This window comes from Manihot esculenta, chromosome 5 (genome assembly GCF_001659605.2).
Source record: "Manihot esculenta cultivar AM560-2 chromosome 5, M.esculenta_v8, whole genome shotgun sequence".
NCBI classification, from domain to species: Eukaryota; Viridiplantae; Streptophyta; class Magnoliopsida; order Malpighiales; family Euphorbiaceae; genus Manihot; species Manihot esculenta.
The window spans coordinates 7,816,993-7,889,081 of NC_035165.2; the positions used below are offsets into that span (position 1 = coordinate 7,816,993).

Here is a 72,089-nt window from a genome sequence, read left to right on the forward strand (position 1 = left end):
GATGAGGGCACGAGCGCCCGTCCTCCTACATTGCCTAGGGCAATGTCTTGTAGAGCAAACAGAGAAAGAGTGTCAAGGGACCCTAGAAGGTCTTTTGACGCTAGCAAAAGGGGGACTGATAGAGGAGGAAGTTCTTCAGATGTGAGGGAGGTTACGGAAGAGGATCAGAGGAGGGATGGGAACCTGGATGTGAGCATGGAGGAAGAGGGGACAGGGGAGTCTCAGGGAGGCGTTCAGGCCTCGGGGTATGGTTTTCCACCCCATTATCCACCCTTCCCACAGGGTTCAGGGTATCCGATGGGAGGTACGTCGGATTATTCCAGCTTTAACCCCTACCCTACCTACATGCCTTATCCACCTTTCTATCCACCTTACACACAGTACCCAGCTTATCCACCCTCACCCTTCTATCCTAACCCGGCAAACCCCACCTCGGGGAATGCTGCACTCCCACCTCCACCACCCACAGAACCAGCAGCCCCAGTTACTCAACCTCTTAGACCTAGCTCAACCGATGGGAGCAAAGTAAAGATGACAGATTACCTCAAGCTGGATGCTCCCAAATACAAGTCAGGGGATGACCCCTTTGAGTATCTGAGAGTAGTGAAGACGATAACTGATGAGCTAGGGGCGGATGATAGCAGGGCCATTCAGATGGCAGGGTTCACCTTAAAGTGCAAGAAGGCACGGGAATAGTTCAAGTGTTATGTGGACCCGAGACTGAACGGCATGACATGGGAAGAATTTGCGAATGAGTTCGTTGGATGGGCTTTTCCAGACAGTTCCAGAGAACTGAAGATGATTGAGTTTGAGCAACTGAGGCAGACAGAGCACATGAGTGTGGAGGAGTTCACGAATAAATTCTTGGAGCTATTGCCTTTTTCAGGGCAAGCTCTAGATTCAGATACGAAGAAAGCCAAGAGGTATGTTATGAAGCTGCATTCTAGGTACTCCTCGTTGATTCAGTCAGTTGAGAGGGAAAGTTTCCACACTGTGGTGGATATGGCTCGAAGGATGGAGGCGAGTGCTATAGTTGAAGGGTCAGTGAAGCAGTCAGTGACCCAGTCTTCAGGGGTTAAGACCCCAGGCAGAGGAGGGCCAGGTCTCTCTTCTCAGAGCTCAAGTAAGAAGAGGTGGGATAACACCACCAAGAAGCCGAAGAAGAATAAGTTTTGGAATAAGTTGAAATCCGGTCTGGGATTTGGCGGTGGCTCGAGCTCAGGTTCAGACGGTACAGAATGCCAGAGATGTGGAAGGCCGCACAGGAGAGTGTGTCGAACTGGGACTAATGCATGTTTCAGATGTGGACAGGAGGGACACATAGCTCGGGAGTGTCCTAGAGCACCTTTTATGGGCCAGCCCCAGCAGACAGCTTCTGGTAGTGTGGCACAGCCAGCAGCTCCAGCCACAACTCAGGGCAGTGGCAGAGGTAGAGGGAGAGGAGCAGCCTCTTCTTCTGGTTCCCGAGGTGAAGGTCCATCAGCTCCAGCCAGGATCTTCACCATGACTCAGCAGGAGGCTAACACATCCAACACCGTGGTGTCAGGTAATCTCGTCATTGGGTGTTCTGATGTGTATGCATTAATGGACCCGGGTGCATCTCATTCATTTATTGCTCCGAGAGCCATCGAGAGGTTGGGTCTGATAGTCTCTGGGTTAGAGTGTCCCCTATGGGTCAGTGGACCCAAGTGTGACCCGTCGGTGACAGAGTCAGTCTGCCAGTACAGTCCAGTTTTTGTTGAGGGAAGATGCCTCTCTGCCGACCTTGTGGTTCTAGATTTGACAGACTTTGACGTCATTCTAGGGATGGATTGGCTATCTACCCATGGTGCTACCTTGGACTGCAGGGACAAGGTAGTCAGGTTCAGAGATAAGAACGGGTCAGAGGTCGTCTTCAGAGGAGACAAGAGGGGTACACCTAGAGGTATGATATCAGCTCTTCAGACTCGTAGGTTGCTTAGGAAGGGATGTCAGGGGTATTTGGCTCATGTGAGAGAGCTAGATAGTCAGGTCAGGGAGCCAGCCTCGGTGCCAGTTTTCAGAGAGTTTCAAGACGTTTTTCCAGACGAGCTTCTAGGTTTACCACCTGCTAGGGAGATAGAGTTTGAGATAGAGTTGATGCCTGGAACTAGACCGATCTCTATCCCTCCCTACAGGATGGCCCCAGCCAAGTTGAAAGAGTTGAAAAAGCAATTGCAAGAGCTGGTAGAGAGGGGCTTCATCCGACAGAGTACCTCACCTTGGGGTGCTCCGGTCTTGTTTGTGAGGAAGAAGGATGGATCCCTTAGACTTTGTATCGACTACAGGCAGTTGAACAAAGTCACTACCAAGAATAGGTACCCTCTGCCAAGGATCGATGATCTATTCGACCAGTTAGCAGGAGCGGGTTGTTTCTCCAAAATAGATCTAAGATCGGGGTACCATCAGCTAAGGATAAGGGAGGAAGACGTGCCAAAGACAGCTTTCAGGACCAGATATGGGCATTTTGAGTTCCTTGTAATGCCGTTCGGGTTAACCAACGCCCCTGCAGCATTCATGGATCTCATGAATAGAGTGTTTAGCCAATACCTGGATCACTTTATTATTGTCTTCATAGATGATATCTTAGTGTATTCTAGGAATGCAGAGGAACATGCCCATCATCTGAGGTTGGTTCTACAGACTTTGAGGGAACATGGCTTGTATGCCAAGTTCTCTAAGTGCGAGTTCTGGCTGAGGAGCATTTCGTTCTTGGGGCATGTAGTGTCAGAGAATGGGATAGAGGTGGACCCCAAGAAGACAGAAACTGTGGCTAACTGGCCTAGACCCACTTTAGTAACGGAGATCAGGAGTTTCTTGGGTTTGGCAGGTTACTACAGGAGGTTCGTTCAGGACTTCTCAAAAATAGCAGCTCCTCTGACCAGACTAACCAGGAAGAATCAGAAGTTTCTGTGGACCGACCAGTGCGAAGAGAGTTTTTAAGAGCTTAAGAAGAGGTTGACTTCAGCACCAGTTTTAGCTTTGCCAGCTAGCAGTGAGGACTTCACGGTCTTCTGTGATGCATCCCGAGTGGGTTTGGGTTGTGTGTTAATGCAAAATGAAAGGGTAGTTGCTTATGCTTCTAGGCAGCTGAAAAAGCATGAGTTGAATTACCCCACACATGACCTGGAAATGGCAGCAGTAATCTTTGCACTCAAGATGTTGAGGCACTACCTCTATGGGGTTAAATGTGAGATCTTTACAGATCATAAGAGCCTGCAGTACATCCTGAGTCAAAGAGATTTGAATTTGAGACAGAGAAGATGGGTGGAGCTGCTGAGTGACTATGATTGCAAGATTCAGTACCATCCGGGTAAGGCGAATGTTGTGGCAGACGCCTTAAGCCGGAAATCACTCGGCAGTTTATCCCACATATCGGCAGAAAGGAGGCCAGTGGTGAAGGAGTTTTACAAGCTCATTGAGGAAGGTCTACAGATGGAGTTGTCTGGTACAGGTGCCTTGGTGGCCCAGATGAGAGTGGCACCCGTGTTTCTGGAGCAGGTGGCTCAGAAACAGCATGAGGACCCGGAGTTAGTGAAGATTGCCAGGACTGTTCAGTCAGACAATGACAGTGAGTTCAGATTTGACAGCAAGGGGATCCTCCGCTATGGGAGCAAACTATGTGTACCAGATGACATCGGGCTGAAAGGAGACATTATGAGAGAGGCTCATAATGCAAGATACAGCATTCACCCCGGAGCCACCAAGATGTATCAAGATCTAAAGAAGGTTTATTGGTGGCCAGCTATGAAGAAAGAAGTGGCACAGTTTGTGTCAGCCTGGGAAGTGTGTCAGAGGGTGAAGTTGGAACATCAGAAGCCGGCTGGAATGCTTAACCCGCTACCTATTCCAGAATGAAAATGGAAAAATATAGCTATGGACTTCGTAGTGGGGTTACCGGCGGCGTCCAACAGATTGGACTCTATATGGGTGATTGTGGACAGACTCACCAAATCTGCTCACTTCATCCCTGTCAGGAGTGGCTATTCTGTGGACAAGTTGGCGCAGGTGTATGTTGATGAGATCGTCAGGCTGCATGGGGTTCCTGTTTCGATAGTGTCAGATAGAGGGCCCCAGTTCACCTCCAGATTTTGGCGGAGTCTGCAGAATGCCATGGGTACTAGATTAGATTTTAGCACTGCCTTCCATCCACAGACAGACGGACAGTCAGAGAGGACCATCCAGACCATAGAAGATATGCTAAGAATGTGTGTGCTGGACTTTGGCGGAGTCTGTAGAACCCCATGGGTACCAGGTTGGATTTTAGCACTGCTTTCCATCCACAGACGGACGGACAGTCAGAAAGGACCATCCAGACCATAGAGGATATGCTCAGGATGTGTGCGCTGGACTTTGGCGGTTCTTGGAGGCAGCATCTGTAACAGCCCGGACGTGATCCCCGGCACTGTTACCGTTCACGGCTCAGGGCCTGAGCTAGTAGAGATTACCAGCAGGGTAGTACCCATAATCAGAGAAAGGATCAAGACTGCTTCAAGCAGACAGAAGAGTTATGCAGACATCTGCAGAAGGCAGGTCGAATTTCAGGAGGGGGATCTGGTATTGCTCAAGGTGTCTCCTATGAAAGGAGTGGTTCGCTTCGGGAAGAAAGGTAAACTAGCCCCACGATACATCGGACCCTTTGAAATCTTGCAAAAGATTGGGAATGTGTCGTACAAGCTGGATTTACCTGCTTCAATGGAAAGAATCCATCTGGTTTTCCATGTTTCAATGTTGAGGAAGTTTGTGTCAGATCCGAGCAAGGTTCTTAGTGAGCCTGATGTGGAGGTCCAAGAGGATCTCACCTATGTTGAACAGCCAGTACGGATCATAGACACCCAGATCAGAAAGCTAAGAAACAAGGAAATCCCGATGGTGAAGGTCCTGTGGAACCACAACAATTTGGAAGAATGCACTTGGGAGACACGGGAGTCCATGCTCCAACAGTACCCTCATCTCTTTTAAGGTTAGATCTCTATGTGTTTATGTGCTATGTATGTATGTTATGTTTATTGCCATGCTATGTGCTAGTTGAGGAACATTCGGGGACGAATGTTCTTAAGGGGGGGAGAATGTAATACCCGGCTAGACTCTGGTATCGGAATTCCTACCGTCCGGTGGAATCTCGGATGTCGGAAGCCTCTAGTAGGGTAGAATCATGTTTTCATAAAATGTTTTAAGGTATTTCTTGGTTTTAAGTAAAATGGAAATGAGTTTTTTTGCATAAAAACAACCTTGAAGGAAAACTCAGGTTCGGCCGCCGAACCTCAAGTTCGGCCACCGAACATGCATGCCTTCGGGAGCGCCTTTAGGCCCCGAAAGCATAAGTGAGGAAAGTCCAGGTTCGGCCGCCGAACATGGCATGCATGCGGAGGCACGTTCGGCCCCCGAACGTGGCCTGGCCAGCCACTATAAAAGGGTCCCTTAGCTGAAAACGGGCGAGCTTTTTCCCCATTTCCTGCCAAGGTGAGCTCTCCGCCGTCCCTCACCGATCTTGAGTTCTTTCCTTCCAATCCTGCTCGATTTTCATGAGTTTTTACTTGGTTTTGAAGATTTTCAAGCTTTGAGCAAAGTTTTGGAGCTTTGAGGTCCAAGGGAACTCAACCCCTCCCATCTCCAAGTTTGGGTCGTCTCTCTCTCGATCTCCACGAGGTAAGAGCCGATCTTAAGCTCATTGCATGTTTTAAAGTAAGTTTTATACAAGATCTATGGGGTAGAATGCATGTTTAGCTCATAGTTAGGTTTTTAAATTAATGTTATGTTTTGAGCAATGTATGTTGGATTGTGTTGTTGTTGTGTGTTGTAGTTGGGGTTTAAGTTAGTTTGAGGCCCCTAGGAGCCAATGTATGTATATTTGCATGTTTTAGTTGAGCTAAGTGCATGATTGGAAGTTTTGGAGGCAAATGTTCTTAAGGGAGCCAAGTTTCTGCCCTTTGGCAGAAACCAGGTTCAGCAGCCGAAGGAACTTTCGGCCGCCGAACATGGCTGGGAAGGCAGGCCTTTCGGCTGCCGAAGTTGCCCCCGAAAAGAGACTTTCGTCTCTGTCTGGGACTTTCGGCCTTCGAAGGTGCCGCCGAACCTGCCTGGGTTTCGGCTCTGGAGGGACTTTCGGCCGCCGAACCTGCCCTGTTCTGCCTTCCTTTGCATGTTTTTCTATGCTTGTTTCATGATGTTTTAGGGGGTTTTTGGGGAGTAGTTTAGAGTTATGTTCATGTTTGTTTGGTCCCTCATTTGAGTCCACCTGTGTAGGTTCGGACCCGAGGAACCGAGGACCCCAGCAGTGAGTCTGTTGCCCCAGTGTCTGGTCAGAGCTATCCAGAGGTGAGTGGAATAACTTATTATGTTTTAAAGCAAATAATGGACTTTTTAGCATGTTTCATGTATCATGAATGCCATGTGATGAATTAGGTTGCTTGCATTAGAATTCACGAATATGTGCATTGCATATGTTAAATGTTGATGTGGATGAATGTTGGATGATCCATAGCCCTCGATCTATGATATGACGATGCGATATGTACGGTACGGAATGTAAGACCAGTGGGACCCATTCTACGTTCGCTGGCACTATGTAAGGGAAAGACCAGGACCCATTCTACGTTCTGGCACAGTTGGACACTGTTATGTTATGATATGTAAGGGAAAGACCAGGACCCATTCTACGTTCTGGCACAGTTGGACCATGTAGAGGGCTATTGGTGACAAGTTCATCCTTGATGTGATTAGCTGTGATGTGATGCATTCCATGTTTCTCATATGTTTTAAATGTTTTATTATTCTGCTCACTGGGCTCTAGTAGCTCACCCCTCTCCCCATTTCCCCAGGTTTGCAGGTACAGGGTAGACCAGGAGGTTTACTAGAGTAATGAAGTCTTGTGTATGTAATAGATAGTGTGGACATGATAAATGTATTAATGTTATGTAAAAGTACAGTTTCAATCATGTAATGATATTGAGGATTAGATATTGTGCTTGACATTGTGTATGAGGTATCCCTTTTATTACATGATCATAAATGTTTTATAATGTTCATGAAAGCCAACTCATCTTATGATGTATCGCCCATTGGGGCATTGATGAGATCCCACTGAGGGGTCATGGTTATGAGTATGTTCAGGTTGAGTTGGATGTATGAAAGAAAAGTTTTAATTTTTATGTACGTTGTTGATCATGTATGGGATTAAACAGGTTTTCAGGTTGTATATCGGGCTTGCTACGGGTCTTGGCAGCCTTAAGCCGACCCGGATCCTAGCGCCGGTAGCGGTCCGATTTTTGGGTCATTACAGAGTCAGTCTGCCAGTGTAGTCCTGTGTTTGTTGAGGGAAGATGCTTGTCCGCCGACCTAGTGGTTCTAGATTTGACAGATTTTGACGTCATTCTAGGGATGGACTGGTTATCTACCCATGGTGCTACCTTGGACTGCAGGGACAAGGTAGTCAGGTTCAGAGGTCAGGATGGGTCTGAGGTTGTCTTCAGAGGAGACAGGAGGGGTACACCTAGAGGTCTGATATCAGCTCTTCAGGCTCGTAGGTTGCTCAGGAGGGGATGTCAGGGGTATTTGGCTCATGTGAGAGAGCTTAGCAGTCAGGTTAGAGAGGCCGCCTCGGTGCCAGTGGTTAGAGAGTTCCTAGATGTGTTCCCAGACGAGCTACCTGGTTTACCACCTGCTAGGGAGATAGAGTTCGAGATAGAACTGATGCCTGGAACTCGACCGATCTCTATCCCTCCCTATAGGATGGCGCCAGCAGAATTGAAAGAGTTGAAGGAGCAGTTGCAGGAGCTGGTAGACAAGGGCTTCATCCGACCGAGTACCTCACCCTGGGGTGCTCCAGTTTTGTTTGTGAGAAAGAAGGATGGATCTCTTAGACTTTGTATCGACTACAGGCAGTTGAACAAAGTCACTACAAAAAACAAGTACCCTTTGCCAAGGATCGACGATCTATTCGACCAGCTAGCAGGAGCGGGTTGTTTCTCCAAAATAGATCTGAGATCTGGGTACCACCAGCTGAGGATCAGAGATGAGGATGTACCAAAGACGGCTTTCAGGACCAGATATGGGCATTTTGAGTTCCTTGTGATGCCGTTCGGGTTAACCAACGCCCCTGCAGCATTCATGGATCTCATGAACAGAGTGTTTAGCCAGTACCTGGATCACTTCGTTATTGTCTTCATAGATGATATCTTGGTGTATTCCAGGAATGCAGAGGAGCATGCCCATCATCTGAGGTTGGTCCTACAGACCTTGAGGGAACATGGCTTGTATGCCAAGTTCTCTAAGTGTGAGTTCTGGCTGAGGAGCTTTTCATTTTTGGGGCATGTGGTGTTAGAGAATGAAATAGAGGTAGACCCCAAGAAAGTAGAAGCTGTGGCTAACTGGCCTAGACCCACTTCAGTGACTGAGATTAGAAGTTTCTTGGGTTTGGCAGGTTACTACAGGAGGTTCGTTCAGGACTTCTCGAAAATAGCAGCTCCTCTGACCAGGTTAACCAGGAAGAATCAGAAGTTTGTGTGGACCGACCAGTGCGAAGAGAGTTTTGAAGAGCTTAAGAAGAGGTTGACTTCAGCACCAGTGTTAGCTCTACCAGCTAGTGATGAGGACTTCACGGTTTTCTGTGATGCATCCCGAGTGGGATTGGGTTGTGTGCTTATGCAGAATGAAAGGGTGATTGCTTATGCTTCTAAGCAGCTAAAGAAGCATGAGTTGAATTACCCCACACATGACCTTGAGATGGCAGCAGTAATCTTTGCACTCAAGATGTGGAGGCACTACCTCTATGGGGTAAAATGTGAGATCTTCACCGATCATAAAAGCCTGCAGTACATCCTGAGTCAAAGAGATTTGAACTTGAGACAGAGGAGATGGGTAGAGCTGCTGAGTGACTATGATTGCAAGATTCAGTATCACCCGGGTAAGGCGAATGTTGTGGCAGACGCCCTAAGCCGGAAGTCACTAGGCAGTCTATCCCACATCACGGCAGAGAGGAGACCAGTGGTGAAGGAGTTTTACAAGCTCATTGAGGAAGGTCTATAGTTGGAGTTGTCTGGTACAGGTGCTTTGGTTGCTCAGATGAGAGTGACACCCGTGTTTCTGGAGCAGGTGGCTCAGAAACAGCATGAGGACCCAGAGTTAGTGAAGATTGCCAGGACTGTTCAGTCAGGCAAAGACAGCGAGTTCAGATTCAACAACAAGGGGATCCTCCGCTATGGGAGTCGATTGTGTGTACCAGATGACATAGGGCTAAAAGGAGACATTATGAGAGAGGCTCATAATGCGAGATACATCGTTCACCCCGGAGCCACCAAGATGTATCTGGATCTGAAAAAGGTTTATTGGTGGCCAGCTATGAAGAGAGAAGTGGCACAGTTTGTGTCAGCCTGCGAAGTGTGTCAGAGGGTGAAGCTGGAACATCAGAAGCCGGCTGGAATGCTTAACCCGCTACCTATTCTAGAGTGGAAATGAGAGAATATAGCTATGGACTTCGTAGTGGGGTTACCGGCGACGTCCAACAGATTGGACTCCATATGGGTGGTTGTGGACAGACTCACCAAATCTGCTCACTTCATCCCTGTCAGGAGTGGCTATTCTGTGGACAAATTGGCGCAGGTGTATGTCGATGAGATAGTCAGACTGCATGGGGTTCCTGTTTCAATAGTGTCAGATAGAGGGCCCCAGTTCACCTCCAGATTTTGGCGGAGTCTGCAGAATGCCATGGGTACTAGATTAGATTTTAGCACTGCCTTCCATCCACAGACAGACGGACAGTCAGAGAGGACCATCCAGACCATAGAAGATATGCTAAGAATGTGTGTGCTGGACTTTGGCGATTCTTGGAGGCAGCATCTACCTTTGGTAGAGTTTGCCTACAATAACAGCCATCATGCTAGCATCGGGATGGCTCCATATGAAGCTTTATATGGAAGGAAGTGCAGGTCACCTGTTTGCTGGGAAGAAGTTGGAGAAAAGGCCTTGGCAGGGCCTGAGTTAGTAGAGATCACCAGCAGGGTGGTACCCTTAATCAGAGAAAGAATCAAGACGGCTGCAAGCAGACAGAAGAGTTATCCAGACATCCGCAGAAGGCAAGTAGAGTTTCAGGAGGGGGATCTGGTATTGCTCAAGGTGTCTCCAATGAAAGGAGTGGTTCGGTTTGGGAAGAAAGGTAAGCTGGCTCCGCGGTACATCGGACCCTTTGAAGTCTTGCAAAGGATTGGGAATGTATCGTACAAGCTGGATTTACCTGCTTCAATGGAGAGAATCCATCCGGTTTTCCATGTTTCTATGTTGAGAAATTTCGTGTCAGATCCGGGCAAGGTTCTTAGTGAGCCTGATGTGGAGATCCAAGAGGATCTCACCTATGTTGAGCAGCCGGTACGGATTCTGGACACTCAAATTAGGAAGCTAAGGAACAAGGAAATCCCGATGGTGAAAGTCCTTTGGAACCACCACAATCTGGAAGAGTGCACTTAGGAGACACGGGAGTCTATGCTCCGGCAATATCCTCATCTCTTTTAAGGTTAGTCTCTATGTGTTTTATGTGTATGATATGTTGTATGCCTTGCATGTGCTAGTTGAGGAACATTCGGGGACGAATGTTCTTAAGGAGGGGAGAATGTAATACCCGGCTAGACTCCGGTATCGGAATTCCTACCGTCCGGTGGAATCTCGGATGTCGGAAGCCTCTAGTAGGGTAAAACCATGTTTTTATAAAATGTTTTAATGTGTTTTATGTTTTTAGCATGAAAGAAAATGAGTTTTTGCATGAAAATAGCTTTGGAGGAAAACTCAGGTTCGGCTGCCGAACCTCAAGTTCGGCCGCCGAACATGGCATGCATGCGGAGGCACATTCGGCCCCCGAACGTGGTCTGGCCAGCCACTATAAAAGGGTCCCTTAGCCGAAAACGGGCGAGCTTTTCCCCATTTTCGACCAAGGTGAGCTCTCTGCCGTCCCTCACCCATCTTTGATGTTCTTCCTCTAAATCTTTCAAGATTTTCACTTGTTTTAACTTTGTTTTGAAGATTTGAGCTTTTGAGCAAAGTTTTTGGAGCTTGGAGGTTCAAGAACCCAATCTCTCCCAACTCCGAGTTTTTGGTCGTCTCTCTCGATCTTCAAGAGGTAGGAGCCGATCTTAAGCTCGTTTCATGTTTTAAGTTAAGTTTTAAGCAGATCTATGGGTTAGAATGCATGTTTAGGTTATGGTTATGTTTATGGGTATAAATGTATGTTCTTGAGCAATGTGGATGCTTGATGTGTTGTAGATGGGGTTTATGATGGTTTGAGGCCCCTAGGAACATGTATGCTTGTGTATGTGTGTTGTAGAATAGGTTTAATGCATGTGTGGAAGGGTTGGAGGCGAAATGTGCAAACGGAGCCAAGTTTTTGCCCTTTGGCAGAAACCAGGTTGGGCAGCCGAATGATGTTTCGGCCGCCGAACATGGCTAGGGAGGCAGCCTTTCGGCTGCCGAAGCTTGCTCCCGAAAGGAGACTTTCGTCTCTGTCTGGCAGTTTCGGCCGCCGAAGGTGCCGCTGAACATGCATGAGTTTCGTCTCTGTCTGGGAGTTTCGGCCGCCGAAGGTGCCGCCGAACCTGCCTGACTTTCGGCTCTGGAGGGACTTTCGGCCGCTGAACTTGCCGCCGAAAGTGCCCTGTCCAGGCCTCCTTTGCATGTTTTTCTATGGTAGTTCCTTGATGTTTTAGGGGGTTTTTGGAGAGTAGTTTATAGTTATGTTCAGGTATGTTTGGTCCCTCATTTGAGTCCACCTGTGTAGGTTCGGACCCGAGGAACCGAGGACCCCAGCAGTGAGTTCAGCTGCTTCGGTGTTGTCAGAGTCAGCCAGAGGTGAGTGGAACTAAACTTAACCTTTTAAATTGAGAAATTAAATGTTTTATCATGTTTCATGCATCATGATTATGCAATAGGATTATTGCATTAGTTTTCACGAATATGCCGCATTGCATTGATTGTTGTTGATGTGGGTGAATATTGGATGACCCAATTAGTCCATGACAGGAAGACCAGGACCCCATTCTACGGCCTGGCACAGAGTAAGGAAAGACCAGGACCCCATTCTACGGCCTGGCACGGTTATGGGACTCGAAGACCAGGAGCCCAGAGGAGGCCCTGGGAAAATGGTAAGTAATGTATGTTATGACAGGAAGACCAGGACCCCATGCTACGGCCTGGCACAGAGTTAGCTTGGACTAATTGGTGACAAGTTCACCCAATCCTTATGTGAATTGTCTGTGTTGTGATGCATTTCATAGAGCATAGTGTTAATATGTTTTATAGTTCTGCTCACTGGGCTTTTAGCTCACCCCTCTCCCTTTTACCCCCCCCCCAGACTTGCAGGTACAGGATAGAGCAGGAGTCCGGATAGAGAGTGAAGTTTTGGTTATGTAATAGTTAGTGTGGACATGATAAATGATTATGATGTTAATGTAAAAGTACAGTTTAGATATGAAATGAGATGATGTTTATGGATGTTAGAGGTGTGCTTGACCATAGATTGTTGTTATCCCTTTTTAATACATGATCTTAGAGATTTTTATGATGTACATGTAAACCAACTCAGCATATGTTATGTCACCCATTGGGGGCACTGATGAGATCCCACAGAGGGATCAATGTTATGTTAATGTATATGCACAGGTTGAGTATGGTTGATGTATATGGAAAGAAAAGTTTTAATTTTTATGTATGTTGTTGATCATGTATGGGATTATACAGGTTTACAGGTTAGATGTCAGGCTTGCTACGGGTCCCGGCGGCCTTAAGCCGATCTGGATCCTAGCGCCGGTAGCGGTCCGATTTTCGGGTCGTTACAGGAGCCAAGTTTCTGCCCTTTGGCAGAAACCAGGTTCGGCAGCCGAAGGACTTTCGGCAGCCGAACATGGCTGGGGAGGCAAGCCTTTCGGCTGCCGAAGTTGCCCCTGAAAAGAGACTTTCGTCTCTGTCTGGGACTTTCGGCCGCCGAAGGTGCTGCCGAACCTGCCCTGTTCAGCCTTCCTTTGCATGATTGTTTTGAGGTGTTTTAGGGGGTTTTTGGGGGATGTTTTTAGAGTTATGTTCTAGTTGTTTGGTCCCTCATTTGAGTCCACCTGTGTAGGTTCGGACCCGAGGACCCCAGCAGTGAGTTCAGCTGCTTCTGAGTCAGTAGAGCTTCAGCCAGAGGTGAGTAGAATAAACCTTTACGTTTTAAAGCAAATAAATTATAAAGTTTTTAGCATGTTCATGCATCATGAATGCCATGCGATGAATTAGGATTGTTTGCATTAGAATTCACGAATATGTTACATTGCATTTATGATGTTGATGTGGATTGGTTATTGGATGATCCTTTAGTCCTCATATGGTATGATGATGTTACGGCATGATATGGTATGGAAGTCCAGGTTGTACCCATTCTACGTCCCTGGCACATTGAAATGTTATGATATGTTATGTTAAGAGAAAGACCAGTTGTACCCATTCTACGTCCCGACACTTTGGAATGTAGAGGACTATTGGTGACAATACCATCCGAGATGTGATTTGTTGTGATGTGTTGCATTACATGATGGCATGAGATTTTAAATGTTGTTTTCTATTATTCTGCTCACTGAGCTCTAGTAGCTCACCCCTTTCCCTAATCCCCCAGGATTGCAGGTACGGGCTAGACTGAGAAGTCAAGAAGAGTAAAGTCATGTGTTTGTAATAGATAGAAAGTGGACATGATAAATTGTAAGATGATGTAAAATTGAATAGTTATGTTATGTATAATGATATTGAGGTTTAGAAGTGTGCTTGACCATAGTTTATTGTAATCCCTTGTTGATACATGATTTTAATGTTTATCGATGATTATGTTTAACCAACTCAACACATGTTATGCCACCCATTGGGGGCATTGATGAGATCCCACAGAGGGGTCAAGTTTATGATTATGGCTATGTTCAGTGCATGCACAGGTTGAGTTTGGTGTATGATAGAATGTATGAAAGAAAAGTTTTTAATTTTTATGTATGTTGTTGATCATGTATGGGATTAAACAGGTTTACAGGTTACATGACAGGCTTGCTACGGGTCCCGGCGGCCTTAAGCCGATCTGGATCCTAGCGCCGGTAGCGGTCCGATTTTCGGGTCGTTACAGAATGGTATCAGAGCCCTAGGTTCATATGGTCGGACCTAGAGTGTTGGGCTCATAGATGTTATAGAAGGTCAAGCACAATAGGAAGATCATGTCCACTAGGATAGGATATGGAGTCCTGTCTTGCATGATGATGTGAAATGCCATGATTATATGCATGTGCATTAATGATATGTGATGAGGGTTCATGCGTGCCCACATGAACCATATGGTGCTAATGTTTGCTTGTTATGTGCTGCCTTTCAGAAAATAGGATGAGAGGAACTCGTCGATCTGCACGATTGACTGGAGTGCCACCTGAGGATGAGGGCATGAGCGCCCGTCCTCCTACATTGCCTAGGGCAATGTCTAGTAGGTCTAACAGAGAAAGAGCAGTAAGAGACCCTAGAAGGTCTTTGGATCTGGGTAGAAGTAGATCAGTAAGAGGAACAGTTCAGGGAGGAATGTCAGAGGACATGGGGGATGATATGGATGTAGAGCAGAGGAGGGATGGCAGTCTGGGAGTTAGCATGTCAGAAGAGGGAATGGGAGAGTCCCAAGGAGGCACTCAGGCCTCGGGATTTGTTCAGCCACCCCACTACCCACACTTCTCACAAAATCCCGGGTATTCGATGGGAGGTACATCGGATTACCCTAGCTTCACCCCTTATCCTACACAGATGCCATACCCACCCTACTACCCACCATATTCACAATACCCAATGTATCCACCCCCACCTTACTATCCAAATCCAGCAAACCCTACCTCAGAAAATGTTGCACCACCTCCACCACCTACAGAACCAGCATCCCCAGTTACTCAACCTCCTAGACCTAGCTCAGCCAGTGGGAGCAAGGTCAGGATGACCGACTACATGAAACTGGGTGCTCCTCGGTATGAAAAAGGGGATGACCCATTTGTGTATCTTGAAAGGGTTAAGGTGATCACAGACGAGATTGGGGCTGATGACAGTAGAGCCATTCAGATGGTTGGGTTCACGCTTAAGTGCATGAAGGCACGAGAGTGGTTCAAGAATTATGTGAACCCGAGAGTAGACAGCATGTCTTGGGAGGAGTTTGCAAACGAGTTTGCAGGATGGGCTTTCCCAGATAGTTCAAGGGAACTGAAGATGATAGAGTTTGAGCAGTTGAGGCAGACTGATGAGATGGGTGTAGAGGAGTTCACAGACAGATTCTTGGAGCTGTTGCCATTTGCAGGGCAAAACCTTGACTCGGATCAGAAAAGGTCAAGGAGGTATATCATGAAACTCCACTCTAGATATTCCTCCTTGATCCAGTCAGCAGATAGGGAGAGCTTCCATGCCATAGTGGATATGGCCCGGAAAATGGAGGCCAGTGCCATCGTTCAGGGAACAGTCAGACAGTCAGTGGCACAGCCTTCTGGTTCCAAGACCCCAGGCTCTTCTTCTCTGAATGCAGCAGTTTCAGGTAGCAAAAAGTGGAGTAACACCACTAGGAAGCCGAAAAAGAACAAGTTCTGGAACAAGGTCAAGTCCAGTCTGGGACTAGGGAGTGGCTCGAGCTCTGGTGCGGATAATGCAGTTTGTGCAAAGTGTAGTAGGCCACACAGGGGAGTTTGCCGGGCTGGGACAGCAGCCTGTTTCAGATGCGGGCAAGAGGGACACATGGCTCGGGAGTGTCCTAGGGCAGCTTTTGGTGCTCAGTCTCAGCAGACAGCTTCTGGTAGTGTGGCTCAGTCAGCAGCTCCAGCCGTGACTCAGGCCAGTGGCAGAGGCAGAGGGAGAGGGGCAGCCTCTTCTTCAGTGGGATTCAGAGGTGAAGGTCCATCAGCTCCAACACGGATCTTCACCATGACTCAGCAGGAGGCAGATGCATCTAACACCGTGGTGGCAGGTAACTTAGTCATTGGTTGTTCAGATGTGTATGCTTTGATGGACCCTGGTGCATCTCATTCTTTTATTGCTCCGAGAGCCGTCCAGAGGTTGGGGTTGATGATCTCTGAGTTAGAGTGTCCTCTCTGGGTCAGTGGACCCAAGTGTGATCCATCAGTGGCAGAGTCAGTCTGCCAGTGTAGTCCTGTGTTTGTTGAGGGAAGATGCTTGTCCGTCGACCTTGTGGTTCTAGACTTGACAGATTTTGACGTCATTCTAGGGATGGACTGGTTATCTACCCATGGTGCTACCTTGGACTGCAGGTTCAAGGTAGTCAGGTTCAGAGGTCAGGATGGGTGTTGTCTTCAGGGGAGACAGGAGGGGTACACCTAGAGGTCTGATATCAGCTCTTCAGGCTCATAGGTTGCTTAGGAAGGGATGTCAGGGGTATTTGGCTCATGTGAGAGAGCTTAGCAGTCAGGTTAGAGAGCCCGCCTCGGTGCCAGTGGTTAGAGAGTTTCTAGACGTCTTCCCAGACGAGCTGCCAGGTTTACCACCTGCTAGGGAGATAGAGTTCGAGATAGAACTGATGCCTGGAACCCGACCGATCTCTATTCCTCCCTACAGGATGGCTCCAGCCGAGTTGAAAGAATTGAAGGAACAGTTGCAAGAGCTGGTAGAGAAGGGCTTCATCCGACCGAGCACCTCACCTTGGGGTGCACCTGTCTTGTTCGTAAGAAAGAAAGATGGATCCCTTAGACTTTGTATCGACTACAGGCAGTTGAACAAAGTCACTACCAAGAATAAGTACCCGTTGCCTAGGATCGACGATCTATTTGACCAGCTAGCCGGAGCAAGTTGTTTCTCCAAAATAGATCTGAGATCGGGGTACCATCAGCTAAGGATAAGGGAAGAAGATGTGCCGAAGACAGCTTTCAGGACCAGATATGGGCATTTTGAGTTCCTTGTAATGCCGTTCGGGTTAACCAACGCCCCTGCAGCATTCATGGATCTCATGAACAGAGTGTTTAGCCAATACCTGGATCACTTTATTATTGTCTTCATAGATGATATCTTGGTGTATTCCAGGAATGCAGAGGAGCATGCCCATCATCTGAGGTTGGTTCTGCAGACCTTGAGAGAACATGGCTTGTATGCCAAGTTCTCTAAGTGTGAGTTCTGGCTGAGGAGCATTTCGTTCTTGGGGCATGTTGTGTTAGAGAATGGGATAGAGGTGGACCCCAAGAAGACAGAAGCTGTGGCTAACTGGCCTAGACCCACTTCAGTGACGGAAATCAGGAGTTTCTTGGGTTTGGCAGGTTACTACAGGAGGTTCGTTCAGGACTTCTCGAAAATAGCAGCTCCTCAGACCAGGTTGACCAGGAAGAATCAGAAGTTTGCGTGGACCGACCAGTGCGAAGAGAGTTTTGAAGAGCTTAAGAAGAGGTTGACTTCAGCACCAGTGTTAGCTCTGCCATCTAGTGATGAGGACTTTACAGTCTTTTGTGATGCGTCCCGTGTGGGACTGGGTTGTGTACTAATGCAAAATGAGAGGGTGATTGCTTATGCTTCTAGGTAGCTGAAGAAGCATGAGTTGAATTACCCCACACATGACCTTGAGATGGCAGCAGTAATCTTTGCACTCAAGATGTGGAGGCACTACCTCTATGGGGTAAAATGTGAGATCTTTACAGATCATAAGAGCCTGCAGTACATCCTGAGTCAAAGAGATTTGAACTTGAGACAGAGAAGATGGGTAGAACTGTTGAGTGACTATGATTGCAAGATTCAGTATCATCCGGGTAAGGCGAATGTTGTGGCAGACGCCCTAAGTCGGAAGTCACTAGGCAGTCTATCCCACATTACGGCAAAGAGGAGACCAGTGGTGAAGGAGTTTTACAAGCTCTTTGATGAAGGTCTACAGTTGGAGTTGTCTGGTACAGGTGCTTTAGTGGCCCAGATGAGAGTGACACCTGTGTTTCTGGAGCAAGTGGCTCAGAAACAGCATGAGGACCCAGAGTTAGTGAAGATTGCCAGGACTGTTCAGTCAGGCAAGGACAGTGAATTCAGATTTGACAGTAAGGGGATCCTCCGCTATGGGAGTCGATTGTGTGTACCAGATGACATAGGGCTAAAAGGAGACATTATGAGGGAGGCTCATAATGCAAGATACAGCGTTCACCCCGGGGCCACCAAGATGTATCAAGATCTGAAGAAAGTTTATTGGTGGCCAGCGATGAAGAAAGAAGTGGCACAATTTGTGTCAGCCTGCGAAATGTGTCAGAGGGTGAAGCTGGAACATCAGAAGCCGGCTGGAATGCTTAACCCGCTACCTATTCCAGAGTGGAAATGGGAGAATATAGCTATGGACTTCGTAGTGGGGTTACCGGCGACGTCCAACAGATTGGACTCCATATGGGTGATTGTGGACAGACTCACCAAATCCGCTCACTTCATCCCTGTCAGGAGTGGCTACTCTGTGGACAAGTTGGCGCAGGTGTATGTGGATGAGATCGTCAGGCTGCATGGGGTTCCTGTTTCAATAGTGTCTGATAGAGGGCCCCAGTTCACCTCCAGGTTTTGGCGGAGTCTGCAGAATGCCATGGGTACCAGGTTGGATTTCAGTACTGCCTTCCACCCCCAGACGGACGGACAGTCCGAAAGGACCATCCAGACTATCGAGGATATGCTCAGAATGTGTGTGCTGGATTTTGGCGGTTCTTGGAGGCAGCATCTACCTTTGGTGGAGTTTGCCTACAATAACAGCCATCATGCTAGCATCGGGATGGCTCCATATGAAGCTTTATATGGAAGGAAGTGCAGATCACCTGTTTGCTGGGAAGAAGTTGGAGAAAAGGCCTTGGCAGGGCCTGAGCTAGTAGAGATCACCAGCAGGGTGGTACCCATAATCAGAGAGAGAATCAAGGCTGCTGCAAGCAGACAGAAGAGTTATGCAGACATCCGCAGACGGCAAGTAGAGTTTCAGGAGGGGGATCTGGTATTGCTCAAAGTGTCTCCAATGAAAGGAGTGGTTCGCTTTGGGAAGAAAGGTAAACTAGCCCCACGATACATCGGACCCTTTGAAATCTTGCAGAAGATTGGGAATGTGTCGTACAAGCTAGATTTGCCTGCTTCAATGGCAAGAATCCATCCGGTTTTCCATGTTTCCATGTTAAGGAAGTTCGTGTCAGATCCGAGTAAGGTTCTTAGTGAGCCTGATGTAGAGATCCAAGAAGATCTCACCTATGTTGAGCAGCTAGTACGGATCATAGACACCCAGATCAGAAAGCTAAGGAACAAGGAAATCCCGATGGTGAAAGTCCTGTGGAACCACCACAATATGGAAGAATGCACTTGGGAGACACGGGAGTCCATGCTCCAGCAATACCCTTATCTTTTCTAAGGTTAGTTCTTTGTGAGTTTTATGTGCTTTGTATGTATGTTATGTGTATGCCATGCTATGTGCTAGTTGAGGAACATTCGGGGACGAATGTTCTTAAGGGGGGGAGAATGTAATACCCGGCTAGACTCCGGTATCGAAATTCCTACCGTCCGGTGGAATCTCGGATGTCAGAAATCTCTAGAAGGGTAAAACCATGTTTTCATAAAATGTTTAAATGTTTTTCATGGTTTTAAGTGAAAAGGAAATGAGTTTTTGCATAAAAACAACCTTGGAGGAAAACTCAGGTTCGGCCGCCGAAACTCAAAGTTCGATCGCCGAACATGCATGCATTTCGGGTGAGCCTTAGGCCCCCGAAGGCATAAGTGAGGGAAGCCCAGGTTCGGCCGCCGAACATGGCATGCATGCGGGGGCACGTTCGGCTCCCGAATGTGGCCTGGCCAGCCACTATAAAAGAGCCCCTTAGCCGAAATGGGCGAGCTTTCTCCCCATTTTCGGCCAAGGTGAGCCCTTCCGCTGTTCCTCACCATCCTTGAGTTCTTTCCTTCAAATCTTTCACGATTTTCACAAGTTTTCATCTTATTTTGAAGATTTTCAAGTTTTGAGCAAGTTTTGGAGCTTTGAGGTTCAAGAACTAAAATCTCTCCCACCTCCGAGTTTAGGTCGTCTCTCGATCTTCAAGAGGTAAGAGCCGATCTTAAGCTCATTGCATGTTTAAGTAAGTTTTATGTAAGATCTATGAGGTAGAATGCATGTGTAGGGTTTTATGAGTTTATGGGTTTATGTTGGTTCTTGGACAATGTATGTTGAGTTTGTGTTGTTTGATGTGTTGTAGTTGGGGTTTAAGGTAGTTTGAAGCCCCTAGGAGCTTGTATGTTTGAGTATGTGTGTTGTAGAATAGGATTATGCATGATTGGAAGTTTTGGGAGGCAAATGTGCATAGAGGAGCCAAGTTTCTGCCCTTTGGCAAAAACCAGGTTCGGCAGCCGAAGGACTTTCGGCCGCCGAACATGGCTGGGGAGGCAAGCCTTTCGGCTGCCGAAGTTGCCCTCGAAAAGAGACTTTCGTCTCTTTCTGGGAGTTTCGGCCGCCGAAGGTGCCGCCAAACCTGCCCTGTTCAGCCTTCCTTTGCATGATTGTTTTGAGGTGTTTTAGGGGGTTTTTGGGGGATGTTTTTAGAGTTATGTTCTAGTTGTTTGGTCCCTCATTTGAGTCCACCTGTGTAGGTTCGGACCCGAGGAACCGAGGACCCCAGCAGTGAGTTCAGCTGCTTCTGAGTCAGTAGAGCTTCAGCCAGAGGTGAGTAGAATAAACCTTTACGTTTTAAAGCAAATAAATTATAAAGTTTTTAGCATGTTCATGCATCATGAATGCCATGCGATGAATTAGGATTGTTTGCATTAGAATTCACGAATATGTTGCATTGCATTTATGATGTTGATGTGGATTGGTTATTGGATGATCCTTTAGTCCTCATATGGTATGATGATGTTACAGCATGATATGGTATGGAAGTCCAGGTTGTACCCATTCTACGTCCCTGGCACTATGTAAGAGAAAGTTCAGGTTGTACCCATTCTACGTCCCTGGCACATTGGAATGTTATGATATGTTATGTTAAGAGAAAGACCGGTTGTACCCATTCTACGTCCCGGCACTTTGGAATGTAGAGGACTATTGGTGACAATACCATCCGAGATGTGATTTGTTGTGATGTGTTGCATTACATGATGGCATGAGATTTTAAATGTTGTTTTCTATTATTCTGCTCACTGGGCTCTAGTAGCTCACCCCTTTCCCTAATCCCCCAGAATTGCAGGTACGGGCTAGACTGAGAAGTCAAGAAGAGTAAAGTCATGTGTTTGTAATAGATAGAAAGTGGACATGATAAATTGTAAGATGATGTAAAATTGAATAGTTATGTTATGTATAATGATATTGAGGTTTAGAAGTGTGCTTGACCATAGTTTATTGTAATCCCTTGTTGATACATGATTTTAATATTTATCGATGATTATGTTTAACCAACTCAGCACATGTTATGCCACCCATTGGGGGTATTGATGAGATCCCACAGAGGGGTCAAGTTTATGATTATGGCTATGTTCAATGCATGCACAGGTTGAGTTTGGTGTATGATAGAATGTATGAAAGAAAAGTTTTTAATTTTTATGTATGTTGTTGATCATGTATGGGATTAAACAGGTTTACAGGTTACATGACATGCTTGCTACGGGTCCCGGCGGCCTTAAGCCGATCTGGATCCTAGTGCCGGTAGCGGTCCGATTTTCGGGTCGTTACACCCGTAGCAAGCCTAAAATACATCCTGTGAACCTGTTTAATCCCATACATGATCAACAACATACATAGAAATTAAAACTTTTCTTTCATTCATTTTCTCATGTACCAACCTCAACCTGTGCATGCACTGAATATAAACATAACCATAACATTGACCCCTCTGTGGGATCTCATCAAAGCCCCAATGGGCTACATAACATGCGTTGAGTTGGTTCACATATACATCATAAAACATCTGAGATCATGTATTAAAAGGGATAACAACATACTATGGTCAAGCACACTTCTAACATCCTTAAACATCATTACATTACATATCTATACTGTACTTTTATATTACATCATTCTACAATTCGTCATGTCCACATTCTATCTATTACATACACAAGACTTCATTACTCTTGCTGACCTCCTGGTCTACCCTGTACCTGCAAGCCTGGGGGTTAAGGGAGAGGGGTGAGCTACAAGAGCCCAGTGAGCAGAATAGTAAAACATTTAAAACATATGATAACATGAAATGCATCACATCACAGCTAATCATATCAAGGATGAATTTGTCACCAATAGTCCCCTACATGGTCCAACTGTGCCAGGGGCGTAGAATGGGCCTCGCTGGTCTTTCTCTTAAATAGTGCCAGGGGCGTAGAATGGGCCTCACTGGTCTTCCGTACCGTATCATCATCATCATAACATATGAGGACTAAAGGATCATCCAACATTCATCCACATCATCAACATATTATGCAATGCAACATATTCGTGAGTTCTAATGCAAACACCCTATTATATCTCATGGCATTCATGATGCGTGAATCATGCTAAAACAGATTTATTTATTTTAAAGCATAGAAAGTTATTCCACTCACCTCTGGCTGAAGCTCTACTGACTCAGAAGCAGCTGAACTCACTGCTGGGGTCCTCGGGTCCGAACCTACACAGGTGGACTCAAATGAGGGACCAAACAACTAGAACATAACTCTAAAAACATCCCCCAAAAACCCCCTAAAACATCATGAAACAATCATAGAAAAATATACAAAAGAGGGCTGGACAGGGCACTTTCGGCGGCCGAAAGTCCCTCCAGAGCCGAAAGTCAGGCAGGTTCGGCGGCACCTTCGGCGGCCGAAACTCCCAGACAGAGGCGAAACTCATGCATGTTCGGCGGCACTTTCGGCGGCCGAAACTCCCAGACAGAGACGAAAGTCTCCTTTCGGGGGCAAGCTTCGGCAGCCGAAGGCTGCTTCCACAAGCATGTTCGGCGGCCGAAAGTTCCTTCGGCTGCCGAACCTGGTTTCTCCTATAGTGGCAGAAACTCAGCTCCTCTATGCACATTTGCCTCCAAAACTTTCCAAATATGCATAAACCTATTCTACAACACACATACACAAGCATACAAGCTCCTAGGGGCTTCAAACTATCCTAAGCCCCATCTACAACACATCAAACATGCATTGGCAAGCCACATTGTTCAAAAACACAACATAAACTCAAAAACTTAACTATAAGCTAAACATGCATTCTACCCCATAGATCTTCATAAAACTTACTGAAAACATGGAATGAGCTTAAGATCGGCTCTTACCTCTTGAAGATCGAGAGAGAGACGACCAAATCTTGGAGATGGGAGATTTTCAACTTCCTTGGGTCTCCAAGCTCAAAACTTGCTCAAAACTTGAAAATCTTCAAAACAAAGCAAAAACTTGTGAAAATCTTGAAAGATCTGAAGGAAGAAATCAAAGATTGGTGAGGGACGGCGGAGAACTCACCTTGGCCGACAATGGGGAGAAAAGCTGGCCCGTTTTCGGCTAAGGGACCCTTTTATAGTGGCTGGCCAGGCCACGTTCGGGGGCCGAACGTGCCTCCGCATGCATGCCATGTTCGGCGGCCGAACTTGAGGTTCGGCGGCCGAACCTGGACTTCCCTCACTTATGCCTTCGGGGGCCTAAGGCACACCCGAAATGCCTGCATGTTCGGCGGCCGAACCTGAGTTTTCCTCCAAGGCTATTTTCATTCAAAACTCATTTTCCTTTTTACTTAAAATCATCAAAAACATTAAAACATTTTATGAAAACATAGTTTTACCCTCCTAGAGGTCTCCGACATCCGAGATTCCACCGGACGGTAGGAATTCCGATACCGGAGTCTAGCCGGGTATTACAGAAAACATATACAATCCATCATTACTCTAGCTTTGGTAAAGCACCTGCCTTGTGGGGATATCCTTCACAAAATAAGTATTAGGGAAAAATTCAACAGAAGTATTATTTTGTGAAGTAAATGCAGAAACTGATAACAAGTTATTTGTAACAGTAGGTGAGTAAAGAATATCATTAAGAACAAATGAAAGACCATTAACAGAAGTTATAGATGACCCACGAGAAAGAATTGGAAGAGTTTTACCATTGGCTATAGTGAGAGCAGTATTGTCAAGCACCAGAATAGGACGAGTAATGTTTTTCTGATTAGCAACAAGATAATAATTGGTACCAGAATCAACTGTCCAAGCTTGGGTGGAATCGGGATTGGTACGAACAACATTGGCTTAAGGTATAGGTCGAGGGGATGGGCATTGTCAGCTAACATGCCCACAGCCATTTCAATTGTAACAAGTTATGGCAATAGGCGAACCAGCACCACGTCCAACATAAGAAGAACCAATTTCGGCCATAACCAGAAGTTTGTCCTACACGTCCACGGCCACCATGGCCTCACCAACGACCACCACTGCCACGTCCAGCATGCACATAATTCGCAGTGGGTGGTGCAGCAGATCCAATAGTGAGAGAGTCCAATCAAAGTTGTGTTTCTTCATTCAATAGAAGTGCATACAATTCATCAAAACTCACAAGTGTATTTTGTACTTCAAGAGCACGCATAAAAGGATGATATTCGGTGCCTAATCCTTCCAAAACATCACAAACTAACGTTTCATCAGATACGGGACTCTGAAAATCACTCAATTGATTAGAGATTGATCTGGCTTTCTTCATATGGGTATCAATCGAGTCAGTACCTCAAGATAAATGCTTCAGTTGTTTCCGTAGTTGCTGAACTTGTGTTTTGGCACCTATTGAATAAATAACAGCTAGCTTATCCCAAGCTTCATTAGCTGTAACGCATCAAACAATTTGATGCATGATGGATTCAGATACGAAGCAATTAATCCAGCTTTTCACAATCTGGTCCTAAAAAAACCAAACATCTTAGGCAGAATTTAGTTCACCAGTTGATATAATGCGAAGAGGTGCCTAAATTGATCCATCAATATGAGATGCCAATCTATAGCCATGAAGAAGGGGCAATATCTGGGCTTGCCATAGCAAATAATTAGATGAGGTTAGTTTAATATGGAGAAATTGCGTAACATTTGGGATTTGAAAAGAAAATTTTGAGGTGGGAAGAGTAGAGGAAGAGGCCGAAACCAAATTTTATTCTATAGCCATTGCCGAAAACAAAAGGAAAACCAAAACAAGATAAAAAGGAAAGAACGACGAAAATAGCAGTGAACACTCTAGGACTCTGATTCCATAAAGAAATTAGATGGTATATGAAATTCTCCACCTGTTTGTGTGATTTCTATTTATGTAATATATAGGAATACAAAGCCTATCAATTGGTTATAAGAGATAATTACGGTTGAAAAAATATAAAATATTTAAAAGTACAACTAATCCTTATCAAGATGAAAAATTAGGCTGACCTATCATTTTCTTTGGATCCAAAAATATCTAAAATAGTAAGTCATAATTTTTTGCTTATACTGTCAACTCTCGAGAATTACTCCTTTAGAATACTTTGATTATTAAAATATTAAAGATATTTAAAACAAATGTATGAAGTCAATAATACATGCACTTTGGTACATCAGTAGAACCAACAACTGAGAAGACAAACAATCACAAGTGAGTTAAAAATTTAGCATGAATTAAACAAAGAGGTTTACAGCAAACAATTACTTTTCTAATAGAGAGAATTTTAAAATTACAAAAGAATGCCCCACAACTCTAGTATATTAAATAAAATTTCATGGCAACTTGGTAGAATTCTGCAACATGAGTAAATTGCTCATGCTGCTGTGTGCAGCAGCAGCATTATTTGCTCATGCTGCTGTTTGCTGCTGTGTGCAGCAGTAGCATGAGCAATCTGCTCTTGCTGTTGCACACAACAACAGCCCATTTGGTACTCAATCAACACCTATTAAATTGTCCATCTAATTTGGAATTTTTCAGATATAAGAATGTCTCATCCAAAATTAAACTCATCAACAAGAAATCTAATGGAAGAAGACATGCAATAAGTAAGAATCTATTACAAGAAGAAACAAACATCCTCATCCGCTAGTAAGTACCAATACATGTATTTTTCATGCTAATTAATGCCACTTTTTTGCAGGTTAATGGTAGAAAAGTGTTCGAAAGTATCAAATATATATGGAAAATAAGTGTATAGCAGTATTTTCTGTTTGCCTAATTTTTAGATTTCGAGTTTTTGCAAGGCTATTAGTAGATGTACAGTTGAGTGTTTATAGGGCATTTTGTGTTCAGAGAACAGAGAAGTCTAGGAAATTATGTTGGATGAGCTCTTCCTGTCTCTTGTTATTATTTAGTTGTAGTATTATTTTGTTGATATTATCATTATAATTTTGCAATATCTTCTTGTCTATGCATCTATTAGATTATTTTCATTTTTAGAGGGATAAATACTTGTAAGGTTCTTCATGTTTAGATTTGTGAATATGAAGAGAGAATATTAGAAATGGTAGATAAGTAAAAGCTACTTTATGTTTTCTTCTATTTATTTTATGGTACAGTAATTTAAATTTATCTCTTGGAAAAATCTAAATTTATTAGAAAATCATCCAAATAAAAAAATAGAAGAGAAATTGCAAAACTAGAGAATATTAACTGAAATATTATGATTTATGGAAAAAGAATTGGAATTAAACTTCCACTCAATTAATTTCAGTTCAAAGGTTCAATTTGATTAATTCCCTTATTCAACTTTATTGATTCTAACTAATTAAACTTCTATTTTCTGAATGCTGCTATTTATGTGAAGGAGAGACGTTTATTTAGAACCACCCCCTTGTAAAATGACAGTATTGCTCCTTGTTTCTGTAGTGAATGTACCGTGTGTTGATTAATTCCTGGATATAAAGGTTCAACTTTCAAACTCATGGCTTAGTCAATTTTTAGAACAATATATTATTTTACTATATACTTCGCCATCCAGTCAAACCCATGGCCTGTATATAATGCCTTTTCGGCTCATCTTTCATAACCCATTATTTAACAAACCAAATCTCATCTGATAAATCATTTTCCTTCATTAGTTTCTGCAGATTTTTCTTTTTTGGTGAAAAAGACCTTCTCTGTTCATCAGTAACTAAATTAAGAAAATGGGTTTCTCTATCGTCTTCCAGAACAAGAACATCTTTGTGATTGTTTTGTTTCTATCTTTTTTCTTGGCTGCTGAAACGAGGCCGTTGATAGACCAGCAATGGCTGAAAATGGAGGAAGGGCTGCTGTTTCAATCACTACAGAAAACCTCTGGTCCCAATCCATGCAGCAATGTCCCTGGACAAGGCTCAGGCATTTGCACCAGGAAAATAGCTGGACGTCCACCTTCTGCATTTTCTAACCTTATCATGGACGTTGCAGTGGCAAGATTCAACCTTTTCTAGCTAATTTCCAATTTTTCTTATCACCAGAATAAATTGCTGGTGTAATTAGTCTCTCGCTATTTCGTTCTTTAATTCGTCTTAAGTTAATGCTCTTGTCTTAATTAGTGTTGTGCTAAGTATATATGTACAAATTTTACTGACTAATTAAATTGTCTGTATGATTCATCATGGCCGTAATTGATGAAATTACACTCCTGTTAAATTTCAAAAATGAAACAGTATTTTTTTTTACATTATTACTTTTTAAAATTTTTTTACGCATAAAAATACTTTAGGAATAAAAAACAAATAATGATAAGTTATATCGAAAATAAAATAAAATTATAATAATTAATTTATATATTAATTATAATATAAAAAATGAATTTAAAAAAGAAAAAGTAGATAAAATTTATGAAGGTGAGGGATTATTAAAATTTAAAATTTTAATATTTAAGATAAAAGCTCAATTATTATACTATTTTCTAGCATAATGGCAATATTTTTGAATTAATTAATATCTTAATTTTATATATAAAAATAATTCACTTTAACAATTAGCTTAAAAGAAATAAACACCTAAAACTCTCTTATAAGAGATACATTACTCCTCTATCATACCAATGTGAAATTTACGTAACTGAAATATGAAATATTTGTGAAAGTTCTAATATTAAAAGAAAAATTATCATATCATATAAAATTTAAATCAGTTCTATCTACTCAAAAGCTAATTTAAGAGAAGAAGTGTCTAAAATTCTTTTATAAAAGATATATTACTTTTATTTCAAATCGACGTGAGATTGATGTCCTCTTAATAAACTCAATTAATTAAACAAAAAGAGATTTATATTAATGATGTATGAGACAATAGAAACTATGTCCACATCAATAACAGATATATAGAGTTAGGAAGAAAAGGTGGCAGCACAAATTATAATAACATGCATGCATGCATGCAGATGAAGCTAACTCAGATTAATCAATACCCTCAAATGGGACACACCACATATTTTACTGCACCAAGAATAAAATTTACACCATGAGAAAATTAAGATTAAAAAGAAACATGCTTCTAAATTTCGGTCAATCTCACACCACAATGTTTGCTTTGATTTTATTTTTTTATAATAAAAAATATCTAATTAAAGTCTGAATGTTGAGAAAATTCTAAAATCAGATAAATATACATGCATAGCTGCAAGCAACGAACAAGTAAATGAGATTCAAAGTCAAGTTTGTTTTCCATTCAAAGTTATAGTTAAGGTCAATATGGTCCACCTTCTAATTCGTTAATTAACATTGTTGTGTCCATATGTAGTAGGAGACACATGGACATGTTTAGTTTGTAATAAAGGACTTGTTCTATGAATTTCATGGCAAACTTTTCTTTTCCTAACTTACCTCTATCCTCTTGTTGGAATTATTCATTTTTGCATGAAAAAAAAGAATAATTTTTTTTATAAAATGATGCATAATTTCAATTACTTTTAAAATAAAATTTTTCTAAATTAAAAGAAATTAAATTCTTTCATGATAAATAAAAAAATTAATTGAATTGAATTATTTAAGAAAAAAATTCCAAATAAGAATATTTATTAATAACAAAAATAGTGGTAGTACCAATGAGTTTTTAGCTGAATAAAATCATAATAACTTTATTATAAGCTCTGAAGTTTGAATTATTATTAAAAGAAAAGCTTACTGAGATCAGATTTAAATGGATGTATAATATAAATATATAAAGTTTTGTATAGATTTTCTTATTATTTTAGGTTTACATACACAAAATAAATTCCTACCAATTATACCTGAAAAAAAAAATAGTGGTGGGTGTTGATACAATAAATCAGGCTTAATTCTACCCTTAAAATTTAACTTAAAGAGAAGTGATTTCTCAATTTTTATATTTAGTACTCCCACCATTCTTTAATAGGTACACCTTTTTATGATTGAGATAAAAATGAGAATAAATTAGGTGATGCAGAGTAATTAGATTTGACTTTTATGATAGATTTGGATCGAATTTAACTTTTACTGTCGACGTCTGTTAGAGGTCGATAATAATTTTTTTAAAAAAAATTTTTGAGACACGACTTTCAAAAGTGTGACAAGGGCTACAGGTATGTTACAAAATTAGAGGCGAAAATTTCATCACTTAAGAATCAATTTTGCATTTTAATTATTTTTAAAAAAATTTTCATAATTTTCTATATTAGGGTTTTTGCTATTAGAAATAACCATTTTCTTAACTATTTGAGACACTTTTCAATTTTTGAGAAATTTGATAAGAAATTTCGATTTTTAACCTTTCGTTTTCTAAATTTTATCTTAGCCAAACATTATTGGTTAAAACTCTTGACAGAGTCTAATCAGTCCTATTTCAATTGGTATTATAGTGAAGTTCATTCATAGCTGACAATCAAGAGGCGTGACTTGCTGCAATTGAGGCATCCTTAGTAGAATTGAGGGAGATGATCGGACAGTTAGTCCTACAATGGAGTAAAAATCAACCCACCGCAGTCGAACGCCCACAGCTAGTTCTAAATCCTATAGTCGCAAATCCCTAACAGGATCATCATGAAGGTTACAAGATAAAGATAGACTTTCAAAAATTTTCTGGTTTGTTGGATGTAGAATTTATCATTGATTGATTAGTAAAGGTTGATCGGCTTTTTGAAATTATGAATGTGGATAAGGATCGAAAGATTCCGATTGTGGCTTATAAATTAAAGGGTGATGCAGCAACATGGTGGAATTCTGTTCAAAACGAACGCTATCGCAGAAGACCGAAACCTATACGAAACTAGCTGTTGATAAAGCAAATAATTGAACAGTGATTTATGCCTAGTCATCATGCCCAAGTTTTGTATAACTAGTATCATGACTGTGTTCAAAGGAGTCGAAGGGTAGATGTATATATAGAGGAGTTTTTTATGTTGCAGGCGAGGTACGATAATTGTGAGAATGAAACCCAGCAGATTGCTCATTATCAGAGGGAACTGAATCACAAAAATTCATTGTATGATGGGAGTAGTTGCGTTTTTCACTTTGGTAGATGTCATTGAGATGGTGAAAAAAGCGGAAGAATATGTTATAACAGACATATGTTATCATTGCAAGCAACTTAGATATTGATCGAATAATTGTGCAGAATGCAGAGGAGTTAATAATGATCGTCAACAGGTTAATGTGGTTAAGGAGGTATTGAATCTAAGGAGAAGTGGACGAAGATGATGGGTCTATTGCTAGTTCTGAAGATGGAGAGGTCACCTATGCGGTGATGAAAATTTTATGCTTGACGAAACAGGAGGATGAAAAGCAAAGGAGAAAGATTTTCCAGGCAAAGTGTCCAGTGGGAGAAGTGATTTGCAAGCTAATTATAGATAGTTGCAGTTGTGAGAATCTGATAGCTAAGCAATTGGTGGAGAAACTGCAGTTGTCTACTCAGCCTCACCCTTCCCGTACAAAGTTAGGTGGATTAAAGAATGTCTGACAATTGAAGTCAATAGAATCTGCAGTGTGTCTATTTCGATCGGTAAATCTTACATTAAATATATTAATTATGATGTTGTGGTTATGGATTATTGTGGAATTTTGTTAGGTTATCCTTGGCAGTTTGATGTTAATGCTTTGCATAAGGGAAAAGAGAATTCATACATGTTTACATAGAATCGAAAGAAGATTACTATTTTGTCTTCTAGTTCTACGAACATTCTAAAGTGAAAGGAAAAATTGTTGTTGCTGTCTCTACGGGAGTGCAAAAGTTATCAGGCACAATTGAACAATCTGGAGCCACACTAGCTTTATTGGTGAGAGAAAAAGGTAAAGTGGAGGATGCACCATCTTTACCATCATCCGTCAAAGAGTTGTTGGAGTTTCTTAGGATAGTGGAGGAGCATTCAAAGCTTCCACCTTTACAGAATATTCAATATCGGATTGATATCATTCTTGAATCTAAATTACCAAATCTGCCTCATTATAAGATGAGTCCAAGAGATAGCGAAATCCTTCAAGAGCATGTTGCAGAGTTATTGAAGAAGAGGCACATTTGGGAGAGTATTAGCCTTTGCAAAGTCTCTACCTTATTGGTTCCAAAGAAATATGGAACCTGGAGAATAAGTATGGATAGCAGAGCCATCAATAAAATTACGGTTTAGTATCAATTTCTTATTCCTCAACTAGATGATATGTTGGATAAGTTATTAGGGTCTAAAGTTTTCTCTAAGGTCAACCTTAAAAGTGGCTACCACCAAGTTTGGATTAAGGAGGGAGATAAATGGAAGACAGCCTTTAAAATTAAGGAAGGCTTGTACGAGTGGTTGGTTATGTTATTTGGTTTGATGAATATACTTAGCACGTTTATGCGACTTATGAATCAGGTTTTGCATCCTTTCTTACGCAAATTTGTGGTTGTTTATTTTGATGATATCTTGATTTTTAGCCGCAACGAAGAAGAACATTTACAGCACCTCCATCAAGTCATGACAACCTTGCAAGAAATTGAGTTGGTTATTAATTTAAAAAATGCATCTATATGATAGAGCACATGCTGTTTTTTAGATTTATTGTTAGTACAGAAGTGATACATATTGATGAGAAGGAGGTAGAAGCAATACGAAACTGAAGAAGGTAGAAGCAATATGGAACTGGCCCATTTCCAAAAATATTTCAAAAGTTCGCAACTTTCATAAACTTGCTACTTTCATAAACTTGCTACTTTCTATTGGCGGTTTATCAGAAATTTCAGTAGTATTGTTGCCCCTATCACAGATTGTTTGAAAAAAGAGAGAGTGCAGATATTTACTTGGACTGATACTACCAACGAGGGTTTTGAGAAAATTAAAGATAAGGTTACTTCTACCCTTATTCTTGCTCTACTTGATTTTGGTAAACTGTTTGAGGTTGAATGTAATGCTTGTGGAGTTGGGATTGGCGGTGCGTTATAGCAATCTAATAGGCTTATTGCCTTCTTTAGTGAGAAATTGAATGATATTAGGAAGAAGTGGTCTACTTATGAGCAGGATTTATATCAGTGTTTTGGACCTTTAAAACATGGAAACAGTATCTGATGGGGCGGGAGTTTATTATTCACACAGATCATCAATCTTTGATTCACTTTAAGACTAAAAAATATGTTAATAAGATGCATGCTCGATGGGCAGCTTATTTTGAAAATTTTCATTATGTTATAAAATATAAGGTTGACCATAGTAATAAGATAACAGACGATTTGAGTAGGAGGGCTACTTTATTGATTACAGTTAGTCAGGAGTCATGGGTTTTGAATTTCTGAATGATTTATATGCTACAGATGATGATTTTGCTTATATATGGGCGAAGATCCAAACTCATCAGCCTGTTGATAGATTTTTTATACATGTTATATTTCTTTTTAAGGAGAATAGGTTATGCATTCCTCTTTTTTCTCTGCAGGAAAAATTGATTCGAGAGGTCCACGGAGGAGGTTTGAGTGGTTATTTGGAGCATGATAAGACTATTACTGGTTTAGAGGAGCATTTTTATTGTCCACAATTGAAAAATTATACAGGTCTGATGGTCCAAAAGTGTCCAGTTTGTCAAACTCATAAGGTTCATTCATAGAATACGGGTTTATACACTTCATTGTCTATTCCAGAATATCCTTGGGAGGACTTGTCTATGGATTTTGTTATTGACCTTCCACGTACTCAATGTGGATCTGATTCCATTTTTGTTATTATTGTTGACAGGTTCTCCAAAATGGTGTATTTCATTCCTTGCAAGAAAAGTAATTATACTTCTCATATTGCAAAACTATTTTTCAATGAGATTGTTCATTTACATGGCATCCCTAAGACCATTACTTCTGACATTGATGTGAAGTTTCTAGCTCACTTTTGGGTGACTTAATGGAACATTTTGGGATTGAATTTCGATACACTAGTACTGTTCATCCCCAAACTGATGTTGTGAACCACACTCTTGGCAATCTTCTATGTTACATTTGCAGTGATAAGAAAAATGCTTGGGATCTTTGCAGTTGTGTACAGAAAAATTTCTGCATATAGTTGATCTTATTGCCCTTCCTACAGTTTTCATAACAGTATTACAGCAAACAACTTAGCAAATCAGCATGTGGACGTTTTCAAATAGGTACAATAATGCCTTACGAAAGTCAATGACAAGTATAAAGTTGCAGCTGATAAACATAGGCGTTTCAAGTCCTTTAATATCGGTGATCAAATTTGTGGTGCATTTGCACAAGGAACGTGATGTAGGACAAAAAAAGCTTGACTAAAAAAAGATTGGTCCATTCTGGATTATTCAGAAGATTAATGACAATGTCTATATTCTTGACTTCCAGATCATATGAGAATTTTCAAGACGTTTAATGTGGCGGAACTATTTCAGTATTATCTTACTGATGACAATTCGATGATGAATTTAAGTGGAAGGGAATTGCCGCTAATAACAACTCCAGAACGAATTTAAGTGGAAGGGAATGATGCGGAGCAATTAGTCTTAGATTCTGTGCCAGACTTGGAATGGACTTGACTTCTGCTGCCGATATCCGTTGGAGACTTATAATAGCTTTTCGAAAAGAGAATTTCGAGACACACGACTTTCAAAAGTGTGACGAAGCCATAAACTTGTTACAAAATTCAAGGTGAAATTCCATCAATGGTTAATTTTGCATTTTAATTATTTTTTAAATTTTTTTTATAATTTTCTATATTATGATTTTTCTATTATAAATAGTTCTTCTCTTAATCATTTGAAACACTTTTTAATTTATATAATTCAATAAAAAATTTCTGACTTCTATTTTTTAATTCTATTTTAATTAAACGTTATTGATTAAAATTCTTAATATAATCTAATCAGTTCTATTTTATTAGATTAATATTTTAGTAAAATGTTCTTTTTATAAAATGTTAAAACTCAAATAATTTAATAATTTTATTCTAAAGACAATTTATTAATTACATTAACTAATATTTAGAAATATCTTTATAAAAAAACCTTAATTTCATAAATGAACACGAAAATTTAAAAAAAAATTGTAAAAAAAAAAAACATTTGAAATCAATGTGAAACAACATGCCTCATGAATATTTGTGAATGAGAAAAAAGAAGAAAGTATTAAATACAAACAAAGATGAGAATAACATGATTTTTAAATTCCATAATTAATGGACACCTAACCAAATGCACGTAACCATAAATTCCACGTTCAGGCTTAATAAAGAATATTTCAATTTCATAGCCTTACTTAATTCAGTAATTTAAAACATCTTAGTCATAGCTTTAAATTTAAGTGTCTTTTTTTTTTCTTGAAAAAAACAAGTTACATCTTGCCACTTAGTCATTGGTCGAACTTGATGGGCCATGATGCTTATCAGCGGCCACAGCAAAGTTTTTTTTAGTTAAGATTTGAGGGCAGATACGTAAATTCGTCCCTAATAATTTAGTTGCAATAAATCATTACTAATAAATATTAATTATTATTAATAGATATTAGTGACAAACAATATAATTTATACCAAATATGTTATTATAATTTTTTATAAATAAATTTATTATTTGTTTGAAATTTAACTTCATGAATTAATTTCATGAATTTCATGATTTACAGCATGATTTAATTTCATGAATTAAATATTTACAATAAAATAGGTATATTTCAATATAAATTTATCAACATAATTTATAAGGGTTAACAAATTATATAAACGTAATATATTTTCCGATATCAATTATAAATATTGCCAAATTTTAATAACATGTTGATGCTTTAAAATAAATGTTAGGCATATATATTTTTTTTATAAAAATCTCTCAACTTAAATTATAAGTATCGATAAATTATATAAATATAAAAAGTTCTACAACACAAATACTATCGTTAGAAAATAAATTATAATGTTATATTTTAATTTAATTGTTTAATTCAATTTTTTGTTAACCGGTTCAAATTTTATAAATTGGTTAAATTTTTTGTTACCCAATTCAATTTTTTTATAAATTAATTTAATTTTAATTTTACGTAAATTAATTTTTCGGTTCGATTCGATTTTCTTGTAACTTCAATTTGTTTTACAAAATATTAATTATTTAGTTTTCAATAGTTGAAATTTAATTTAATTTTAAATTAAAAAATTCAATTTAATTCGATTTAAAGCAAAAATAATTAATTTCCATTTGATTTAATTTGAAATCGAAATAATATATTTTAGTTTGATTTGATTAAAAATGAAAAAATTGATTTCAATTCGATTTGATTTTAAGCCAAAATAATTTATTACATATCTAAATGTAACCTAATTTTTAAATATATGAAAATAAAGGATTAAAAATTTAAATTTCAATTCATATAGATTTAAAGTTTATTTAATATATTATTGAATTGAATATTTTTTAATAAAAAAATAAAAAATATAATAATTCAATTTATTTAAAAAATAAGTCATACATGCTTATTAATTTTTTTTATAATTATTTGCCGTATTACTGTCAAAATGAGTTTAAATCTTCCAACCGTTTGAAATCGCCTGTATTACTTGTTATTTTAAAGAAGATATTTGAGATTGTTTTTAAAACAGACTTTTTTTATCCGGCTATTTTAAGATTGAATTCATGCAAATTAGATTGAATATTAAAAATAAGATAACAGATAGATAAAAAAGATATATTAATTTTTTAAATAAAATTTAACAATTGTTAATTTAATGAAAAATAATATTGATTAATATTTTTTTTATTTTGTATAGTTTTTAGTAAGTTTATTTAGTTATTTAGATAATTTTAATAGGTTTTATTAAGGGTGAATTTAATTAGTTTTTTTAATTTTAATTTAATTTAAAAAAAATGAGTTGTTGGCAGAGTCATTGCGGGTGGAGCCTGAATATTAAAAAGCTATCTTTTTAATGAACTTTTTTATTTGATTCGTTTTGAAATTCAACCATGCAACCGAACTAGACCGGATTGGACAGTCCAGTTTAACATTACTAATTGATGGTAGATTAATATTTATTTATATAAATATAAATTAAAAATATTTATAATTGATTGTAATAATATTAAAAATATTAAACATATATACATAATTCAAGTAGTAAGAAATGTATAAATTACTTTAAAAAGTCCTAAAATCAAGTCACAACATCAACGCATTGATTTTTTTCTATTAAAGATGAACAATTCAATTTAAAAAATTTAATTTAAAATATATGAATTTTAATTTAATAATTATCGAGTTGATTAATACTTAAAAATCTGAATTCTAATTCATCGGTTCGATTCTATCCGAACAATCTGTAACATATTTATCGATTAAGAGGAGAGGTTTAAGGACAATTTTTTTTCAGGAAAAAAAAAAAAAGAAATATAAACTCGCAGGTCACGTTCTCCACATACATCAGGGTCCAAGCAACATACCGTGTGTTGATTAATTCCTAGCTATATTAAAGGTTCAACCTTCAAACCCCATGGCTCAGTCAAATTTTATAACAATATTTTATTTTCCTGTCTACTTCATCATTCATTCAAACCCATGGCCTCTATATAATACCACTTCGGCTCATCTTTCATAACCCCATTATATTTAACAAACTAAATCTCATCTGATAAATCATTTCCCTTTATTACTTCTACAGATTCTTTTCTTTTTTTTTCTGGGGAAAAAAGTCCTTCTCTGTTCGTCAGTAACTAAGTTAAAACATGGGTTTCTCTGTCTTCTTCCAGAACAAGAACATCTTTGTGATTGTTTTGTTTTTATCTTTTTTCTTGGCTGCTGAAACGAGGCCCTTGGGAGACCAGCAATGGCTGAAAATGGAGGAAGGGCTACTGTTTCAATCTCTACAGCAAAGTTCTCGTCCCAATCCATGCAGCAACGTCCCTGGACAAGGCTCAGGCATTTGCACCAGGAAAGTGGCTGGGAATCATATTGGACGTGTACCTTCTGCGTTTCCTAACCTTATCATGGACGGTGCAGTAGCTTCGTCCATTAGCGATACTAAACAAGATTCATCTTCTTAACCTAATAATTATTAATCGTACATGTGCAGTGGACCTTCTGGAGCTAATTTTCAATTTTTTGTCACCCGAACTGCTGGTGTAATTACTCTCATTATTTCCTTCTTTAATTCATCTTCAGTAACTCTGCTCTTTTATTTATTTATTTATTTTTTAATTGTAAAGTTTATTTTAACAAAAGAATAATATCAATGATAATTTGAAATTTTATATTTTGTTAATTTTTATTTTAGTGTTACACTAAGATGCATGATATCGTGGATCAATAATATTGCATTTATAAGGTACATAACTTATCTTAATGAATTAATTAAAATCCTAACTTTATATTAATGATGTAAGATGGGAAATTAACAGTAACATGAGACCATAGAAATCGTTCAAGTCAATAACAGATGGAGTTGTGAAGAAAAGGTGGCTGCACAAATTATAATAAAATGCATGCATGCATGCAGAGAAAGCCAAACTCTGGTTAATATTTCAGAACACATATTTACTACGCCGAGAAATGTATGCTTATTCTTTCTTTGATTTTTATTTTTTAAGAAAAAAAATAATTAATTAAATTCTGAACATTGTGAAAATTCTAAAAGGAGATAAATAATAAATATAGCTGCGAGCAGCAGCCAAGAAAATGAGATTCAAAGTTGTAATGAAGGTCAATGTGTCCATGGGAACATAGCCTCTTCTACACTTAGCAATGCAAAGTGTTGCTCTTTCTTTTCTCACTTATCCCTCTCCCTTTGTTTGATGAAATGACGGAGAGATATTGATAATGAAAAAAGAATATTAGAAATATTTAAAACACTCTTAATTAGATTAGATAATTACATATTTTTTACTTTAATTTTAATTACTTTTAAAATATAACATAGTAATTTATTATTATTTAAAAATTTTTAATTTGATTGATTAAGTTAGCTCTCTATTCGAATTTAAATTTTATTATATCAATAGATGAGATTTTATTATTTTTGTTTCAAATTTAATGTGAATTTATTGATAATATTATTTCAATTATCTAATATTTAATTATATTTTTTATTTTTATTTATCATTAGTAAATTTATTTTATTGAGTAAAGTTAATAAATTAAAATTATTATTAATTTTAATAAAACTATGATTATAGGATAAGTATTTGTTTAATACTAATTCATTAGCAATACAAAACTACACTTCATTATTGTTATTATTTATTATTATATTATTTAAATTAATTTTAAAATTTATTAAGAACGTGCATAAATGAGATGTATAAATAATGTGCAATTATATTATTTTTAATTAGCTATTTTTTTATACAAAATTAATTTAATAAAATAAATTTATGTAAATCTAGTTAATTTAGATCTTGCTTGATTGAAGTTAAGTAAGTTAAGGAAGTTATTAATTATATTAATTATATATATATGTTCCAAAATTTTTAATAAATGTATTAAGAAATTTTAAATAATTATTTTTTAAAAGGTAAATAAATTATTCTCCCAGAATTTAAGTGAATTCTGAGTATGATTTCATTTTCTTAAAAAAATGAAAATTTTATAAGGTAAGAAAATGAATTATTCTATTTCAAGCAATAAATTTAATAGAAAATAAAAGATTTGAATTGAGTTATTATAAAAATTTTGATTCTAAATAAGGAAATTAAGTTTGATCATATAATAAGTGATTCATTTAACCACTCAATTAATTTTTATAAATTTAAATAAAATTTAAAAACATTAAAATCATTTAGGTGATCTAATTTTTATTAAAGATAATTAATAATACCATTTGATTTATTAAAAGATAATAATAAAATATTAAATAACTTTTTAATAATAAATTTACTTTATTTATAAAAATTACATTAAATATTAAATTACTAGAATAATATTCTATTAGAATATTACATAATAGGTTCAAAATTTTAAAATTGGCTTAAATTCTTTTAGTTGAATTTTTTTTCTTATAATTTAAATTTATAATATATATATAAACAAAAAAATTATAAATATTATAATAAATATAAAAATATATAATGCACATCGGATAAAATAAAAACCTAAAAAGATGTGAAAGTTACTTGAAGGGCTGGATTTCTCAAATCTTTATATGTAGTATTTAACAAAAAATAAAATACTTTTATAAACAAATTTTTTAAAAATATAAATTTACTTATTATTTGAAAAAAAAATTATTCTTCCTCTTACAATTTTATTAAAATCGAAATTTTATTTATTTTACTTTCATGCCTTTTGATATTAATAAATAAAATAATATATACTTGTATTTATTAATTATTTATAAAAATATTAATTTAATTATAAAATGTATAGTTTAATTTTATTTATTCATAATAATAATATTATTATTATTATTATTATACTTTATGTCATAGTATCTCACATCGACAAGTTATAATTAAGAAAAATATAAAATTTATATAATAATTACTTTAGAATTACTAAATAAATAATTCAAATCAGTTTTAACGGTTTAACACGTTAATTTATAATAAATTTAGAATTAGAATTTTTAAAATATATATTATTAATATATGAATATCATGTTAATATCATATTATTTAAAAATATCATTGTTGACCCATAAATTTTAGTAGAGTTTGATTTTAATGATATTAAAATTTAATAAATTATGTTTATTTAATCATCTTTCATAATAAAAATAAAGTATTTGAAAGATAGTAAAGAAATCAGAAACTTTTTTAAATAGAAAAGAATGAAGACTTATATAGCAACACAAGATGAATAAAAAAAAGAAAAAATATATCTTTAAAATTTATTGTGAAAGAGGGAGTGAATTGATATGCTAATGATAAAATTATCTATAACAAGTTTGGAGCTAATAGTTTGGAAATGAGATGAAAATTAAATAATAAAAAAAAATAAATTATTTTATTTTTTAACAAAAAATATTTTTTAAATACAAATGGTTTTTATAAAGCAGCGGAGTATCATTGCAAAGTATCTTATGAGACAAATATATATATGGGTAAACAACAAATATTGATAATTTAATGACTATTTTTGTATAATGTAAGAGTTGAGGAATTCTATTTTACATATTAATTTTAAGGTATTGAGTTGGTTGAATGATCATACTGTTGTTGTATAATTCATTGTTTAGTATTGAAATTAAGGCTTAAAAAACTCTATTTTAGAAAATTATTATGTAAGCAAATTAATTTTTGTAAAAAATAATTTAAAATAAAATTTTAACGTTTTTAACTAATACATTTTTCTCAACGAAAAAATAAAAAATAAAAAATAAAAAATAAAATGATTATTAAATTAATATAATTCGGACGCAGTAAATATCAACAACAGCTGGAATAGCTCAGTTGGTTAGAGCGTGTGGCTGTTAACCACAAGGTCGGAGGTTCAAGCCCTCCTTCTAGCGTTATTGTTGCTCTCCTTTTAGAGATACTCTCAATATCAAGTCGCTCTTTTTTGTTTTCTTGTTTCCCTTTTAGAGATACTCTCAATGTCAAGTCGCTCTTTTTTTTAATAAAAAATTATTACAGAAGAAGGAAAAGACCGTTATGTACATTAATTATTTGGTAATAAAAAAACTGAATACAATTAATAAAATTCAGTTATTTTAGATAAATAATATATTTAGTTTTTCAATTTTCAGCTTGATTATATTTATTTGATAATTGAATTAACCAAATTACCCAAATTTATAATATATTAGTTATAATGTTATATTTCATTATTTTATTCATAACATTAAATTTTTTAATTATTCATCTATTAATAGTAAAGTATAATTATTATTTTTTAATATATATATATATTATAAATAAAAAAAATCATAAAAAAAGTGATTATTTATTTATTTTAATAAGAGATTAGAGATACGAGTACTCGAATATGAATCTTTTAATTGAGTAAGATATTTTTAATTCGTAAATCAAATCATATTATTTTATTTAATTTATTGGATTGCAATAAATTATTTTGAAAAGCAACACGTTGTTGGAGTAATGAGCTAGTGGATGTTCCTAGTATTTGTAAGTATTGATTCCCATGTGACATTTGATTTTAATTAGTGCTTAAAGTTCAAATCTTGACAATGTTGGTTATTGAATAGAAATTTATCTGCTCACGAGGAGAGGAAAGAAAAATAAAATAAAGAAAAGATATGGGTACGTGTTGAAAGTTGAATCTCCGAGTTTCCGTAGTAAAATGTAATGTGTAATCTAGGAATATATCAACGGAATTCTTGACCATTTCTTGCCAGCCCTAGAAGATTTTTCTGGAGCTGGCTTGTCTGTTGGGCACAAACATATTTGAAATCTAGTCCAACATAAATTGGTTTTAATAAGTTTAAATTCCCACTAAAATTGTATGTATATTTCAGTTTGGTCAAGTCTAAAGAGAGAAGCAAAGAAGCTGGGCGTCATCCAGCAAGCACTCCACACCAAAAACGTATTAGACTATTTCATCCAAAATAAATTTCATATTTCTTGCAGTCATAATATCATACAGAAGGTGGATTTGCGAGGAAAAAAAAAAAAGTCTAAAACTTGTTGCAGCCAACGACCATATGGTGCTTAGCATGTGGTTAGACTGGGCAGCTACGTGTTTATTGACTGAGGCGGAACCCTGTAGACTTTCGTCTAGGTTTCCTCTGTGGGGAGATGGGTTTATTTTAGGAAAGTGAGAAGCTTGTTCCTCAGGTCAGTGGTCATCTTCAAAAGAAGGTAGCGACGAGTACCATGGCTACCATGGACCATTTTTGTAAGACTCAATTTAGTAATTTGCCTGAAACCACCGGTACTAATGAATGAATCCAATTGAATCAGAATAATTAGATTTGATTCGATTTTTAATTAAAATCAATTTTCAATTTAATTTTAAATTGAACCGATCGAATATTCACCCATATATATTAAATAAATATAATATAAAATATAACATCAAAAAATATTATATTTAATCTTTATATAATTCAAAAAAATTAATTAAGCTAAAAATAATTAAATTATAGGAAATAATAGCATAAAATAAAAAATCATTAAAATTAAAAATTAATAAAATAGTAAACTTATCGTATTAAAATAAATTTATACTTAATAAGATAGACCAATTCAAACGTGCATGAGATTTTATCTACTTCAAGTTAAAATATGTAAATAAAATATTTAATTTTAATATAATAAAGAAGAGAAAGTGAAATTAGAAGAAGCAAAATAAAAGAAAAATTATATTAATTACTCATAGAATAATAAGAGTGAAAAATGCAATAAAAAATTTTCATTTAATTTTAAATAGTGTGATAAGAAATTATTAAATTAATTTGCATTTAATTTTAAAATAAAAATTACAATCTAATTGTAATTTATTAATAAATAATTTAAGTAATTAACTTTTAGTTATAATTTTATATATTTTTTACCAATAAAATAACTTTTAATAACAATATTTATTATTATTAATAATTATTTTTTTTAGTAGCGATCATAATTTTATAATAGCTGTATGCAACGATCATTGTTTTGCTGCTGTATCTAATGCTACAATTTATAACTGCGAGATTTGATTTGATATATGTTGATACTATGAAAGTGTTTGTAATAAAATTATATTTATTGTTAAAAAAATAATTATTAATAATAATAAATATTACCCTTAAAATATTTTTTTATTAATATATATAATTTTTATTTATTATTATATTTTTATATATAAATTACAATAATTATTAATATTATTATCTTACGTTAGTTGATATAGCAATAAAATTTTTTAATGCGATATATTAATTTTAATATACTATAGTATTATTATTTCTATATTGTAATACATGGCTTAAATGCGTTTGACTTTTTTTTATGAGAAAGAAATTTTATTAATAAAACTATGAAAAAAATTTAATATGAGATATAATACGCTGAGTCGAGCCTACGGGGAAAGCAGATTGGTGGAATCATCGAGTCTGAGGAAGCGGTTACAACACGATCATCAGGGCAAGGGACTCACGAGTTCAAGGACCAAGGTGGACATCATGTTCTTCAAGCTTCACAGTCTCCTTCTTGTGTCTCTAATCAGATATTCCAATCGAATTCTTGACCATTGCTTGCCCGCCATAGAAGATTTCTGAAGCTGGATTGTCAGTTGAGCCCAAAAATTTGAAATCTAGTCCCACATAAATTAATTTAGTAAGCTTAAATTCCCACTAAAATTGCATGTATTTATATTTCAGTTTTGTCAAGTCTAAAGAGAGAAGTAAAGAAGCTTGGCGTCATTTCTCACCAGCAAGCACTCCACACAAAAAACGTATAGACTCTTTCATCCAAAATAAATTCCACATCTTGCAATCATAAGATCATGCAGAATGAGGTTGACTTTACGAGAAGAATGAAAAAAGTCTAAAACTTGTTGCAGCCATCTACCATATGGTGCTTACCATGGGGTTAGACTGGGCAGCTACGTGTTTATTGACTGAGGCAGAACCCTGAAGCTAGCTTGTCCTTTAGGTCGGTGGTCATTTTCAAAAGAAGCACAGTGACGAGTACCATCGCTACCATAGACCATTTGTGTTTCATCATAGATCTAACAAACACAACTTGCATGGTGAGATCCACATGTAAAAATAGGTTTATTGTTTTGATGTGCATGTTGGATCGAGTTTGGACAAGTTTTTCCCGAGAATAGTAATTGCATGGACATTCCTCCTATGCTAAAAGTTATTAACTAGAGTTTGAGCCTTTGAGGTTGAGGTGATGAGCTAGAATTTGTCAGAATTTGAGGATCTTATATGTCCAGTTGCTTTACAGGATTTGGTCAGGCTTGTGGAGATGCATGTAACAATCTAGTACGGATGATAAATAATTTAGTTTCTTAATATAATATTAATTATTATTACAAAGTGATCAAATTAGAAAAAAAAAAAAAAGATGATAAAAATAACAAGAAAGAAGCCATATGCATTTGATTTAATTTATTCATGTACATTACGTACAGCTCTTTGTACGTACAAGAGTATTTAGTTTCTTAATTATAAATCTAGCGACTGATAATCTACTACATAAGCCGGTAATATATAGCAGGACCACAGGACATGATCGCAACAAATGCTTTCATTCATTGTTAGCCAAGATTCCAACTGAAGATTGCGGAAGCAGTGGAGCCATAGTCCGGCCGGCATAGTTCATTTCATTCACACATATACCACCAGATGAAGGAATATGAGTACAGCCGCTGGGTCCAGAAGGAGGAACTGGAGTCCTTAGAGACTCTAATAACCCGACTGCTTTTTCAACCACTGGACCTCCTTCTTTATGAGGAAAGGGAATCCTAATGGCCTCATGAGCTTGCATGCTCATCAGAAAAACCAAAATTGTAGCTAAAAGAAGAAGATTCAGATGCCTCATCGTAGCTTCTTGAAAACGACAAGGAAAAGATTTTCAGATGAAGAGTACAATAATAATAATGATAATCTGAGTGCATATGGTTTAGAAGAGAAACATAAGCATATATATAGCTACTTGAGAGCTTGTTTTGATGTACATGTGATTTGACTTGTGATATTTTTTTTAAAATAATAATAAATTAAAAAAAAAGAAAAATTGAATGGAATTTTTCTGAATTGAAAATCGAATGAAGCTTGAAGGAAAGAGACTTGTAGGTATGAAATTGAATGTTATTAGTCATAATATGTGGCGTGCACGAGCTTATGTCAAACCTCAAGTCCTTGAGACATCATTTTGATTCATGCCTTGTATTTTGGGCGCAAACTATACTAGACTAATGCATGAATCCCGAGTTGTTTTATTATTATTTCATCTTTGTTTGGTTTTTTTTTTTCTCATATTTAAAATGCAAATTTAATGTTTTAACCATATATAATATTTATATAATACAGTAAATAAATAAATTCAAAAGTTTCCATAATAAATTAAATATTTTGTGATGAAAATTTATAGGAAAAAATTTCCATTAAAAATAAATTTATTTTTTTTAATTTTTTAAAATGAAAATTAAATATTAAAGAGTAGAATTCGAATGTATTTATTATTAAATTAAATTTATGAGTGTAAGTGAATTAAAATTTATAAATAAGATAAAAAAATATTATTAAAATTTTTATTATATTAAGGTTTATAACCATTTAATAATACATTTAAAAAAAAAACCAATAAATTTTAATTTTGTCAAAAAAAATTTTTTGAGATAGGGGATTACAAACTTTAACATTAATAAAAGTCGTTTTTTTTAAGTGTCTCTTTCTGTTTTAATGTATTTATACAAAAAATTAGACTTTTTTTTAAGAAAAAAATCAACTTAACTAAATTACTATGCTTAGGAAAACCAACAAGTATTTCACACCTAGCACCGCTCTTACATGGCTTCCATGTAAATGTGGCTACAACTGATTAAAGGGTGGGTTACTGTATCCTTATGTGAATCGAATAAAAAATAACGGTTCAAATCGATAGTTGAATTCAATTTTGGTTTGATTTTTATTTATAAAATAAATTATTTTATAAAATTATGTCATTTAAAATTAATATATAAATAAATTAAATTATTAAATAATTAATTTCTTTTTACTTATAAATAATATTATTTATATTTAAATATAATGTAATTTTAATTTTTATTATATGCAATATAATTTTATTTTTTATTATATAAATAAATACATTTTATACTATTTATTTATTTAATAAAATACATATTCAACAATATTTAAGATTCATTTATTTATTTATATTTTATTTAACTTTATTTTAATTTTTTTATTTTTAATTTTTTAAATCGAAATTAAATTCATTATTTATAATTTAAATTTAATTAAAATAAAAATTATTAAAATAATTATTTTCAAACCGTCATAAATCAAATCGATTTTAATTCTATCTATAAATCGATTTGAACCGCCAATTCCGGCCGGAAACCGGCCCTTGGCCAGCTCTACTCCACACTTCCCTTCCCTTTCTGTCCACAGGTGAACAGAAAAACCGAACCACGTTAACCGCGGCCTTCCACGTGTCCATTAACCGTAAACCGCTCAAACACGAGAAAAGCCAGAAAACGCCAAAAAGGCCCTACTTTCCCTCATCTCTGGAAAGTGCAACAAAGCTTAGCCGATAAGCAACAGAAACGCCATTTCTCCTCTTCTGCTTCTCTATGGAGAGACTACTGATCTTCAAATTTCCAGAAAGAGAGCAATAGAGAGAGATAGAGACCTGTATTTTCGTTTTAAGCTTCTTCTTCTTCTTGAATTTGTCAATTCTTTCAGAGCTTTGATCCTTGGTGTATATTTAATTTATAGAGATTCAGATTGGTAGGCTGGAAGATAGATATGTGTGTCTTGGCTCGATTTGTTTGATTTTTATTTTATCGAAAATTGAAGATTGATCGAAATGGTTCTATTTCCGTCGTCGTCTTCTTCGTCTTCGGCATCTCCGTCACTGCTGTCAATTGATGAGGCTCTGACACTGATTCCTGGCCTCCCAAACGACATCGCAGCGCAAATACTCTCCATGGTTCCTTACTCTCACCATTCTCGTATCAAATGCACCTGCAAGGCATGGTACGCTTTCCTCTCCTCCAAAACCCTAATTTCCCTCCGCCATCACCTCCGCCATCTCACTCATCTCCTCTGTATATTCCCTCAGGACCCTTCCATCTCTTCCCCTTACCTATTTGACCCGAATAATCTCGCTTGGTGTCCGCTCCCGCTCATGCCCTGTAACCCTCACGTTTATGGACTCTGTAACTTTACCTCCATATCTCTGGGTCCCAATCTCTATGTTCTTGGTGGGTCTCTCTTCGACACCCGGTCTTTCCCTATGGATCGTCCTTCGCCTTCCTCCTCCGCTTTCCGCTTTAATTTCGTTGAATCTTCGTGGGACCAACTCTCTCCGATGCTCTCCCCTCGCGGTTCCTTTGCTTGCGCCGCCATCCCTAATTTGGGACAGATAATCGTGGCTGGGGGAGGGTCGAGGCATACGTTGTTTGGAGCAGCAGGAAGTCGGATGAGTTCGGTGGAGAAGTATGATGTGGGGAGGGATGAGTGGGTGGCAATGGACGGGTTGCCGAGGTATAGAGCTGGTTGCGTGGGGTTTTTGGTAGGGAGTGGAGAGGAGAGGGAATTTTGGGTGATGGGAGGTTACGGGGAGTCCCGGACAATTTCTGGAGTGTTTCCTGTGGACGAATATTATAAGGATGCTGTAGTCATGGGTGTCAAGAAGAATGGGTGTGGCAAGTGGAGGGAGCTTGGGGATATGTGGCGGGAAGGGGAAAGAGCTAGGCTTGGGAAGATTGTGGTTGTTGAGGACTATGAATGGGACCAGCCTGGTGTTTTTATGCTCGACAATAATGATATTTTCAGGTGAGTTCCTCCTTTTTTTTTTAGTACCTTTTGTGTTGAAGGTTGAAGCCTCGTGTTATCTTAATGTTTATCCTATTCTAGAGTCGAGAGTTGCTTCTTATTTGACTTAGGGAGTTCACTTGCGAATAATGTTTCTACTTATGTTGTGCTTTGGCTTGCATGTTTTATTTGATCTAGCTATGACTCTTGGTTATAATTTGATGCATTAGTGAATTCAATAAATTATCTTTTTATCATGAATTAATGATAATCAATAGTTAGGAAGAGTATTTGGTCGGTTCGGTTTGGTACCAAACCAAATTGGAGAACTGAAAAACCGAAATCTTTTAAAATACAAATCAAGACCGAACTGAATACAGAGAAAACCAAATGAGTAAGTTAATTTTAGTTTGGAATCATTTGTTTGAGGGTAAACCCAACAGCATAAACATTTTTGTTAAACTTCCCTGTGCTGCTGCACAAATCCCTATCCCATTTCTCAGTACTACTTGTAGTAGTAGCCATGCCAAATTCACAGCAACAAGCCCACAATTAAGAATGTTGACAGTTCACATATGCAATCAATTGAAATATTCACAAATCACAATAATAAAATCAATCATCAACTCATCACCACCAATAAATTGAATCAAATAATCAATTAATAACAATATAACAATATTTACAACCAAATTCAACAAAATAGATGAGGCATAGCTGCCTTAGCCATCGAGGAGATTGCATCTGCATGTCACTGATGGGTTGAGAAGAGCAGCAATGTTGATGGTGCGATGGGTCTTCACTGGTGCTATCTCTATGTCAATAGTTCTCCACTTCTGTGATGTAATCTCATGGATCTTATAGTTCTAGCGAGTGGAACTGCTGTGGAGATGCAATTTACGAACTCATTGATCTGATGGGTCCCTGGTGATTTGCGAATTGCAATGCAAAGCAGCCAATGAGTCTCCTTTCTGGTGCAAAGTGAATTGTAGAGGTGGAGCCTTGGAGGTAAAGAACAAGAACAAGAAGAAAAGAAAAATACAAATAGCATGGATTTCTATGAATGATTAATGGAGTGGGGAATTGTGATAGAGTTAGGAACTTGATGAATATATTTCTAGAAAAGACAGAAGAATAATGGAGGATATGTAATGCTATATATTCAATAAAAATGGCTGGATGCCTTTTTAAATATTGTTTGGGTTAAGAACTAACTGACACAATCAAGAAAGAAAGGATCAAAATGGTCATGTAGACGCCAGGAATTCAATTCCCGAACCAGCATAGCTGCAATTACAACAAGAAACGATATCCTTTTGCTGTTGAGATAACCCTCTACATATAGTAAACCTGGATCCTTCTCATTAGCATCTCCAGGTGGCATTCCCTCCCTAATTCCCTTTAACAAACCCAATCCATCCAGCTGCACTCTTCTAGAATACTCTTTTCCAAAATCCCATCTCGGCTTCTTCTTCTGCAGTATACTTGTAAACTTGGTCCTACATCCATAACTCTTGGGTTGACGTTGCTATTCTTCAACTCTTTGCTTGAATTCATAACAAATTGCCAGTTCTGTTTTTTTTGCTTTTTACTGAAAATAACAGAATCAAATTGAATAACCAAAATTATTAAAAACATATTACTGGACCACATGATTAAAAGAAAAAAAAAAACTGAAACAGGGTTCAGTTTGATTTTTCAGTTTATACCACAAACTGCTTATGATGTGGTTGCGGACTGGTCTGTTTGTTTCAGGTAATTGTGAAGAATCTTACATAATGTGCCAACAAAGTTAATGACCCCACCATTGCTTTACAGTTGGTAAAACAAGAATTATTCATAATAAGATTCAGAATGCGACACCAGTGGGTATCTTTTTTTCCCCTCCCTGTGATGAAGTTGTTGATTAGCCTTTCATTACTATAAAAGGTTGGGGAATTAACATTATCTCTTTACTTTAAGTTATTGTTGTTCACTGTGAGGATATTTAGCTGTTGACTGTAAGTCACTGGCTTGGTGTCCCTCCAGGAGGGACGGCACTATTCATAGGATATGTGGTAGTCCTCCTGTCTCTCTTTTTTTCTTTTCCACTGTTCACTATGTGCTTGAAATTTATTCTTATTTCTCAAGTTAGTATCATTAGTATCGGGATTTTACATTGGGTAATTTCCATAATTCAAAAATAAATTCTAAAACCATTTCTATTCTTAAGATCTGATATCCAAGCCATGGCTGGAATTCACTTGATTTCACAAATTCCTTGAAACTTAAAATACTGTATGGAAGAGGTAAGTTGAGAACTACTGCCATGATATAAGGTGGATCATATCTTTCATATGGGTGTTCAAAAAAAAAAATTGATATTTTTCTTTATTATGGATTTGGATGCAATGTCCTCCTTTCCTCTCCTCTTTTTGGAGGCAGTAATTTAGTTTTCCTTTTCACTGTTTATTGCTGCCTCTTTAGTTACAGAAGTGTTAGAATGCTGAACTTAAAGTTATCATTTGATTGATTATAACATTTTACACAATCTACTTGATGGCAAGATACGCATGGGTTTTTAGTCTTCAAAATGTCTTTAGTAGTAGATGATTTGAGGGTTAGTGTGTAATTTATAGTAAATTATTTTATTACAATTACATTGAACAACAGTAAGAACTGTGTGCATAGTGAGAGTCTCAATTAAGTTTTTCATGGGGGAAAAATTCAGATCTGAACTAAAACTTAACTATTTGCAAAATTCAGATCTGAACTAAAACTTAACTATTTGCAAAACTGAAGATCGGATGGAAGTTATTAAGTTGTCTACCTAAAAGTCCTCAGTGCTGACCTATCGCTGAGCAATCGGTACTGCAGGTCGATGTGGCTGAGGTATGGTTTAATAGATAGTTTTAATAGTTCTAGATTATAGATTTAGACCAAGATGCTACAGCACAAATGATAAGCTGCAGGACCAAGCAACTGTTTCTCTTGAATAAACTCATACGACCTTATAAACCCTATAAATTGTCAAATTGCTCAATAATACCCTGATTAAGACCCCTGTACAATCTAGACTGTTAATTTCTCTAGTCTTGCCTCTTCTCAAGCTTTTTGTTACTGCATTAGACATTTGTTAAACTGTGATTGATAAAAGAGAAAAGTGATGCAGAATTTGGGACCTGTACAAATTTTTTATACGATCACTATTCTGTTACAAGTGCCAAGTTCTGGAAATTTCTTTGATGATACACAAATTACACATCCATGTTTTTCTGCATTACAGATACGACTTGGTATCAAACTCTTGGCAAAAAGAGTCTGGTTTACCAAGAAAAGCTCCTTGCAACTCGTCATGTGGTTTTGTTGTGTTGAATGGGGAGCTGCATGTATTGAGTCTTCTGAAAGGAGGTGATACAACAGAAAGTCGAAGGTCAAGACAGCAGAAGAGGGCAGGATCACTTCTCATCCAAATTTATCAACCTAGGAAGAGGACATGGAGATCACTCATTACAAAGCCACCATTTCATTGCCCTTTAGATTTTAATACAGCAGTTATGTGCACCATTCAATTGTAGACAGCTACATTTTGCGATCATTGAGGTTATTACTATCAAAATAGTTGCCCATTTGTCGCTACATTTTGTATGTTCTATTGCGCGATAAGAAACTTTATCTTTCTCTTTCCTTAAAGTAAATGGTATAGGTTAATGTACAGATCAGTAAGGTGTTACGATTTATTGTACCATACTTCATTCTTAAACAGATGCAAGTGCAATAATACCAATAGTTTGTTTTTGCTACTTGAATACAATATCACTTTTGATATGATTTTGGCTGATTGTGCGTGTGATCGCGTCAATCATGCATGATAAAATGTATAACTGGAAAATGAAACAAAAATCCATTTTTAAAGATAGTCTGATTTTTATTTTAACTTGTTAAGGTTAGTTTAGTTATATTAGTTAACTGAATTCTTCTAACAGATCAAGCTGAGTATCTGCAACTTTTTAAACAAACAATAGCTTCAAATCAAATCAAATTGCTAGAATAATGCAGATCCTGCCGGGAAAAGTTAATTTTATGGGGCTCAGGACCTTTTATTTGGAGCTCATTACACTTTCGTTTTATTTACGCCTTTCCTTTAAAGACACTCGTCACCTTCAACTAAACAGTGTGATAATGAACATCTAACCTTTTCGGCTAAAAAAAAAGGTAAATAAAAAAGCTCAACTACGAGATTCAGTGAATAATGACAAGAATGTCGGTCGTCTCCAGAACTCAAGTTCACAACTTACAAATTTCTTCCGAGAGTGAAAAACCTCATCCAACACAATGGTAAATACGGAAATACCCGTTGCAGGATTCAAATACCATGCTTATTAACATGCTTTAACGTCATTAACCAGCCATTCAATTAACTGCAAAAATAAAACAGGAAAATCTTCAATAGCCTACCATGCATTTCTCATATATACAGAACTGCAAGCTTATCTCCCAAGCTAAAGATCCAAACATGGAAGGATGGTACTCGCCGACACTTTGTTTTATTATATTCTTTCATCTGGGATGAAGAAATCAAATCGGACATCCACAGAACCAGAAGTTTCTCCAGTATCTTTGTACTCAATATTTGTTATTGTACCAATTTCTTCTGCATCCTGATATTCTGGCCTCACCCTTCGTACAGGCACTGTAACACAGTACACAGTCCCAACATCAAGATCTGCAGTGACACTCAGCTGGACTTTATCTTCTGAGTCTATCTCCACAAATTCTGATAAAGCATGCACAATGTTGCTTACAATCTTCTGTTTTGCCTCGTCACTAACAGCACATCTGTCAGAGAAAAGAATCATCTTCAACCGCTGTTTGGCAATCCTTGCATTTGAGCTCTTTCTTCGTGCTGGTGATGGGAATATTATCTTCCATGCCAGGTTTAAACGCTCAAGGAAGCTCATGTTTATAGCATTTAGGAGAAAGCTTTCAGCAGCATCACTAATTGGGGTCGAAGATAGCTGATAATCTCCAGTAATCCCAGAAAATCGTCTAGAGTGATCCTGAATTTTACATCTATCAAGCATGATACCAGGCCACTTGTGTATGTTTGGGAATGTGCCAGATCCCCGACCAGGAAAACCAATGAACTCTACCTGCATATTACAGCATGAAAAACTTGATCACAGTGATACATTTTGGAATTACTTTCTGAAAAATACTGAAATATGCATTTGGAATTCTTCTAGCTACCCTCAACATTTAACATATACAATCAAATCAAATAACAAAGAGTGAGCTGTTTACTAAAGTAGAAACGAAGCTCATGTAGGCCCAGGACAAAAACTACCAAGGAAGAATTTGGTTGATCCTCATCCTTTGTCTTCGATTGGATATGTAATAATTTCTAGAACAACAACTAAGTCTTAATCCCAAACTAGTTAAGGATGTATAACAATTTCTAATACTATTTAAAATAGTCAGGCATTATGGTTTGGAACATCATTTTCATAGAACGAAAGCTGGAAATTTTTTCAAAAGATAAGGGCTCCACTCATAAATCACAACCATAAGGATAAACTGTTCACATATTAAAAGGAGTAGCAATACAAGATGAAACCTGATATCCTTCTAGCTGTGGAGCTGCTCCTTCAATTGCATTCAGCAGATGAATAGGCCATCAAACTCAAACTCTTGTTACAGTATTATCCAACCACATAAGCAAAGTAGGTAATTAGCCTACTCATCCAAATAATTTTTGGATATGATTAGACACTCATCTTAATTATCATAACCATGTAGTTCCAATAGCAAATCCAACCTGCTTTAATTATCAAAACCAGCCATTCTAATCCTATTATTTTCCTGAATAAAACCATACTTGGAAGGAAGCTACATGCCAAAAATTCCAAGGAAACCATGAAAAGACAAAACACTATACAATCAAATAACCATCTCCCAGATTGTGCTAGTTAAATAGTCAAGAATCTGCTAACAATATGAAGGAATAGCAGAGGTACAATCAGTGACAAGCCTTCTGGTTACCATCTGACAAGTTAAATAGAGAAATCCAAAGCCCAGCAACAAGAAAGGTGGGGGGGGGGGAGCAGATGAGACTACATTAGGTGGATTATTTTTCTGTAAAATTATCAGCAGAATCCCACTCAACCCTGCTGACCAAGTTTTGGTCGAAACTCGAAAGTATTGAAAAGTAAATTTGACACCAGAATCACATCATAGAAATGGATGTTTGCATGAAACAACCATCCTTAGAGCACGTATGTGTGAATCGGGAAATAAATCCCATATAAAATTATCTTATATGAACAAATTTACTACACTTGTTTCCTTCTAGTCGGTGCTAGAAATACATCAATAACAATGTACCAAAAACTTCATCATAAGCAGCTTCTGAGGAGCACTTTTTTGGTTTTCTTTGGCCACATTCAAGTTCCTCTTCGCCTTGCCTAAATACTGTAACTTTCCAAATGCTATATAAACCTCAACAAAATGTTTCTTAAGAAAACAAAGAAATGAAAGACAAATGTTAAAAAACTAAGTTAGGCTAATGTCCAATCCATAAAATTGGATATACCTACGAGCAAAGCAATCACATTAATATCAAAATACGTTGGTTAAATATAAACCCACATCACCATATGGAGCGAAAAACCTATTACCATAATTGACCGATTGGTATAACCAAATAAAGACTAGTAGGAAGACATGCTCTTTTTCTTCGGGAAAATCCCAGGTTTTCCCATTCTAAATATCATAGTTTTCCTCGCTAAACAAGCGGATAAATTGGGAATTGGGCTTATTTGCACCTATGAGAAGACATATGAAAAGAATTACGCAATACCATGGGAAAGTAGATGCAAATGGAGACAAATTATAAATGCAAGTGGGTGAAGAATCGAATTAAGAAAAAAAAAAAGGTGATGACCTTTGAATTTGAAGTAGGCATAGAGCTTCGAAGAAGGTGCTTGTTGTAAGAGGCCAGTGTTGCAGAGACCCTGAAATCTCCCGATATCGCCATTTTGGATTCGCTCACTTGCTCGCTCTCCGTCTCCCTACTAGAGTCCCACTGTGTTCACGCGGCCTTCTAACTGTGATGTGTTTCAGTTTAAACGACGTCGTTTTATTTGGCTAGGCCTAGGTTTTGATTGGCGCATATCTCGCCTGGAATTAACGGCGCAGTAAATCAGTTAAAATTGTGTTAATTAGTGAAATTTATAATTCGTTACTGTTTTTTTAATTATTTTACACATTATTTATATTTGTGGTCCATATTAATGATTTATTTTACTCATATATAATATTTTTTAAATAAAAATTAGAGGTGAAAAAATTAGAATTTAAAAATTTTTAAATTTATTAAGATACTATAAGTGTTACACATATATAATCTTTATTAGCTTTTATTATCATAATACTAAATTATTATATTTATATTTTTTATCTAATTAAAATTAGCTATAAAAATTATAACGGAATAAAACTTAAGAAAATATATTACATTAGTATGATTTTTTTTATTTTATTCACTAATTTTATTATTATAAATAAAATATTATAAATTAAGAAAATATATTACTTTATTATATTTTATTCTTAACATATATTTTTTAAATATTTATCATAATAAAATTACAATATGTATATAATGCAATAAGAATATCAAAATACTAATAGTTTTATATTTTTATTTTATTTAAAATTACTAATTTTAAATGATAAATTACATTTAATCATTTATAATTTAAAATATTAGTATATAATTATTAGATTTAATTATTTTATTTATAATTTTTATTTTAAGGTAGTAAAAAACTATTATTTACAACTCCTTTACTTTGATTAAAAAATTTTAAAATTGATATTTTATTTCATTTTAATAGTATTAGAATTTTAACTATTATAAACAAAAATTACTATGCTAAAATTTTTTTAAAAAATAAAATTGGAAATGCTTAAACTACTAGATATATTTTGTATTTTTAATTTTAATATCTTTTATTTTATTATTATTAGTATTAATAAAAATTTAAAAATTTAACCAAGGAGAAATTACATGATGATAACTCCTTGAGTGTCACCTAAAAACTTAAATAAAATTGGGTTGTAAGGTGAACAAGACAAGAGCTCATGCAATCATAATAGGTTTAGTATAACAATGCCTCCTTCCTACTCAACTTCATTCTCAATTCTTACATATCTGATCTGCGATTGATAACGAATCATACTACCAGAAATTGAGACTTCTTCTATTTACGTAACTTTTTGGTGCTTTTCACTGATCACATTATCCCATCTCACAGCTCTTTCTTCTGAATGTTTGGGAAGAGCCTGTGAGCTTTTTTAATTTCTTGCCAAGTTCTTCAAGAGGCCGACTCCTGACCCTCTTGTTTTCTTTGTCTCAACACATACATAATAATCAATCTTTGTTACAAGTGTAATTAACTACCTTAATTCTCTGTTGGTATCTCAAATTTGATTCTCTACCATGGGATTTGATCCTATCAACTGCAGAGACACATAAATGTGTACAGTACACAGTGACAAGTTTCCTTAGTTTAGTTCCCTTTTGTCTTGAAAAGAAAAGTTACTTGACATTGTAAAGGTTAAATATTGATGCAAGCTAATATCCACTAGATCTCCCCTAGATTTAGCAAAAAGGAACAACACTCACTCTCTAAGTTTCTACATTGCTTTAGCTAAGCAATAGCCATTTATGGTAGCAGACATTTGCAGGTGAGTGCACTTGATGGGATTTTCAGTTTCTAGCTTCTCTCAACTTTCAGAATTCAGCTTTCATTATGAACCAACTCTTCATCTCATAATAACCCATATAAGTTCTCTCTCCCCTCTTCTTTTTTGAGCTTCATATAGATTTTGTTCTTGTTGTTTTCGTCTTTTTTAGGCCATGGACAGGACTAGCTTGGGCAGTGAAGGAGACAATTCAAGCGGTTTTTTATGGCCTCAGAGAAACTACACATGTAGCTTTTGCAAGAGGCAATTCAACTCAGCTCAAGCACTTGGAGGTCACATGAACGTCCATAGGAGAGATAGAGCCATGTTGATACAGCTACCTTCATGGGTTTTTGGATGTCAAAACCCTAAACCTAATTTTTCTTCCTCTTCTTCTTTATCTCTATCTTCATCTCGTAGTACTTCAGCAAATTTTTTGTCATACCCTTGTACTCACCACCATTCCTTGATCTCCCCATCCTTCACTTCTTTCTCTTCATCACCTTCTAAGAACTCCGCTGCCCTTGAATGTCCTCAACTCTCTTCTTCTACTCAACTGAGTGAAGATCTAATAAAGAAGAAGAGCGTGAGAGCTGTGGTTCAGGTTGAAGAGATCAACAAGGGTTTTGCAGAGAAATATGAGCTTGAGGTTTTGAAGAAAAATGAAGTTATAAGCTTGGACTTGGAGATAGGCTGTAAAGATCCAAAGGAGGTTTTGGATTTGGAGCTTCGACTCGGTTGTTTCTAGTTTCATTAATAAACATTAAATGATCTTTTTGTCTTTGATCCATTGATTAGCTTCTTTGAGTACTGCAGTCTCAGGCACCAACACCATAGTTATATATATAGAAGCTGCTTTAGAAGTTAATTATATTGATTATTATGGGGTGATCAAAGAACAAAGTGAAGATTAATTTCTTTTTTCTTGCTTTTTGTCATAATTAATCCTGTTTAATTAGCGATTGTTTTAATTATCAGTTTATTGTCCTTGTTAAATTAGGTTAAGTGTAACATTAGTTGAAGATGCAAGTTGGTGAGATATCATCATTCATCTCTAGCTACTTGGTACCATGATTAAGGAAGATGAACGTTATTATTCTATTCTAAGAAATTAATACAACTCATTTATATATTTTTTACTAGCTAATTAATTACTCTCTTAATTTCTTTTTAAAATTTGAAGTATTGAAAATATAATTAAAAACAAGGGCATTGCTCCTTGGGAATGTATTTTTCTGTCATTTTTTCATGCCCTTTTTCTTGCCCACGAAACCACAAATGCGTAGGTCTCCCTTAAACTCCTTGATTGATTCATTGCTACCGTTTAATATCCAAAACTCCAAAATGCAGTGCAAATTAATACGAGAGAGGTTGTATATATTAAAATTCATCTCAAAAACTGTGTGAAATTAGTGGATTTGCGTGAAAAAAGCTATCCGAAGAATGAGATAAAGCAGGCGAATTAGTACTGACGAACCATAATATTCAAGAATCTAATACTATATATATAGTTAGCTCCAATTAAGTTCAATTTCAAGACCTCCTGTAAAAAGAAAAATGAAAGAGAAGGCATTTAAGATGGAGAGGGAGTTGTGTGTGATGAACTGATGCCAACCCAGCCGAAGATGAAATTGCCAAGTAGGGTTATAGAAGGACACAAACTGAAGAGAAGGACTAAAAAATTGTACCACCCATTGTCATGTCGAGAGATTGAAGTTAGACTCTTGTGTGTATAGAGATATTGGGTTTCCCAACACATCTGAGCTTTTGCATGTTCCCCACATTTGTCTGTTGTCAGCAACATGATGACATTTTCCTTAACAAGAAACTCTTTGTCTGTTCTTTGCATTCCATAACTAGATAACTTTTCAACCCCATCATCGATCTCTTTTATTTTTTAAGAACGAGTGCGTGGACTGTAAATAAAAAATGCCCTTTTTTTCTAACTCTCAACTGTAGAACATGAGGTCATTCATCAAAGGCAATGTGAAAAAAATCAGGTTAAAAAGATTTGACACCTTGGCCTTGCCACAGAACCTGCCAGACTTCTTATTTCTGTGAAAAGAGTATAGAGAATATGGTATTAAGGAAGCTAGCCGGCGCACGTCACCATCCTCAGGCAGTTGATATTCTTTTATTTTCTCATTAAATTATTATTAGAAATTGAGAATGGGCTACTAGCTATTCAGATTTATAATCAGGAAAGCAGAGCCAATCTGAATCTCCACAACCAAATATGGGCCTAAATACATCAAACTACATACACATTTTCACTTCATGGGCCAATTTTCTAAATGGGCTCATTGCAATGCACCAAAAAACAAAAAGCAAGAAGAAAGAAACCTATACCTTAAACAAATAACAAAGCATTAGCAACTGGGAAAAGGAAAAATAATCAAATTAAGAAATGGACGAATGATTTGGTAGAAAAATAAAATTAGTTGTAGCTGCTTAATTAAATTTAGTACTCACGTAGTTGTCGTCCTTGCTCTTTCATGTCTCTTTCTCTCTACCTCTTTCTTTTTTTTTTACTTAGACTAAGTCAAATAAAATTAATAGCCTAAAATAAAATCCTCAAGTTTTATGGTACAATTATATATAATCCAGTTGAAGACAAAATCCCACCATCACCAATATTAATCTTTGCTAATGATTTATGTGTCATGTCTGCTTGTGATTTTTTCAATCCTTTTATCTCCCCACATCACCAAACCCTAATATATCAAGTCTATTATTAGGGAAATAACTTTTAATAATAAACTTCTCAAGAAATTGATTTTAGAATTTTTGCAAAAAAAAAAAAGTAAAAATAAGGGCTAATTGAGAGAAGAATATTGAAATGATGTTGATTGTGATGACATGGTTTTCCATTATAGTTATGGTGTGGAAGGGTGATACTTTATTTTTAGGATAGAAAAAAGCTGATGCTTAAAGACAAACATAAACTCCAAAAACACTCTCTGTTCCTCGTTCATCATAATAATTAATGTGCCGTGTAGGAAGGTTCCTCCATCTTTCCTCTGGAAAATTTGATAAGAAAGCTCTAATTATAGAATCTCGTTGCATGAGCATCTGCTAATTATAATACCCTTATGCTTGTTTAGTTTTGGTAAAATCTTGCCTTTTGCCTTCCATGGCTTCAATTAGTTTTAATCTTTATGCACCGAATAATTTAATATTTTCTTTATAATTTATAAATTGAAATCTAGATAAATCAATCAATATTGAAATAAATAACAGTTGTTGAAAACTGAAATATGCAAGGAATGTTTATATATACGTGCACAAAGTGATGGAAGTCTATATTACATATTCGGATTGTCCTTATTGCAAGTCGGCAATATGTCCCAATGGGAATAGGTTTACCAAATGAGTAGTGGGATATATTTAATAAGGTTTAATAAAAAAAAAAGTTATGTTTAAATATTATATAAGAGTTTTAGGCATTATTTTCTTTTTATTTTGAATTAAATTTGATCGAATTTTAATATGTAATTTTATTAAATAAAAAAATGTACAAGTTGATGACCGCTGGATTTCTTCACCCCAGAACAGGGGCTTGACCACAGCCAAAGGCCCATGACACAGAGGCCCACGTACTTGATACCTCCCAACAAGCCTGGCTCATTCCAGCTTCCGGGCCGGGCTCGACCAAGCTTCCTCTCCAGCCTGATCCCTGACCAGCAGACCCCTCTCAGGCCCAGCGTCCAGCCCAACTCTCGGCCCAGCCCGGGGTCCAGAACAGTACTCACCAGACAGCCTGGCAGATCCGCTCGAACGTACGCATGAGGAGAATCAGAGGCCGTTACGCATGTAGCAGGCAGCTGATACCCTAGTACACCCGAATCTGTATGGCAGAGACGCGTGGCCCAATCCTGGAGAGACCTTTACACGTCACCAGCAAGCAAGACAATGTATAAAAAAGGAGTCCCCTCCTCAGAAAGTTTAATCTTGATTCTATAATACAAGAACCCTTGTAAAACCCTATTCTATTGGATCTCAGATCATCAATTGGCGCCGTCTGTGGGAAAACGAAGGAGATCTTTTCATCACCGGAGTTTTCACTTTCAAAACCCACTGAGATCCACGATGGCAAACCACCAAGAAAGTAACCTTAACATTCCAAATGACCTGAGCTCTGCCCAAGATGGGCAGCAGTTCTCTTTTTCTAGCCCTACAACAATGAATAACCAAACCCCTATTTCCCTTAATCCCTCGCCAAGCTTGGCAGGGAATACTCCTACCATGACCCTGTCTAATCAAGACATTCAAACCATGGCTCTCCAGTTACAGACCACTGCTCACTGGTTGGGGCAGATAATGCAACAGAGGGGACTTAGCACCCCAGTAAACGCACTCCCAGTAGTGGAGGAACCCAGAACCGATGAACCCCGACCTACCTCTATCCGCCTCCAAACTAACAACCACGATGCCGGAGAAGAGGAAGAACCGGAGGCCCGAATCCATGGGAGAAGGGCAAGAGAGATGATAGAAAATGAAGAGGTGGACGACTATTCTGCTGAAACAACCAGGGAAACGGGAACTGAAACAGAGGAGGAAGAATGTAGTTTGGGCAAAAGATCCAACCCAGAAGACGAGAAAATGAACCAAAAACTGAAAAGGTTGAAGGAGCAGCTCCTAGCCGAGCTAGGTAAGAAAGATCAGAGTCAAACCTCCTTGCCTACTTCTTCTCCCTTCTCAAAGGTAATGCAGCAGGAGACCGTTCCCAAAAAGTTTATGATGCCGCCGATGGCGGCCTATAATGGGGCTGGTAACCCGAGGGAGCATGTCATGAACTATAAGACCTTCATGGAGTTGCAAACCATGTCGGATGCTCTGATGTGCAAGGTGTTCCCAACAACCCTCTCGGGACCAGCGAGGGCATGGTTCAACAGCCTGGAGGCCGGAAGCATTAAGAGTTTTGGAGATCTTGCCATCCGCTTCATCAGCCGTTTTGTAGCCGGGGTACCAGCAGAAAGAAAGACGAGCTATCTGGAAACAGTGAGACAAAAAGCTGGTGAATCCCTCAGAGAGTATGTCGCCCGTTTCAACACGGAGGCCTTGCAGATCCCCGAGCTTGACGAAGGAAGGGCGGTAGAGGCCATGCAAAAGGGAACAACCTCTGCCGAGTTTTTTGGTTCTCTGAGCAGGAAACCTCCGACCTCACTTGCCGAGTTGATGAAGAGGGCAGAAAAGTATATAAGGCAGGATGACGCCTTAGTAACGAGTAGATTTGCCAAAGGGGTGGCAGAAAAGGAGAAAGCCCCAGAGGAGGGGAGGCCGGAGAAACACGAGAAGAAGCGTGGAAAGAGGTCTGAGCCGTACAAGCAGGCCTGGGAAAGAAGAGATCAAAGGCCTCCCCCTCCTCTCAAGGCTCATGAACCACGAGTGCTCCCTCCTTGGGTGCCCGAGAAGCCTACTCCCCTCAACGCTTCTAGAGCCGAAGTGCTCATGGCAGTCCAGGATAAGGAGTTCCTCCAGTGGCCTAAACCCATGAGGTCGGAAGCAGATCAGAGGAATCCCGACAAGTATTGTCAGTACCACCGGACACATGGCCACGATACAAATAACTGTTTTCAATTAATCACGGAGATTGAAAGACTGATAAAAAGGGGGCATCTCAAAAATTTTGTGAAGAAACCGGAGGGGCAGAGGCCTCAGCCCGGTCCGGCAGCCCAGATGCCCAGGAGAACTGGAGCCGGACCAGTGAATGATGGGTCCAGTGGGACTATTAATATGATTGTTGGAGGAACCGGAGGACGGATGAGCCGTCGAGGAAAGAAGAGAAACCGGGAAGGGGAGACCAGCAACGGCGAGGTTATGCAGATCGTTGAACATTCTCCCATGACCATCGCTTTCTCTTCAGAAGATGCACAGGGCGTTCAGATGCCCCATGATGACGCACTTGTCATTGAAGCAGTCATTCATAATTTTCGGGTGAAAAAGGTTCTGGTGGATGATGGAAGTAAGGTCAATTTATTGCCATATCGGGTTTTCCAGCAGATGGGAATCCCAGAGGAACAGCTTGTTCGAGACCAGTCACCCATCAAAGGGATCGGAGGAACACCAGTACTAGTAGAAGGGAAGGTAAAGTTGGCCCTTACTTTGGGAGAAGCACCCAGAGCTCGCACCCATCATGAGGTGTTTGTGGTGGTCAAACTCCCGCTGAGCTACAATGTGATTTTGGGGAGGCCGGCGTTGTTCAACTTTGAAGCTGTCACTAGCATCAGGTATTTGGCACTCAAGTTCCCAACGGAAGAAGGAGTGGGAATGGTCAGGGGCAACCAGGAAGAAGCAAGGGCGGTATACTTGGCCACGGTAACAGAGCCAAGCTCAACTGGAGAAGCACTTGACTCAGAAGTTCTGGAGGTCAGAGATGAAACAAAAGAAGCCCGGACAGAGCCAGTCGGAGAATTGGAGACCTTCCCTTTATCAGAAGCAGATGCAAGCAAGGTTTTCAGTTTTAATGCCAGCCTCACCAAAGAACAAAAAGGTGAAGTCATGACCCTGATTCGAAGTCACGCGCTGACCTTCGCATGGAAGCCCTCAGACATGCCTGGAATTGACCCCAAAGTGATGACACACCGATTGAACGTCCTCCCCGAGGCCAAACCAGTAAAGCAAAAGAAGAGAGTAGTGGGAAGAGAGAAGCAGCAGGCTACCCAGGAAGAAGTGCAGAAGCTAGAAGAGGCAGGCTTTATTAGGGAGGTTATGTACCCACAGTGGTTGGCAAATCCTGTGTTAGTCAAAAAAGCCAATGGCAAGTACAGGATGTGTATAGATTTTACCGACCTGAATAAGGCCTGTCCTAAAGATTGTTACCCCCTCCCCGATATTAATAAGATGGTCGACTCAACGGCCGGTTTTGATTACATGTCTTCCTTGGATGCTATGTCTGGTTACCACCAAATCCCAATGGAAAAGACGGATGAGGAAAAGACGGATGAGGAAAAGACCTCATTTATAACTGAAGATGGGACTTACTGCTACAAAGCTATGCCCTTCGGATTAAGAAACGCCGGGGCAACTTACCAACGATTAATGAATAAAATCTTTAAGAACCAGATCGGCAGAAATGTAGAAGTGTATGTGGATGATATGGTGGTTAAAAGTTCAACTTTTCAACAGCATGTAGCAGATCTAAAGGAGATATTTGGGGTGTTAGATCAATACAGAATGAAGTTAAATCCAGCAAAGTGTGCTTTCTTCATCAGAGGGGGAAAGTTCTTGGGATACATGGTGAGTGGAAAAGGCATTGAGCCCAATCCGGAGAAAGTAGAAGCCATATTGAATATGCCAGAGCCGACCTGCGTAAGGGACGTCCAGAGATTAACCGGGAGAGTAGTGGCGCTCAACCGATTTATGTCGAGGTCGGCAGAAAAGTGTTTGCCATTCTTCAAAAAATTGAGGAAGGTTCCGAATTTTGAATGGACAAAGGATTGCCAAGAAGCTTTCGCGGAACTTAAAAAGTATCTTAGCTCGCCTCATGTGCTCAGCAGTCCCATAAAAGGGGAAGAGCTTCTGATATACTTGGCAGCCTCAGAACAGGCAGTCAGCGCGGTACTAGTAAGGGTGGAAGAAGGAGAGCAGAAACCTGTTTTCTACATCAGCAAGGTACTCAGAGACACTGAGGTCAGGTACTCGAGCATTGAAAAACTGGCTTATGCCTTGCTGTTGGCAGTTCGGAAATTCAAAGTTTATCTGGAAGGCCACCAAGGAGTTGTGATGACGGACCAACCCTTAAAGAAGATCTTACGCAGGCCGGAAACTTCAGGACGGATGTTAGCATGGTCCGTGGAAATCAGCCCTTACTGTCTGGAGTACCGACCTCGGACAGCTATAAAATCTCAAGCGCTGGCTGACTTCATAGCAGAATGCTCATTCAATGAGGAGAAGGAAGGATCATCCTCGGAGATACCTAGAAAGGAAGGAGAGGGAGAGCTTTCCCAAGAATTCAGCTGGAAGCTATATGTAGACGGAGCATCAGGCTCTGAGGGCAGCGGTGCGGGGATAATGCTTAAGGGGCCGGAGGGCTTCAGAGTGTGTTATGCTTTGCGATTAGAATTCAAGGCTTCTAACAATATGGCCGAGTACGAGGCCTTGGTGAATGGGATGTTGGTAGCCTCGGAAATAGGGGTAACCGACCTCGAGGTGAATAGTGACTCTCAGCTGGTGATCAACCAGGTAACGGGGGTATATCAGGCCAGAGATCCAGTCATGCAGAACTATCTTGATAAAGTAAAAACCATAGAAGCCGAGCTCACAGAACGGGGAGTTATCGTCAGATTTCAACGAATACCTCGGGACGAAAATGAGGAGGCAGACTTGCTTAGTCGATTGACCAAAGAAGAGTTAGAGCAGCTCCCTGACGAAGTATACATACAGCATGTCCTCACACCTGCTTACAAGAAAACAAACACTGTATTGCAGGTGGAACAGAGCTTAACTTGGATGAGCCCCTATCTGAAATATTTAGAGAAGGGCGAACTTCCTGAAGATAAAGACGAAGCCAAAAAGATAGCAGCTCGAGCTGCCAACTACCAAGTAATAAGGGGAACATTGTACAGAAAGGGGAAGTCCAGCCCATGGCTCCGATGTGTGAGTCTAGAAGAAGCCGTAAAGGTAATGGAGGAAATACATAGAGGCCTATGTGGGGCTCACGAGGGAGCAGGGACATTAGCTAACAAAATATTCAGACAAGGATACTACTGGCCCACTGTGAAAAAAGAAGCAGAAGAGTTCGTCCGAAGATGCGACGTATGTCAGAGATTTGCTAATGCCATCAGGACCCCTGCCACTCCTCAAGCAAGCATATCCAGTCCATGGCCTTTCTCACAATGGGGAATTGACATCCTGGGACCTTTCCCCAAGACTACGGGGCAAAGGAAATTTGTAGTAGTGGCTGTGGAATATTTCTCGAAGTGGCCAGAGGCAGAAGCAATAGCCACAATCACAGCTCGCAAGATGATAGATTTCGTATGGGGACATATCATCTGCAGATTTGGCATACCAAGAGTACTTATTTCAGACAATGGTAGACAATTTGATTGCAGCACTTTCAGAGCCTTCACAACAAACATTGGCATATGGCATAAGTTCTCCTCTGTAGCCCATCCTCAGACCAATGGCCAAACGGAAGTCACTAACAGAGCAATCCTCCAAGGATTAAAGAAGCGGCTGGACGGTGCAAAGGAAAACTGGGCAGAAGAACTCAATAGCATCCTATGGGCACTCCGAACTACTCCCAGAACACCCACTAAGGAAACACCGTTTGCACTCGCTTACGGTACAGAGGCCGTAGTTCCAATTGAGTTACAGATCCCCACTCATAGAATTCAATTTGTCAGTGAGGACACCAATGGGGACAAATTAAGAAGTAACCTCGATGCTCTTGAAGAAGTTAGGGAAGAAGCCCAAGTCCGAACTGCTGTTTATCAACAACGAGCGGCAAGGTATTACAATCAAAGGGTCAGAGAAAGAAGCTTAAAGGTGGGAGACCTGACTTTAAGAAACCTGGAAGCCACAGGAAAAAGAGCAGCCGCAGGCAAGCTAGCACCGACCTGGGAAGGTCCGTTCAAGGTGACAAAAGTGGTTAGGCCCGGGGTATACCGAATTGAAGACATGCAAGGAAACCCCGAGCCCCACGCTTGGAACATCCAGCACTTAAAAAGGTACTTCCCTTGAAATATGTGTAAAGAAAAATATTGTACCCTGAAAAGCATAAATAAATAAAATAACGCCATGATGTTATCCCCATTATGAATGTTACTTCTCTTTGAAAAAGAAAGAACAAGAATTAGAAGACCTCCTTGAGACATAGAGACCTCCTGGAGGTAGCAGACCGGGATCCCCAAGATCTCCCGGAATTACAAGACCAGGATCCCCAAGATCTCCTGGCAAAAGAAAACCTCCTTGAGACATAGAGACCTCCTGGAGGTAGAAGACCAGGATCCCCAAGATCTCCTGGCAAAAGAAAACCTCCTTGAGACATAGAGACCTCCTGGAGGTAGAAGACCGGGATCCCCAAGATCTCCCGGAATTACAAGACCAGGATCCCCAAGATCTCCTGGCAAAAGAAAACCTCCTTGAGACATAGAGACCTCCTGGAGGTAGAAGACCAGGATCCCCAAGATCTCCTGGCAAAAGAAGACCTCCTTGAGACATAGAGACCTCCTGGAGGTAGAAGACCGGGATCCCCAAGATCTCCCGGAATTACAAGACCAGGATCCCCAAGATCTCCTGGCAAAAGAAAACCTCCTTGAGACATAGAGACCTCCTGGAGGTAGAAGACCGGGATCCCCAAGATCTCCCGGAATTACAAGACCAGGATCCCCAAGATCTCCTGGCAAAAGAAAACCTCCTGGAGACATAGAGACCTCCTGGAGGTAGAAGACCAGGATCCCCAAGATCTCCTGGCAAAAGAAAACCTCCTTGAGACATAGAGACCTCCTGGAGGTAGAAGACCGGGATCCCCAAGATCTCCCGGAATTACAAGACCAGGATCCCCAAGATCTCCTGGCAAAAGAAAACCTCCTTGAGACATAGAGACCTCCTGGAGGTAGAAGACCGGGATCCCCAAGATCTCCCGGAATTACAAGACCAGGATCCCCAAGATCTCCTGGCAAAAGAAAACCTTATTGAAACATAGAGATCTCGGTAAGGCAGAAGACCAGGATCCCCAAGATCTCCTGGCAAAAGAAGGCCTCACTAAGACATAAAGACCTCAGTAACAAAGAAGACCGGGATCCCTTAGAACTCCCGGGAAAACAAAATAAAGGATAGCCGGCGAGGCCCCAAGGTCACCCCGGCACAACCAGGATCTCGTAAGACCCCGGCATAACCAGGATCTCGTAAGACCTCCGGAAAGTAAAAATAGTTGGTGAGGGACTTAAGGGCCTCCCAAAAATGAAAATTTCCCACAACTTTATGCAGGGATAACTTACAAAGCTATATTTCCGACCTCACAAACACAGAGAGGTCCGGAGTTCCCAAGAAAAATTAAGGCTCCGACTTACTAAAGAGACGTAAAAGCTAAAGAAGTGCCAAAGACGAGCCCCCAGCTCGGAAAAACTTATCTCAAAAACTCAAGGTACAGAAGAAAAGGTCGAGCTCCCAGCTCGGACCAATATCCTTGAAAGCCCAAAACCGAGCTCCCAGCTCGGATAAATTCCTATCCTCAAAAGATCAAGATACAAAGGCCAAAGAGAAAGGCCGAGCTCCCTCCATAGAAGGACTCATAAATCCTTAGAAAGGATACTAAGGCTACAATCAAAGCCTACATCAGTTTATCTGGAACAAACATACAAAGTCACAGCCAAGAAGGCAGAGCAAAAAGCAAACAGGCAAATTCGCCAATAAAAAGGTATGAGATTTGCTCTCTCTGACTATCAGCTAAAGAGCTGAGTTCGCCACTTAAGATAAATTCAAAGATACATAAAGAAGACACATGAAGAGCAAGAATAGTAGGGGAAAAGAGGAAACTGATATTTCATTAAGATGATAATTACAAATTATCCCTCCGGCGAGGTGGGAGGATAAATAGTCCTTAAAGGACTTACACCAGTGAGAACACCCTCGCCTACATTATCTCTATCTACAGCCCCCTCCGAAGGAAGCTCGGTGTCCCTTGGGCCAGAGCTCTCAACATTAATGACAGGGGCAACATCTAACCCAGGGTGAGGGCCTTCTTTCACAGAATCAGGATCGTCTTCCTCCGACCCTAGCTCGGATCCCTCTGAAGAAGACTCAGCTGGCCGATCTCGGTCCCTCCGGCAATCTCCTCGGGGCATAGGGAAATCATCCTCCCCATACAGCACTGACTCACCATCTGAGTCCACTTCACGCTTGCGAAGCTGGGCCAAAGGGATATCAGGAGCCTGTCTAGCTTCTCTTAAACCGCGATTGTAGCCAGTCGCATACATGCGGAAGGCCTTATCAAGGATAGCCTTTTTCATCTCACCAGAAGCTCTAAACTCATCGAGATATTCTTCACAGGCCTCAGCTACAAATTCCTTAAACTCAGAAGAGTCTTTGTAGTCCTGAAGATGAGCTTCACAGGCCTGTTCAATTTTAACTTTCAGCTCATCAGACTCCTGATACTCCGCTATATACTGTTCACGATTTAGCTGAGCCTTCCCCTCGGCATACTTTACCACCTCGAGCAGGGCTAAACATTTACGCTCCACAGCCCTGACTTCATTTTTAAGCTGTTGTTGGCGAAGGTTGAACTCCACAGAACTTGCACCCAATTCCTGCTCAAGGACCTCCACCCGGGCTAGGGCACCTCCCTTCTGAGCTTTCACCTCATCCAGGTAAGCTTGAAGTCTTTCGAAATCAGCCTTTAAGGCCTCATATTGGCGCTGGACTTCAGCTTTCTGGCCAATAGCATCATCCCTCTCCTGAAGGGCCGCTGTCATAGAGGACAGCTGTTTCACAACCTCTACACAACGAGCTTCCACTTCAGCTGCCCTCTTGTCAGTCTCCTGGAGAATCCCGCAAGTACGGGACAGCTCTGATTCCAGGGATTTGCTGTGCTCTGCTGCCTCAGCCGCTTTGCCTTCAGCCTTTTTAGTGGCTTCCCGCGCAGAATGTAACTCCATCTGGAGAGTCTGGATCTGCTCCCGGGCGGCTACCAGGTGACCTCTTGCGTCGCTGGTGGCAGTCAGGTTCTCATCGCGACGCGCCTCTTCGATCTGGCGGTCCACGGACTCCCGGAGAGAGTGGTCGCGAGCATCAACTTCCATAAAAAGACCTGTCACCTGGTAAGAGAAGCCAACATTTAGGAGAAAGAAATAAACCAAACACAGAGAGAAATGAAAAAATAACTTACCATCAGGAGCATTTCTCTAATTGTGGATCCGAGCTCCTCACGAGAGCGAGACCGGAAGGACACCTGCTCTTTAGTCGAACTGGCCAGATGGCCAGTCAGAGCCAGAAGGCGAGGATCCGAAGCCTCTGTTGTTCCGCTGAACATTCGCTTCCTGAGAAGTGCGGCAACGGCACTGGCCGGAGATTCAGAGGTAATAGCTGACGGATCTAGAACGACGACAGTAGGGGATGACGAAGGGACAGCAGAAACGCCCTTCCCTTTCCCAATAGGAGGAAGAGGTGGAGAAGGCCTGGCAGCAGTTCTGGGTCTCTTCCGGGCAGGAGGAGGGGCAGACGCTCCAGAAGGGGTTGAACGTTTCTCCCCAGTTTTTGGAGTGCCCTCAGGCTCAGTTCTCACAGGGGCAGGGGCACCTTCAACAGAAACCTCTGGGCTTTGATCCTCTAGGAGGATGATCTCCATCCCAGTCCCAGAGGTCTCTTTGTCTTCAACAGGGGACTGAGACTTTCCCCCTAACACCTCCTCAGCAGAATGGGCAACATCTTGCCCCACTTGTCCAGTAGCTTGGGCCTGCTCCACAATAGCTAAGGAAGTCTCCCTGGATCCTTCCGCAGGCGTCGAAGTCGAGCTCGACCCCTCACGGTTAGATGGCCGAACTGACTTGGAGCTGCGGGAGCTCGGCTTGGAAGCTCGAGAAGAAGCTTTGACAGGAGGTCGGCTGACCTTCTTGGAGGAAGCGGCCTGAGCCAGCTCCGCAGCAATCTCAGTTACCGAACGCCCATCCCCAAAGGCGTCAAAAATTGCATGCATATTCTCCCGAGACAGGGCAAAGTTCTTGGGGAATTTGATGCCATCCATTTTTACCTCAGAAGCTGCAAAAAAATAAGAAGTTATAAAGAGTCAGCATATCTTCTGATATTATGAGAAAAGAAGAAACAGAATAACTGGACAAAACACTATACCCATATCACGGATATCCCTAAGATTGGCAGCGAACATACACTTTTCGACGTCATACTTCCTCTCAACGGAAGTCAATCGAAACAACCCGACCTGCTCAATAAGACTCAATTCGGGCAGATCGTTACAGCCCGGAAAGATCTCCCCCCAACTTAGGTCCACATCCCATGATCGGCAGGACCCCAGTTTCAGCTCCGCCACAAGGAAATTCTCTACCCATCCCTTTATTGAATCCTTGTAGCCCGTAAGAAGAGATAGCCCATTACGGGGGGAAAAGTAATAGAAGTTTTGCTTCGCCCTAACCAGGCGGAAAAAAGTGCCAAACAGACAGGCCGTAGGTGCAAAACCCCAACCCAGACAGATAGACTCGAAACAGGACATGAATAAAATAGAGTTTGGGGATAACATCCGAGGAGTTACCCCGAAGTATTCGAAGACCTCAATAAAGAAAGGGGAAAAAGGAAATGGCAGACCAAATTCTCTCTGCTTTAGGAAAAACACTATGCTACGACCCTCTTGGGGATCCACTAAACCAGGAGGGGGAGGGTAGGGAAGAACTATCCTCTCATTTGGACGAGGTGCTCGAATAAAATACAACGGAGTATCTAAAAGCCTCCGGGCGATGTGATTAGTTATATTGGAAGACGTAATACGTGACTCAAGGTTAACAACATCAGGAAGCTTTGAACTTGCCATTGAAGAACAAGGGAGCGTACCTGAGAACACAATAAGGTGAAAAACGCAAAAGGAGTCGCAGGAAGACAGAGAGCAGAAGAGAGCTAATTTCTTCGGAAGACAGAAGGAATTTGAAATGAAAGGCAAGGACGAGACGGAACGTTGATCTGAACAGTTTTGTCTTGGAGCGGCGCGATCATTAATTGCTCTCGAAGTTTACCCTCTCAACGGTTAAGTAATAACCGGAGAGAAGGTAAAGGGGCAAAAGGATGATCGCTGGGCTTGTCTACATCTATCAAGGGCCAGGTCCACAATGATAGCCCATCATTTAAAGGCCCAGGCAAGCCCAACTTGTTCGGACCTGATCTTCGGCCAAGACAACCTAACCCACAAGATTCATCACTTCACCACATTCGTGGTAAGTATCAAGGAAATAGAAGGAAAAACTCAAAGAGGCAAGCAGTTGAAAGCGTGATAAAGGTTAGACCTACCCATCACATAGAATTTGACTTATAGTTAAAGCAAGGGTTACGCAATCGGAAAGAGACGACAAGGGTACCTCGGATCTATACTGAGCTGAGAGCTTAGAGTCCAACTCATCAGAAGCCGAGCTCATAGGTCGGATTAGTCCAGCTCGGACAACGTGACTTGAGAGCTCGGCCAGATAAAGGAGACTCATAGCTCATTTCACTAAGTAAAGACAGAACTCTCAGGTCGGTTAGTCCAGCTCGGACAACATGGCCTAAGAGCCCGGTCAGTTAAAGAAGACCCAGAGCTCATTTCACTAAGCAAAAGACAGAGCCCTCAGGTCGGATGGTCCAGCTCGGACAACACGACACGAGAGCCCGGAGACTCAAAGCTTAATTCATCGAAGTAAAGACCAAGCTCACAGGTCGGTCAGACAGTCCAGTTCGGAAACTTGAAAGCCCAGTTGACTAAGTGGATCCGGAGTGCAATTCATCAGAGCTCGCAGATATGGTTAGCTCGGCAAAAAGAAGGACAGAGCTCAGTTGGTTAAAATTATAAGGATAGCAATCTAAAGTATTTCACACATGATAAAGGAAGAACAGCTTGAGTATGAGAGCAGAACAAGAACTTCATTAAAAGAAAAGCACATTACAGCACGTTACAAAGGCCTACACTACGGGACGAAAGACTATTCTTAAAGGATTTACATAGCCACATACGTCATCATCTACGATTACATCGTTATCGCCTATC

At 38.9% G+C, this 72,089-nt stretch overlaps 3 protein-coding genes and 1 non-coding gene across 4 annotated transcripts; 3 read left to right on the plus strand and 1 right to left on the minus strand.

Moving 5' to 3' along the window:
• The first annotated feature begins 40,679 nt into the window (after positions 1 to 40,679).
• Positions 40,680 to 40,753, plus strand: TRNAN-GUU. The gene has a single exon. It is a non-coding gene; the product is annotated as a tRNA-Asn (tRNA).
• Positions 40,754 to 46,406: 5,653 nt separating this feature from the next.
• LOC110614800 (F-box/kelch-repeat protein OR23) lies at positions 46,407 to 51,460 on the plus strand. Its single transcript, XM_021756464.2, has 2 exons — positions 46,407 to 47,701; positions 50,946 to 51,460. The coding sequence occupies exons 1-2, from the start codon at positions 46,731 to 46,733 to the stop codon at positions 51,235 to 51,237; spliced, it is 1,263 nt and encodes a 420-aa protein (XP_021612156.1). The 5' UTR covers positions 46,407 to 46,730; the 3' UTR covers positions 51,238 to 51,460.
• A 413-nt stretch (positions 51,461 to 51,873) lies between these two features.
• LOC110614801 (cell division topological specificity factor homolog, chloroplastic) lies at positions 51,874 to 54,769 on the minus strand. The gene is made up of 2 exons (XM_021756465.2): positions 54,603 to 54,769; positions 51,874 to 52,812 (listed from the first exon to the last, which is right to left on the minus strand). Exons 1-2 carry the CDS (start codon positions 54,693 to 54,695, stop codon positions 52,210 to 52,212), a joined length of 696 nt encoding a protein of 231 aa, XP_021612157.1. The 5' UTR covers positions 54,696 to 54,769; the 3' UTR covers positions 51,874 to 52,209.
• Positions 54,770 to 56,582: 1,813 nt separating this feature from the next.
• Positions 56,583 to 57,297, plus strand: LOC110614802 (zinc finger protein 11). Its single transcript, XM_021756466.2, has one exon. It carries the CDS (start codon positions 56,583 to 56,585, stop codon positions 57,153 to 57,155), a length of 573 nt encoding a protein of 190 aa, XP_021612158.1. The 3' UTR covers positions 57,156 to 57,297.
• Positions 57,298 to 72,089: the final 14,792 nt, after the last annotated feature.

Coding starts and splice junctions, on each gene's coding strand:
- LOC110614800 (XM_021756464.2), top strand. CDS start 46,731: ATGGTTCTATTTCCGTCGTCGTCTTCTTCGTCTTCGGCATCTCCGTCA. Junction 47,702..50,945: donor GACAATAATGATATTTTCAG/GTGAGTTCCTCC, acceptor TCTGCATTACAG/ATACGACTTGGTATCAAACT.
- LOC110614801 (XM_021756465.2), bottom strand. CDS start 54,695: ATGGCGATATCGGGAGATTTCAGGGTCTCTGCAACACTGGCCTCTTAC. Junction 52,813..54,602: donor TGCCTACTTCAAATTCAAAG/GTCATCACCTTT, acceptor TGTAATATGCAG/GTAGAGTTCATTGGTTTTCC.
- LOC110614802 (XM_021756466.2), top strand. CDS start 56,583: ATGGACAGGACTAGCTTGGGCAGTGAAGGAGACAATTCAAGCGGTTTT.